The sequence below is a fragment of the Passer domesticus genome, chromosome 6 (genome assembly GCF_036417665.1).
Source record: "Passer domesticus isolate bPasDom1 chromosome 6, bPasDom1.hap1, whole genome shotgun sequence".
NCBI lineage: Eukaryota > Metazoa > Chordata > Aves > Passeriformes > Passeridae > Passer > Passer domesticus.
The window spans coordinates 71,482,385-71,552,998 of record NC_087479.1 but is presented as its reverse complement, the minus strand read 5'-3'; the positions used below and the strand labels follow the sequence as shown (position 1 = coordinate 71,552,998).

Genomic DNA, 70,614 nt, shown 5'->3' with positions numbered 1-70,614 from the left:
AGGGTCCCTTCCAAGCCAAACCATTCAAGGATTTCATCATTCCACCATGCCCACCTCCCAGTGTGGAGCGGCCCTGAAACTTCTGTGACATCACAGCTCCCACAGTGTTCCAGGTGGAACGTCCAGCACCTGGAAACCACCACAGCAGACACTCTGCCTGCTGCCAGCGCTCATTTGGCGCTCGCTCTGCGCTCTGCCCGTCAGCACTCAGCTGTTGCTGCTGCTGCCTGGCCTTTTCCTGCTGCCTGCTCTGGAGCACCAATCCCAGCAGGATGAGCACTGCTGCGCCAGTGGAGGTACTGTGCCATTCCAGGGAGGAGGCAGCCTGCTTGAGCAGGCTGCAGCCATGTGGGAATGGATGGTGTGGGACAGGAACCCCACTGTGAGATTGTGCTGTCTCTTGCAGACTAACAGAGACACTGTGGTGGCGATGGAAGTGGACATGGTGCTGAATGAGGAAGAGATGATGGAGGTGGACGTGGAAGACCAGGTTGAGGAGATGGAAGTTGATGAGGAGGATGACATCGAGGCGATGGAAGTGGATGAGAAGGATGAGGAGGAGCCCATGGTCCTTGGATGAAGATGGAGCCCCACAAGTAAGACAGGCAGATGCTCCCCATGCCCTGCCCACAGACACAGTGGCTGCCCTGGCGCCAGGCTGGGGCTGGGCTGGATGGCCCCGCTCAGGGACACGCTGCCCGCAGGGGGCCTGGATTGTGCTGCCACAAGCACCAGCCCTGGCCTGCCCTGCACTTGCCTGGGGCCACACCAGCCCTGCCAGCCCTGTCCCAGCTCCTGGGGCCCAGCTGGGCCCAGTGCTGGCAGCTGACTCCAGCTTTGCTTCTTTCTTCCTTCCAGGACTGATGCAGATGATGGCTGTAGATATTACGGCGGTGTATATATGTTTGAAAAGTTAGGATATTTTTGTAAATATGTTCTTAGGTTAGTAGTTCTTTGTAAATATGTTTTGAAGATTGTTACTCCATAGGATCCCATGGAAATATGTGCAGTAGATTGTTGTTGTTGTTGTTATGAGGATTGTTGTAATGAAATGTGTTCTGTAAATCCTCGTGTTTGCCGATGTTCAGCAAATAAATAATGATTCTTTATAAAACTTCACTTCTCTTTCTCATTCCTTTGGGCACTGTCAGAAGCCCGGACCTCCCCCTGACCATCCTAAATGATTCCAGCCCCAGCCAGGGGGCTTTAAATCCCTGGCAGGGGGTTCAGAGACCCTGGCATGTAGCCAAAGACCCCTGGGCCTTTGAATTTAACCCATAAAGCATGTTACCACCTTTATGTCAAGAATTAAAAGTCACAACAATTTAGATAGTCTAGTAATAGTAATCACAAAGTGAACGGAAAACATTTAGAGCACTGTAGACAGAGGTTTTGAACCTTGTACGAAAGAGTTTGGTATTATCTACATAGATAGAAAAATTTGGGTGTACCCAGTCCTTCCTCTTTCTTCTCGCTAGCATCCATATGAAAGACGATATTACCATTCACATATTGGTTTCAAGTAGAAAGTCACTATCTAACTTAAGTAATAGCTATTAAAACATTCTTGTAAACATAGTATAGTCAGGTTTTAATATAAAAGATAACACCAACCCAAGAGGCAAAAAGAGTACCTTAAGCTGACCTGCTGAACAAACCTCAGCAGGCCAGCAAAAAAATGTTTTAGACAAAATATAAAAATCAACCTTAAGAGAGTGAAGCACATACTTCTCAACTCTTCCTTCGACAGCTAAGTTAGAGAAAAAGAGACTTCTAACGTACCTCGAAATCCCCTCAACCAAAGAAAACCCAAGAGGCACAGGCAGCGTTTGCACAGTTGGGATTTCCACTTGTTCCGGGATCCCGGGGCTGGAGCTCCCTGGGGCTGCTGCCACGGCCACCCCGCGGCTGGGGCTCCCTGTGCACAGGGGGTCCCACTGACACCACTGCTGCCGCTGGCCACTGCTGCTGCTCCTGGGCTGGGGCACAGCCGCGTCCCCAAGAGCTGAGCTCTCACCAGCACAGAGGGGGCTCTCACTGCACTGGCCCCTGCAGCCATGCCACCAAAGCAAGGCAGGAAACTTTCAGCCACCCTTCCTGCTGCAGCCACAGCCACTCCTGGCTCCAGAGCCGCCATCAGCCCACAGGGATGCAAAATCCACCTGCCCGCTCTCAAGGCCTTGACAGCCTTGGCAACTGTGGCACCTGCATCTGGGCTGCTGCAGGGGCTGATGTTTAAGGCTTGCAGCCTCCAAAGGCTCCGGGCTCTGCTTCCCACCCTGCTCTGCACTGCCCTGGGCCCGCATTGCTCAAGAGACAAAAGCCAAGCCAGGGGATCCTCACCCTGCCCAAATTGCTGAATTGACTGCAGTCCTTAGGACCTTCTCCACTTTCAAAGAACCTCTTCCTTTGATCACTGATTCGGCACATGTCTATGACCTAGTGCAGCGGGCCGAAAATTCCATTTTCAAAGACATTTCTAACCCCAACTAGAGCATTTGCTTTCCCCTTTCATTTCTCTTCTGTCCCACAGACAACACCCACACTATATCATGCACACAAGGTCTCATACCACCCTTCCTGCATTTATAGTAGGCAATGCTAGAGCAGATGCCTCAGCAATGCTTCTCCAAACCTCCCTACGGAATCTTTCTGACCAGGCTAGGATCCGCCACCACTTCTACCATCAAAACATTCCTGCACCGCTCAGCATCTTTAAAATTACCCAAGATCAGGCAAGATTCATGGCAGCCACCTGCCCAAATTGTCAGCAACGTGCCTTTGCTTCTGTCAGAGCTGCACTCAATCCAAGAGGACTAAAGACTCTCCAGATCGGGCAATCTCACATCACACACCAAGCCCCTTTTGGGAGACTAAAATACATCCCCGTCTCAATCCACACCGACAACGCTGCGGTTTCTGCCCCTGCCCATGCTGCTGAAAAATCAAAAGATGCTATAAAACGTTCCTTTTTAGCCTTTTCCACCTCCCCTGTTCCACAGGAAATTAAAACTGATCATGGTCCTGCTTATACCTCCCACTGATTCCAACCGTTTTCTGACCAGTGGGCTACAAAACATGTCACAGCCATACCACACTCTGCCACAGGACAGTCCATAGTCCAGAGGGCCCACTCTTCCATCCAAAGGATCCTTGATCAACAGAGACAGGGAGTCCACATAGTATCTCCCATTGAGAGCCTGGCCAAGGCCCTTGATGTGCTCAACTTTTTCAACAACTCCCCCAGTCATCAGGCATTTTATATTTAATTGGCAGCCCAATAAAAAGAAAAGCCACCTGTGTTGATCAAAGACCCTGAATCCAAACAAATTATGGGCCCTTTCCCATTCATTACTTGGGAGGGAGGATATGCTTGTGTCTCTACAGCAGCACGCCCAAGACGCATCCCAGCAAAAAACATAAAACTCTTCTGCCAATGGCCAGGCAAACACCACAGCCACCATCAGAAAAACAGAACAAAAGCCTAAGAGAGACAGCAGCAGCCTGCAAAAGAAGAAGAAGAAGAAGGACAGAAGAAGATCTCCTAAGCAGTGTGGACCGCACAGACCAACACCAAGAGAGCTCAGACACCACTAACTGCGATATACCGCTTAACAATTGGAAAAACTGTATTCTAGCCTTGATATTTGATTCTTCTAATAAGCTGACTTCAAACCCTTGCCTTACAGAAGAGAAAGTTTAGTGGGACCAGAATTTAAGTTTCACATTGCAATCTCCCTATCTCTTTACTTTCAGGCCACCCAAGCCTCCACCCACTAGTAAATTAGCTAAAGTCAAAGGATGCTGTCCTTTCTTGCCACTGCAGCAGGAAGCTGGATGCTCCTAACTATGCCGCATGCCTTCGCATGGGTGGTTCCACAGCCAAGCCACAATTTCTTGCCCATGGCCACACATGTCAACCTCTTCTCACATAGGGACTCAGTATACCAGAGCGGCCAGCTGCTCACAGATCAAATCAATAAGATCCAGACAAAAGGCAACAACGACTGGCTCACTGGACTGTTGAAAGACTGGGGCATGAAAGGCTGGCTTTCATCTTTACGTCCAACAATATGAAGTCTAATAAGTCTAAGTGCCGTGTTCTGCATTTTGGCCACAAAAATCCCCTACAGCGTTACAGGCTGGGGACGGTGTGGCTGGATAGTGTTCAGGCAGAAAGGGACCTGGGGGTGCTGGTTGACAGCCGATTGGATATGAGCCAGCAATGTGCCTTGGTGGCCAAGAAGGCCAACGGCATCCTGGCCTGCATTAGGACTTGTGTGAGCAGCAGGAGCAGGGAGGTCATTCTCCCCCTGTACTCGGCACTGGTGAGGCCACATCTTGAGTACTGTGTCCAGTTCTGGGCCCCTCAATTTAGGAAGGATATTGAGATACTTGAGCATGTCCAGAGGAGAGCAACGAGGCTGGTGAGGGGCTTGGAAAACAAGCCCTACGAGGAACATTTGAGGGAGCTGGGGTTGTTTAGCCTGGAGAAGAGGAGGCTTAGAGGTGACCTTATTGCTCTCTACAACTTCCTGAAGGGAGGTTGTAGACAGGTGGGGGTCGGTCTCTTCCACCGGGCAGCAACTGACAGAACAAGGGGACACAGTCTCAAGCTACGTCAGGGAAGGTATAGGTTAGATATTAGGAAAAAAATTTTCACTGAAAGAATAATAAAGCACTGGAACTGTCTTCCCAGGGAGGTGGTGGAATCACCATCACTGGATGTGTTTAAAAAAAGACTGGACATGCCACTTGGTGCTATAGTCTAGTTGAGATGTTAGGGCATAGGTTGGACTTGATGATCTTAGGGGTCTCTTCCAAACTCATGATTCTGTGATTCTGTGATTTAGTCAAGACTGTTTTGTGGGCTTTGTTTCTTGTATTCATTGTCTTGGTTATTCTATCCAGTTTTGCTCAACGCTTGCAAAAGTCCATGGCAGAAGCCTTCATTCTTGAAAACAAAAAGGGGGCACTTGTGGAGGCCCAGGGGCCTCTCATTGCAACTGTAATACCTTAGGGCAAAGGGGACCAAGGTGAAACAGAGAAACCCCTCTGAATGCAAGGCTCTCACCCATGGCCACTTGCAGCCTCTTGCAATCTGTAGGTTTTGTTGCTATCACCCACTTCAACTGCCATTTTTTCCTTAGATCTACTCTCCAGAGAATGTTCTCCTCTCTCTTCTCCCCTGCTGGTCCTGGCTTCACCCCTTCTCCCCCCCGAATGAAACCCTCAGTCCCCAGCCTCATTTTCTCTCTGGCCCTGGACCCTCTTCATGGCAATGCACAGCGTTTGGAGTTCCACACAAAGACCCATCTCTGGCCTCATTCATCAGCACTTGAAGCAAGTGTGCTCCGGCCTCTGGGAGTGCAGCTCGCTCACACGGGCTCACTGTGGACACGCCGCAATCACACAGTCATTGAGTGCACCAGAGAACCTGGCCTCTAATAAAAGGCATGAATGCCACAAATCACCCAACCCAATGCCTTGCATGTCTCTACTTTTTCCTTCTCCTCTCATCTCTCATGTCACTTTCCCCATTTCCTCTCTCTGCCAGCTTGGCTTCTCTCTCTCCTGGCTGCAGCTTCAGCCACATGTGTGACACTGCAGGAACAGCCTGACCCACAGGGAAGTGGGAGAGGACTCTTTGTCAGCAACTGAAGTCACAGAACAAGGGGGAATGGGATGAAACTGCAAGAGCTGGAATCCATTCCATGATGGCAAGAAGTTCTTTCCTGTCAGGGTGCTTGTCCCTGGCACAGGGACCAGCGCAGAGAGCCTGTGCATACCCCATGCCCACCAACATCCAAGGCCAGCTTGGACAGGGGCCGCAGCAACCTGCTGTGCTGGGAGGCTGCTCAGCTTGCAACCAGATGATCTTTAGGGTCCCTTCCAAGCCAAACCATTCAAGGATTTCATCATTCCACCATGCCCACCTCCCAGTGTGGAGCGGCCCTGAAACTTCTGTGACATCACAGCTCCCACAGTGTTCCAGGTGGAACGTCCAGCACCTGGAAACCACCACAGCAGACACTCTGCCTGCTGCCAGCGCTCATTTGGCGCTCGCTCTGCGCTCTGCCCGTCAGCACTCAGCTGTTGCTGCTGCTGCCTGGCCTTTTCCTGCTGCCTGCTCTGGAGCACCAATCCCAGCAGGATGAGCACTGCTGCGCCAGTGGAGGTACTGTGCCATTCCAGGGAGGAGGCAGCCTGCTTGAGCAGGCTGCAGCCATGTGGGAATGGATGGTGTGGGACAGGAACCCCACTGTGAGATTGTGCTGTCTCTTGCAGACTAACAGAGACACTGTGGTGGCGATGGAAGTGGACATGGTGCTGAATGAGGAAGAGATGATGGAGGTGGACGTGGAAGACCAGGTTGAGGAGATGGAAGTTGATGAGGAGGATGACATCGAGGCGATGGAAGTGGATGAGAAGGATGAGGAGGAGCCCATGGTCCTTGGATGAAGATGGAGCCCCACAAGTAAGACAGGCAGATGCTCCCCATGCCCTGCCCACAGACACAGTGGCTGCCCTGGCGCCAGGCTGGGGCTGGGCTGGATGGCCCCGCTCAGGGACACGCTGCCCGCAGGGGGCCTGGATTGTGCTGCCACAAGCACCAGCCCTGGCCTGCCCTGCACTTGCCTGGGGCCACACCAGCCCTGCCAGCCCTGTCCCAGCTCCTGGGGCCCAGCTGGGCCCAGTGCTGGCAGCTGACTCCAGCTTTGCTTCTTTCTTCCTTCCAGGACTGATGCAGATGATGGCTGTAGATATTACGGCGGTGTATATATGTTTGAAAAGTTAGGATATTTTTGTAAATATGTTCTTAGGTTAGTAGTTCTTTGTAAATATGTTTTGAAGATTGTTACTCCATAGGATCCCATGGAAATATGTGCAGTAGATTGTTGTTGTTGTTGTTATGAGGATTGTTGTAATGAAATGTGTTCTGTAAATCCTCGTGTTTGCCGATGTTCAGCAAATAAATAATGATTCTTTATAAAACTTCACTTCTCTTTCTCATTCCTTTGGGCACTGTCAGAAGCCCGGACCTCCCCCTGACCATCCTAAATGATTCCAGCCCCAGCCAGGGGGCTTTAAATCCCTGGCAGGGGGTTCAGAGACCCTGGCATGTAGCCAAAGACCCCTGGGCCTTTGAATTTAACCCATAAAGCATGTTACCACCTTTATGTCAAGAATTAAAAGTCACAACAATTTAGATAGTCTAGTAATAGTAATCACAAAGTGAACGGAAAACATTTAGAGCACTGTAGACAGAGGTTTTGAACCTTGTACGAAAGAGTTTGGTATTATCTACATAGATAGAAAAATTTGGGTGTACCCAGTCCTTCCTCTTTCTTCTCGCTAGCATCCATATGAAAGACGATATTACCATTCACATATTGGTTTCAAGTAGAAAGTCACTATCTAACTTAAGTAATAGCTATTAAAACATTCTTGTAAACATAGTATAGTCAGGTTTTAATATAAAAGATAACACCAACCCAAGAGGCAAAAAGAGTACCTTAAGCTGACCTGCTGAACAAACCTCAGCAGGCCAGCAAAAAAATGTTTTAGACAAAATATAAAAATCAACCTTAAGAGAGTGAAGCACATACTTCTCAACTCTTCCTTCGACAGCTAAGTTAGAGAAAAAGAGACTTCTAACGTACCTCGAAATCCCCTCAACCAAAGAAAACCCAAGAGGCACAGGCAGCGTTTGCACAGTTGGGATTTCCACTTGTTCCGGGATCCCGGGGCTGGAGCTCCCTGGGGCTGCTGCCACGGCCACCCCGCGGCTGGGGCTCCCTGTGCACAGGGGGTCCCACTGACACCACTGCTGCCGCTGGCCACTGCTGCTGCTCCTGGGCTGGGGCACAGCCGCGTCCCCAAGAGCTGAGCTCTCACCAGCACAGAGGGGGCTCTCACTGCACTGGCCCCTGCAGCCATGCCACCAAAGCAAGGCAGGAAACTTTCAGCCACCCTTCCTGCTGCAGCCACAGCCACTCCTGGCTCCAGAGCCGCCATCAGCCCACAGGGATGCAAAATCCACCTGCCCGCTCTCAAGGCCTTGACAGCCTTGGCAACTGTGGCACCTGCATCTGGGCTGCTGCAGGGGCTGATGTTTAAGGCTTGCAGCCTCCAAAGGCTCCGGGCTCTGCTTCCCACCCTGCTCTGCACTGCCCTGGGCCCGCATTGCTCAAGAGACAAAAGCCAAGCCAGGGGATCCTCACCCTGCCCAAATTGCTGAATTGACTGCAGTCCTTAGGACCTTCTCCACTTTCAAAGAACCTCTTCCTTTGATCACTGATTCGGCACATGTCTATGACCTAGTGCAGCGGGCCGAAAATTCCATTTTCAAAGACATTTCTAACCCCAACTAGAGCATTTGCTTTCCCCTTTCATTTCTCTTCTGTCCCACAGACAACACCCACACTATATCATGCACACAAGGTCTCATACCACCCTTCCTGCATTTATAGTAGGCAATGCTAGAGCAGATGCCTCAGCAATGCTTCTCCAAACCTCCCTACGGAATCTTTCTGACCAGGCTAGGATCCGCCACCACTTCTACCATCAAAACATTCCTGCACCGCTCAGCATCTTTAAAATTACCCAAGATCAGGCAAGATTCATGGCAGCCACCTGCCCAAATTGTCAGCAACGTGCCTTTGCTTCTGTCAGAGCTGCACTCAATCCAAGAGGACTAAAGACTCTCCAGATCGGGCAATCTCACATCACACACCAAGCCCCTTTTGGGAGACTAAAATACATCCCCGTCTCAATCCACACCGACAACGCTGCGGTTTCTGCCCCTGCCCATGCTGCTGAAAAATCAAAAGATGCTATAAAACGTTCCTTTTTAGCCTTTTCCACCTCCCCTGTTCCACAGGAAATTAAAACTGATCATGGTCCTGCTTATACCTCCCACTGATTCCAACCGTTTTCTGACCAGTGGGCTACAAAACATGTCACAGCCATACCACACTCTGCCACAGGACAGTCCATAGTCCAGAGGGCCCACTCTTCCATCCAAAGGATCCTTGATCAACAGAGACAGGGAGTCCACATAGTATCTCCCATTGAGAGCCTGGCCAAGGCCCTTGATGTGCTCAACTTTTTCAACAACTCCCCCAGTCATCAGGCATTTTATATTTAATTGGCAGCCCAATAAAAAGAAAAGCCACCTGTGTTGATCAAAGACCCTGAATCCAAAGAAATTATGGGCCCTTTCCCATTCATTACTTGGGAGGGAGGATATGCTTGTGTCTCTACAGCAGCACGCCCAAGACGCATCCCAGCAAAAAACATAAAACTCTTCTGCCAATGGCCAGGCAAACACCACAGCCACCATCAGAAAAACAGAACAAAAGCCTAAGAGAGACAGCAGCAGCCTGCAAAAGAAGAAGAAGAAGAAGGACAGAAGAAGATCTCCTAAGCAGTGTGGACCGCACAGACCAACACCAAGAGAGCTCAGACACCACTAACTGCGATATACCGCTTAACAATTGGAAAAACTGTATTCTAGCCTTGATATTTGATTCTTCTAATAAGCTGACTTCAAACCCTTGCCTTACAGAAGAGAAAGTTTAGTGGGACCAGAATTTAAGTTTCACATTGCAATCTCCCTATCTCTTTACTTTCAGGCCACCCAAGCCTCCACCCACTAGTAAATTAGCTAAAGTCAAAGGATGCTGTCCTTTCTTGCCACTGCAGCAGGAAGCTGGATGCTCCTAACTATGCCGCATGCCTTCGCATGGGTGGTTCCACAGCCAAGCCACAATTTCTTGCCCATGGCCATACATGTCAACCTCTTCTCACATAGGGACTCAGTATACCAGAGCGGCCAGCTGCTCACAGATCAAATCAATAAGATCCAGACAAAAGGCAACAACGACTGGCTCACTGGACTGTTGAAAGACTGGGGCATGAAAGGCTGGCTTTCATCTTTACGTCCAACAATATGAAGTCTAATAAGTCTAAGTGCCGTGTTCTGCATTTTGGCCACAAAAATCCCCTACAGCGTTACAGGCTGGGGACGGTGTGGCTGGATAGTGTTCAGGCAGAAAGGGACCTGGGGGTGCTGGTTGACAGCCGATTGGATATGAGCCAGCAATGTGCCTTGGTGGCCAAGAAGGCCAACGGCATCCTGGCCTGCATTAGGACTTGTGTGAGCAGCAGGAGCAGGGAGGTCATTCTCCCCCTGTACTCGGCACTGGTGAGGCCACATCTTGAGTACTGTGTCCAGTTCTGGGCCCCTCAATTTAGGAAGGATATTGAGATACTTGAGCGTGTCCAGAGGAGAGCAACGAGGCTGGTGAGGGGCTTGGAAAACAAGCCCTACGAGGAACATTTGAGGGAGCTGGGGTTGTTTAGCCTGGAGAAGAGGAGGCTTAGAGGTGACCTTATTGCTCTCTACAACTTCCTGAAGGGAGGTTGTAGACAGGTGGGGGTCGGTCTCTTCCACCGGGCAGCAACTGACAGAACAAGGGGACACAGTCTCAAGCTACGTCAGGGAAGGTATAGGTTAGATATTAGGAAAAAAATTTTCACTGAAAGAATAATAAAGCACTGGAACTGTCTTCCCAGGGAGGTGGTGGAATCACCATCACTGGATGTGTTTAAAAAAAGACTGGACATGCCACTTGGTGCTATAGTCTAGTTGAGATGTTAGGGCATAGGTTGGACTTGATGATCTTAGGGGTCTCTTCCAAACTCATGATTCTGTGATTCTGTGATTTAGTCAAGACTGTTTTGTGGGCTTTGTTTCTTGTATTCATTGTCTTGGTTATTCTATCCAGTTTTGCTCAACGCTTGCAAAAGTCCATGGCAGAAGCCTTCATTCTTGAAAACAAAAAGGGGGCACTTGTGGAGGCCCAGGGGCCTCTCATTGCAACTGTAATACCTTAGGGCAAAGGGGACCAAGGTGAAACAGAGAAACCCCTCTGAATGCAAGGCTCTCACCCATGGCCACTTGCAGCCTCTTGCAATCTGCAGGTTTTGTTGCTATCACCCACTTCAACTGCCATTTTTTCCTTATATCTACTCTCCAGAGAATGTTCTCCTCTCTCTTCTCCCCTGCTGGTCCTGGCTTCACCCCTTCTCCCCCCCGAATGAAACCCTCAGACCCCCGTCTCATTTTCTCTCTGGCCCTGGACCCTCTTCATGGCAATGCACAGCGTTTGGAGTTCCACACAAAGACCCATCTCTGGCCTCATTCATCAGCACTTGAAGCAAGTGTGCTCCGGCCTCTGGGAGTGCAGCTCGCTCACACGGGCTCACTGTGGACACGCCGCAATCACACAGTCATTGAGTGCACCAGAGAACCTGGCCTCTAATAAAAGGCATGAATGCCACAAATCACCCAACCCAATGCCTTGCATGTCTCTACTTTTTCCTTCTCCTCTCATCTCTCATGTCACTTTCCCCATTTCCTCTCTCTGCCAGCTTGGCTTCTCTCTCTCCTGGCTGCAGCTTCAGCCACATGTGTGACACTGCAGGAACAGCCTGACCCACAGGGAAGTGGGAGAGGACTCTTTGTCAGCAACTGAAGTCACAGAACAAGGGGGAATGGGATGAAACTGCAAGAGCTGGAATCCATTCCATGATGGCAAGAAGTTCTTTCCTGTCAGGGTGCTTGTCCCTGGCACAGGGACCAGCGCAGAGAGGCTGTGCATACCCCATGCCCACCAACATCCAAGGCCAGCTTGGACAGGGGCCGCAGCAACCTGCTGTGCTGGGAGGCTGCTCAGCTTGCAACCAGATGATCTTTAGGGTCCCTTCCAAGCCAAACCATTCAAGGATTTCATCATTCCACCATGCCCACCTCCCAGTGTGGAGCGGCCCTGAAACTTCTGTGACATCACAGCTCCCACAGTGTTCCAGGTGGAACGTCCAGCACCTGGAAACCACCACAGCAGACACTCTGCCTGCTGCCAGCGCTCATTTGGCGCTCGCTCTGCGCTCTGCCCGTCAGCACTCAGCTGTTGCTGCTGCTGCCTGGCCTTTTCCTGCTGCCTGCTCTGGAGCACCAATCCCAGCAGGATGAGCACTGCTGCGCCAGTGGAGGTACTGTGCCATTCCAGGGAGGAGGCAGCCTGCTTGAGCAGGCTGCAGCCATGTGGGAATGGATGGTGTGGGACAGGAACCCCACTGTGAGATTGTGCTGTCTCTTGCAGACTAACAGAGACACTGTGGTGGCGATGGAAGTGGACATGGTGCTGAATGAGGAAGAGATGATGGAGGTGGACGTGGAAGACCAGGTTGAGGAGATGGAAGTTGATGAGGAGGATGACATCGAGGCGATGGAAGTGGATGAGAAGGATGAGGAGGAGCCCATGGTCCTTGGATGAAGATGGAGCCCCACAAGTAAGACAGGCAGATGCTCCCCATGCCCTGCCCACAGACACAGTGGCTGCCCTGGCGCCAGGCTGGGGCTGGGCTGGATGGCCCCGCTCAGGGACACGCTGCCCGCAGGGGGCCTGGATTGTGCTGCCACAAGCACCAGCCCTGGCCTGCCCTGCACTTGCCTGGGGCCACACCAGCCCTGCCAGCCCTGTCCCAGCTCCTGGGGCCCAGCTGGGCCCAGTGCTGGCAGCTGACTCCAGCTTTGCTTCTTTCTTCCTTCCAGGACTGATGCAGATGATGGCTGTAGATATTACGGCGGTGTATATATGTTTGAAAAGTTAGGATATTTTTGTAAATATGTTCTTAGGTTAGTAGTTCTTTGTAAATATGTTTTGAAGATTGTTACTCCATAGGATCCCATGGAAATATGTGCAGTAGATTGTTGTTGTTGTTGTTATGAGGATTGTTGTAATGAAATGTGTTCTGTAAATCCTCGTGTTTGCCGATGTTCAGCAAATAAATAATGATTCTTTATAAAACTTCACTTCTCTTTCTCATTCCTTTGGGCACTGTCAGAAGCCCGGACCTCCCCCTGACCATCCTAAATGATTCCAGCCCCAGCCAGGGGGCTTTAAATCCCTGGCAGGGGGTTCAGAGACCCTGGCATGTAGCCAAAGACCCCTGGGCCTTTGAATTTAACCCATAAAGCATGTTACCACCTTTATGTCAAGAATTAAAAGTCACAACAATTTAGATAGTCTAGTAATAGTAATCACAAAGTGAACGGAAAACATTTAGAGCACTGTAGACAGAGGTTTTGAACCTTGTACGAAAGAGTTTGGTATTATCTACATAGATAGAAAAATTTGGGTGTACCCAGTCCTTCCTCTTTCTTCTCGCTAGCATCCATATGAAAGACGATATTACCATTCACATATTGGTTTCAAGTAGAAAGTCACTATCTAACTTAAGTAATAGCTATTAAAACATTCTTGTAAACATAGTATAGTCAGGTTTTAATATAAAAGATAACACCAACCCAAGAGGCAAAAAGAGTACCTTAAGCTGACCTGCTGAACAAACCTCAGCAGGCCAGCAAAAAAATGTTTTAGACAAAATATAAAAATCAACCTTAAGAGAGTGAAGCACATACTTCTCAACTCTTCCTTCGACAGCTAAGTTAGAGAAAAAGAGACTTCTAACGTACCTCGAAATCCCCTCAACCAAAGAAAACCCAAGAGGCACAGGCAGCGTTTGCACAGTTGGGATTTCCACTTGTTCCGGGATCCCGGGGCTGGAGCTCCCTGGGGCTGCTGCCACGGCCACCCCGCGGCTGGGGCTCCCTGTGCACAGGGGGTCCCACTGACACCACTGCTGCCGCTGGCCACTGCTGCTGCTCCTGGGCTGGGGCACAGCCGCGTCCCCAAGAGCTGAGCTCTCACCAGCACAGAGGGGGCTCTCACTGCACTGGCCCCTGCAGCCATGCCACCAAAGCAAGGCAGGAAACTTTCAGCCACCCTTCCTGCTGCAGCCACAGCCACTCCTGGCTCCAGAGCCGCCATCAGCCCACAGGGATGCAAAATCCACCTGCCCGCTCTCAAGGCCTTGACAGCCTTGGCAACTGTGGCACCTGCATCTGGGCTGCTGCAGGGGCTGATGTTTAAGGCTTGCAGCCTCCAAAGGCTCCGGGCTCTGCTTCCCACCCTGCTCTGCACTGCCCTGGGCCCGCATTGCTCAAGAGACAAAAGCCAAGCCAGGGGATCCTCACCCTGCCCAAATTGCTGAATTGACTGCAGTCCTTAGGACCTTCTCCACTTTCAAAGAACCTCTTCCTTTGATCACTGATTCGGCACATGTCTATGACCTAGTGCAGCGGGCCGAAAATTCCATTTTCAAAGACATTTCTAACCCCAACTAGAGCATTTGCTTTCCCCTTTCATTTCTCTTCTGTCCCACAGACAACACCCACACTATATCATGCACACAAGGTCTCATACCACCCTTCCTGCATTTATAGTAGGCAATGCTAGAGCAGATGCCTCAGCAATGCTTCTCCAAACCTCCCTACGGAATCTTTCTGACCAGGCTAGGATCCGCCACCACTTCTACCATCAAAACATTCCTGCACCGCTCAGCATCTTTAAAATTACCCAAGATCAGGCAAGATTCATGGCAGCCACCTGCCCAAATTGTCAGCAACGTGCCTTTGCTTCTGTCAGAGCTGCACTCAATCCAAGAGGACTAAAGACTCTCCAGATCGGGCAATCTCACATCACACACCAAGCCCCTTTTGGGAGACTAAAATACATCCCCGTCTCAATCCACACCGACAACGCTGCGGTTTCTGCCCCTGCCCATGCTGCTGAAAAATCAAAAGATGCTATAAAACGTTCCTTTTTAGCCTTTTCCACCTCCCCTGTTCCACAGGAAATTAAAACTGATCATGGTCCTGCTTATACCTCCCACTGATTCCAACCGTTTTCTGACCAGTGGGCTACAAAACATGTCACAGCCATACCACACTCTGCCACAGGACAGTCCATAGTCCAGAGGGCCCACTCTTCCATCCAAAGGATCCTTGATCAACAGAGACAGGGAGTCCACATAGTATCTCCCATTGAGAGCCTGGCCAAGGCCCTTGATGTGCTCAACTTTTTCAACAACTCCCCCAGTCATCAGGCATTTTATATTTAATTGGCAGCCCAATAAAAAGAAAAGCCACCTGTGTTGATCAAAGACCCTGAATCCAAACAAATTATGGGCCCTTTCCCATTCATTACTTGGGAGGGAGGATATGCTTGTGTCTCTACAGCAGCACGCCCAAGACGCATCCCAGCAAAAAACATAAAACTCTTCTGCCAATGGCCAGGCAAACACCACAGCCACCATCAGAAAAACAGAACAAAAGCCTAAGAGAGACAGCAGCAGCCTGCAAAAGAAGAAGAAGAAGAAGGACAGAAGAAGATCTCCTAAGCAGTGTGGACCGCACAGACCAACACCAAGAGAGCTCAGACACCACTAACTGCGATATACCGCTTAACAATTGGAAAAACTGTATTCTAGCCTTGATATTTGATTCTTCTAATAAGCTGACTTCAAACCCTTGCCTTACAGAAGAGAAAGTTTAGTGGGACCAGAATTTAAGTTTCACATTGCAATCTCCCTATCTCTTTACTTTCAGGCCACCCAAGCCTCCACCCACTAGTAAATTAGCTAAAGTCAAAGGATGCTGTCCTTTCTTGCCACTGCAGCAGGAAGCTGGATGCTCCTAACTATGCCGCATGCCTTCGCATGGGTGGTTCCACAGCCAAGCCACAATTTCTTGCCCATGGCCACACATGTCAACCTCTTCTCACATAGGGACTCAGTATACCAGAGCGGCCAGCTGCTCACAGATCAAATCAATAAGATCCAGACAAAAGGCAACAACGACTGGCTCACTGGACTGTTGAAAGACTGGGGCATGAAAGGCTGGCTTTCATCTTTACGTCCAACAATATGAAGTCTAATAAGTCTAAGTGCCGTGTTCTGCATTTTGGCCACAAAAATCCCCTACAGCGTTACAGGCTGGGGACGGTGTGGCTGGATAGTGTTCAGGCAGAAAGGGACCTGGGGGTGCTGGTTGACAGCCGATTGGATATGAGCCAGCAATGTGCCTTGGTGGCCAAGAAGGCCAACGGCATCCTGGCCTGCATTAGGACTTGTGTGAGCAGCAGGAGCAGGGAGGTCATTCTCCCCCTGTACTCGGCACTGGTGAGGCCACATCTTGAGTACTGTGTCCAGTTCTGGGCCCCTCAATTTAGGAAGGATATTGAGATACTTGAGCATGTCCAGAGGAGAGCAACGAGGCTGGTGAGGGGCTTGGAAAACAAGCCCTACGAGGAACATTTGAGGGAGCTGGGGTTGTTTAGCCTGGAGAAGAGGAGGCTTAGAGGTGACCTTATTGCTCTCTACAACTTCCTGAAGGGAGGTTGTAGACAGGTGGGGGTCGGTCTCTTCCACCGGGCAGCAACTGACAGAACAAGGGGACACAGTCTCAAGCTACGTCAGGGAAGGTATAGGTTAGATATTAGGAAAAAAATTTTCACTGAAAGAATAATAAAGCACTGGAACTGTCTTCCCAGGGAGGTGGTGGAATCACCATCACTGGATGTGTTTAAAAAAAGACTGGACATGCCACTTGGTGCTATAGTCTAGTTGAGATGTTAGGGCATAGGTTGGACTTGATGATCTTAGGGGTCTCTTCCAAACTCATGATTCTGTGATTCTGTGATTTAGTCAAGACTGTTTTGTGGGCTTTGTTTCTTGTATTCATTGTCTTGGTTATTCTATCCAGTTTTGCTCAACGCTTGCAAAAGTCCATGGCAGAAGCCTTCATTCTTGAAAACAAAAAGGGGGCACTTGTGGAGGCCCAGGGGCCTCTCATTGCAACTGTAATACCTTAGGGCAAAGGGGACCAAGGTGAAACAGAGAAACCCCTCTGAATGCAAGGCTCTCACCCATGGCCACTTGCAGCCTCTTGCAATCTGTAGGTTTTGTTGCTATCACCCACTTCAACTGCCATTTTTTCCTTAGATCTACTCTCCAGAGAATGTTCTCCTCTCTCTTCTCCCCTGCTGGTCCTGGCTTCACCCCTTCTCCCCCCCGAATGAAACCCTCAGTCCCCAGCCTCATTTTCTCTCTGGCCCTGGACCCTCTTCATGGCAATGCACAGCGTTTGGAGTTCCACACAAAGACCCATCTCTGGCCTCATTCATCAGCACTTGAAGCAAGTGTGCTCCGGCCTCTGGGAGTGCAGCTCGCTCACACGGGCTCACTGTGGACACGCCGCAATCACACAGTCATTGAGTGCACCAGAGAACCTGGCCTCTAATAAAAGGCATGAATGCCACAAATCACCCAACCCAATGCCTTGCATGTCTCTACTTTTTCCTTCTCCTCTCATCTCTCATGTCACTTTCCCCATTTCCTCTCTCTGCCAGCTTGGCTTCTCTCTCTCCTGGCTGCAGCTTCAGCCACATGTGTGACACTGCAGGAACAGCCTGACCCACAGGGAAGTGGGAGAGGACTCTTTGTCAGCAACTGAAGTCACAGAACAAGGGGGAATGGGATGAAACTGCAAGAGCTGGAATCCATTCCATGATGGCAAGAAGTTCTTTCCTGTCAGGGTGCTTGTCCCTGGCACAGGGACCAGCGCAGAGAGCCTGTGCATACCCCATGCCCACCAACATCCAAGGCCAGCTTGGACAGGGGCCGCAGCAACCTGCTGTGCTGGGAGGCTGCTCAGCTTGCAACCAGATGATCTTTAGGGTCCCTTCCAAGCCAAACCATTCAAGGATTTCATCATTCCACCATGCCCACCTCCCAGTGTGGAGCGGCCCTGAAACTTCTGTGACATCACAGCTCCCACAGTGTTCCAGGTGGAACGTCCAGCACCTGGAAACCACCACAGCAGACACTCTGCCTGCTGCCAGCGCTCATTTGGCGCTCGCTCTGCGCTCTGCCCGTCAGCACTCAGCTGTTGCTGCTGCTGCCTGGCCTTTTCCTGCTGCCTGCTCTGGAGCACCAACCCCAGCAGGATGAGCACTGCTGCGCCAGTGGAGGTACAGTGCCATTCTAGGGAGGGGGCAGCCTGCTTGAGCAGGCTGCAGCCACGTGGCAATGGATGGTGTGGGACAGGAACCCCACTGTGACATTGTGCTGTCTCTTGCAGACTAACAGAGACACTGTGGAGGAGATGGAAGTGGACATGGTGCTGAATGAGGAAGAAATGATGGAGGTGGACGTGGAAGAGCAGGTTGAGGACATGGAAGTAGATGTGGAGGATGACATCAAGGAGATGGAAGTGACACCAGGAGGAATTTCCCCAGGGAAATGCTGCTCTGGCCTTGGCAGGGGCTGCCCAGGGAGCTTTGCAGTGCCCATCCCTGCAGCTGTCCCAGGAAGGCCTGCAGGTGGCACTCAGGGCTCTGGGCTGGGGACAAGCTGGGCATCGAGCACTGCTGGGACTCCATGGTCTCACAGACCTTTCCCAACCTTAGTGATTCCATGAGTCTATGATTCTATGAAGACATGATTCAGAACAGAGTTAACTCAAATCTATCATACACAAATATTACAGAGGTCAAAATTCACATGAATGAAATTTAAGATTATTCTTTAAGACTGAAAGAATCGTATGTCAATGTTGCATATAGGTAAAGCCCTATAAAAGAAGAGCCTTGTTACCCTTGTAAGATGATGCCTCGGGCCTCCTGCTTCGGCTAAGTACAGCTAACAGGCAGGGGTGAGGGGCTCCCAGCAGGGCAGGGAGAGCCGAGCTCAGGATCCCAGGCATCCGAGCAGAAGGGGATTGGTGTCTCCTTTATTGAGGTGGGTGTTAATAAGGTCCCAGTTCAGTGGCTGTTGTCACCAGCAGAGGCTCACCCCACGGCAGAGGAAGCAGCTCTGGGCTGGGCTCCTGCAGCAGCAGTGGAATTCCTTTCCCCAAGAGCAGTGGCTCCCACAGTGCTCCTCCAAAGCCAAGACAGGGCTAGGAGCTGCACCCAGCCCCTTCCCCCAGCCCAAATCCCACCGTAGCTCTGGCCCTCCTCCTGCTTCCCCAGGGAAAACTCCCAAAGAAACAGAGCTCTCCCTTTGTCTGAAGCACCCAGCAATCACCTGCCATTAGCAACTCACTGGCAAGAAATTCTACAGGTGAAAAGGAAGAACAGAAAAGAAAACCCTTCCCCAAACAAGGAGGTGGCCAGATGCTGAAGGAGCACACACACATCCCCAGCTGGTGAGAAACCCTCCCCCTGCCTCAAAGAGGAAGAGTCTGACCGTGCAGGAGTGAAACCCACAGACATTACAACCAGCCAGGTTCCAGCTGAACTGCAAGGGCAGCCACAGCCAGCAGCAGTCGCCCCTGTAGAACCAAGGAGATCGAAGATGAAATCAGAGCACCCAAATGCTGTGGAGTCTGGCAAATCTGGGGCCATCTCAATACACCACCTTCACTGCAACCATTAATGCCCATACCAACCCAGAGACAGTGGGCTCTGCCACCAACAAGCTTAGAAATAATGAGAGTGTGATCAATGGCCCCATGCAGGCCTGATGCAGTCTGTGCTGTGGTTAAGGACCTCAGAAAAGAATTTAAAGAGGAAATGAGGGAGATGAGGCAGGAGGTAAGATAAATGCAGCACTAGTGCAAGTCACAGGCCCCAAAGTCAGAGCCCAACGTCCCCCAGCTACTGTGAGAGTACATCCCACGAGCTGACCTGTGCTTCTTCCTGAGTGACCATGGGGAAGGCATGGGAACGTGGGATGGGAAACCCACTTCTGTCTTAGCAGCACAAGGAGGGAAAACTCAACTCAAGGAAGGAAACACTAATCGAGGGAGTTCCAGTAAGGTGAAGGTAGCCTCCTGCCATGACCAAGCTGCTGGGTATGATCTGTCAGATCCCCTTAAAAGGTACCTCTAGTATGAATGCCCAGGAAAGAAAGAATAACCACGGCTAAAGGGGCCCTGTCTCTAGCCAGGGAGAGGCACAGGAAAACCAGGTCTTTTGGATGGTGTGGCTCCAATGGCCTTTCCACATCTTCTGTGGAAAGGAAGGTGCCCACAGCACAGCTCGTACAGCAGGATGCCCAGGGACCAGATGGTGGCTGGCTGGCCATGGGAGCAGCCAAAGAGGATCCACTCCGCTGGGCTGTACTCCGGCATTCCTATGGGACACGGGCGCAGCTCATCAGGCCCATGCTGCTCCCTCCCTCCCTCCCAGCCAGCTCCCGTTCCACAACAGCCAGCCCCTGCCCTGCCAAAAAGCAACTGGGCTGCAGCTGGCTGAAGAAGGATTCTCCCTCCCTCCCTCCCTGTTTCCCCTCTGCCAGCAAAGGGGGGAACCTCCGCTGCCCGGCTGGGCCCAGCTTTGGGCTCACCTGACATCCGGGTGTAGAACATGTCCTGGAGGATCGTGCCGCACCCGAAGTCGATGAGCTTCACCTCGCCCGTGCCCAGGTCCACGAGGATGTTCTCGGCCTTGATGTCGCGGTGCAGACGCCGTGGCTGCTGCAGGGCAGCACGGCCTCCAGCACCGGGCGGAGCAGCCCCCGCGCCACGGGCTCCGTCAGGAAGCCCCGCTCCTCCAGCAAGTGCCAGAGCTCCTGACTGCGCTCCGCACGCTCCATGACCAGCGCCAAGCCGTCGGGCACCTCGAACCAGCCCAGGAGCCGCACCACGCCATGGAAGCCGGGCCGCCACACCTTCCACAGCAGCGCCAGCTCCAGGGCCACAAGGGCACCCTTGTGCTGCGGGGGGACCGCGATGCCGACAGCGGGGCCGATGCTGCGCCGCGCCTTGGGCCCCCTGCCCGGCCCCGCCGCGGCTCGCCACTGCCCGGCCCGGCACGCTGCGCAGGCCCCGCTCTCTCCACGCTCGCTCCCCTCCGCCTGCCGCCCTGCCGGGCCTCGCCTCAGCCCCGCCCGGCACGCCCCGCCGGCTCCTCCGCGGGCCCCGCTCCCTCACCGGCCGCGCCCACTCCCAGACGCGCTCCCGGCACGCTCGCTTGATGGCCGCCTGCGAGCCAAGGCCAGCGGCGGGCTCAGCTCGCCGCCCGCCGCCCCGCTCCGACCCGGCCCCGTCTCTTACCGGGTCCCGGAGTAAACGCTGCCGCAGCCGCCGCTGCCCAGCAGCGGCCCTCCCGGCAGAGCTGCTCTGGGCGAGGCTTCTCCGCCCGTGCGGGCGGCACCGCGCTCTCGCTCTTGTGCCCGGGGCAGCCGAGCGCCCGGCGCGCTGCTGCTTGCCGAGCCGCCCCGGGCTGCGGCGGCTCGGGGCCGGCGGCCGAGCTGGCGAGCGGCGGAGCTCGGAGCGGGGAAGCTGCCGGCAGCGCTGTCGGCGGCGGGCCGGGAGCCGGGCGGCAGCGGGGCGGCTGCGGGCGGAACCGCGGCAGGGGCTTCGTTCGGGGCCGGGGCCTCGGCCGGGGCCGGGCCAGAGCCCGCGCCGGGCGGAGCCGAAAGACCGTGCTGCTCCGCCGGCAGCAGAGCGAGCGGCACCTCCAGCGGCGCCACGGGCGGGACGGAGAGAGCCCGGCGGAGGCGGAAGCACGGCGGGCCGGGCAGCGGCGGGCACGGGGCGGCCCCGCCGAGGGGCGCCGTGCGGGACGCGGCGTGAGCCGGGCGGGAGAGGCGGGACACGGACGGGACGGGACGGGAGCAGAGCGAGTGTGAGAGGGCCAAGGGGATGGGGAGCCAGTGGAAAGTCGAACGGAAAACCCATCGAGAGAAGCGCTGCTGCTGCTGCTGCTGCTGCCCCTGCAGCTGCTGCTGCTGCTGCTGCTGTGCCCCGCGGAACGAAAGAGAGAAAGAAACAAATCACACCCCAAAGTCATTCCTATTAGAGAAATAACCAAAGAAAACAATGGAGCAATAAAGAAGAGTGCTGGCTTGTGGCTTCTTTCTTCTTTGGGTGAGACGAAGCATTTCATGGGGAAGAATTGCCTCTTCTGACAGTTTTGCCAGAGTGGACAGGAGTGCAGCATTGAATTTTGAAGTCGAAAAGGGAAATCGTGTCAGTAATGTCATCTCTTTTCATCCTCTCTTGAGACAGTTGCAGGCTGCCAAAAGACATGGGCTGCAGTGTGGAACTTGGGGCCAAGTTTCTTTTTCTGCCAGAGGATGAGGAGGGGAAGCATCCCAGAATCATGGAGTCGTGCCATGGTTGAGCTTGGAAGGGATCTGAAGAATCCCATGGCTGCAACCCCGCTGCTGTGGCTGGGGAGCCCTTGCACTAGACCGGCTTGTCTGGAGCTCCGTGCAGCCCGGCCTTGACCACTGTCAGGGACGGGACATGCACGCCTTCTCTGGGCAACCTGTTCCAGGAGAGTCTTTTTTTCTGAATCCCTTAGCTAAACCTAATCTGTCTCCATTTGGATCCATTCTCCCTTGTCCTGTCCTTGCCTGCCCTTGTACAAAGTGGCGGGGGGGGGGATTGGTTGTGGAAGAGATTAAGAAAAGTGCCCAATGAACAGACAATCAGTGCCCCACCTCTAACAGATAGGAATAGAATTCCCCTATTTGCAACCTAAGACAACTGGGATCCTGGATCCATTTTTCCTGTGGCTGCGGGTCCCAGCCCCAGCGGAGCAGAACTGGGAGCTGGGACTGCGATCCCTGATTGTCGATCCCCTTGTCTCTCTCTCTCCTGTTCCCTCCCTTTCCTCTGGGGGATCACAAATCCCAGAGCAGCTGCAGAGCCCCGTGCCCAGCCCGGGTTTCCCAGCAAAGGGAGGCCTGGGGGTGAGGTGCCCCGGGCTAGCCAGGAATGGGGGTCCGGGGGTCCCTGGGCTCATGGAAACAGGGAATCCAGGGGCTGGCAGAGGGGGATACCCGGGAAAGGGGGTGCAGGGGGTGTTGGTGCAGGACAAGGGAGTGCAGGGGGTCCTGGAACTGGGGAAGGAGATGCAGGGGGGTCCCAGTGCCCCAAAATGGGGATTCAAGGGGGTCCCCGGGGGAGTCCCCAAAGCCCCTCCCAGGGGGGAGCAGGAGCTGGGTCGGGAGCTCTGGGCAGAGAAAAGGGGGTGACCCCGGCATGGGGGGACATGGGGGAGTCAGACGCGCTCTGAGGGGGGACACGACCCCCGGGGACCCCCCTCACCTTCTCCCGCAGGGGAGGCCGAGCCCCAGCCCAGCAGATGAAGCCCAACACGAAGCCCCCGAGCCCCGGCAGCACCTTGGGGGGCGTCCGGCGGCAGCTCCGGGGGCGGGAGGGGCAGGATCCGGGAAACGGCGGCTGAGAAGGGACCGGCACGGACTGGGACAGGCTGGGATGGACTGGGACAGGCACGGACTGGGACAGGCTGGGATGGACTGGGACAGGCATGGACTGGGACAGGGATGGACTGGGACAGGCATGGACTGGGACAGGCACGGACTGGGACAGGCACGGACTGGGACAGGCATGGACTGGGATAGGGATGGACTGGGACAGGCTGGGATGGACTGGGACAGGCATGGACTGGGACAGGGATGGACTGGTACAGGGATGGACTGGGACAGGGATGGACTGGGACAGGCTGGGATGGACTCGGACAGGGATGGACTGGGACAGGCACGGACTGGGACAGGGATGGACTGGGACAGGCTAGGATGGACTGGGACAGGCATGGACTGGGACAGGCTGGGATGGACTGGGACAGGCATGGACTGGGACAGGGATGGATTGGGACAGGCTGGGATGGACTGGGACAGGCATGGACTGGGACAGGGATGGATTGGGACAGGCTGGGATGGACTGGGACACTGGGACACACCAGGGTACACCGAGATACCCCAGGACACACCAGAATACACTGGGACACACCACACCCAGGACTGGGACCCACTGGGAGCAGGATCAGAGCACACTGGGACCTAGCAGGACCAGAAGTGGGGCAGTAGGGATCATAGTGGCAGCAACTGGGATATACTGGGAGTGACTGGGATCATACTGGTGGAAACTGGAACTATATTGGGTTAGCTGGATGTGACTGGAAAGGACCATGAGTATGCTGAGGGCAACTGGGATATACTGGGAGTGTCTGTAACCATACTGGGGGTGACTGGTTTGACTGGGACCATGCTGAGGGAGAATGGGATCACACTTGGAATGACTGGGCCAGTGCTAGGGGCAACTGAGAGCAACTGGGATCATACTGGAGCAACTGGGACCACACTGAGGGTGACTGGGGTCATACTGGGATCATATTGGAAGTCACTAGGAGCAAGCTGAGAACAGCTGGGACTATGTTGGGGCAACTGGGATATACAGGGAGTAACTGGAATCATGCTGGAGTTGACTGGGAGTCGCTATGAGCAACTGGAATCATGGTGGAAGCTACTGGGAGCAACTGGGAGTGCGTGGAAGCACGCTGCAGGCAACTGGGATATACTGGGAGAGGCCAGGAGTGAGTGGAATCACAGAGCAATCATAAAGGAAGCTACTGGAATAATATACTGGGAGTGACTGGGATGGTACTGGGAGTAACTGGAACCATACTGGGATGATAGTGGGGGAAAAGGGCATTGTACTGAGAGTACTGGGAGTGACTGAGATGATACTGGGGGTGAGTGGAACCATACTGGGAGAGGCTGGAACCATCCTAGGGGTGAATGGTAACACCTGGGACCATTCTGGGATCATTCTGGGAGTGACTGGGATCATACTGGGATTGTACTGAATGCAACTGAAAGTTACTGGGATCATACTAGGTGTGACTGGGAGCCGCAGAGCCCATGCTGGGAGTGACCTGGGCACCCCTGGGGGAACTGGGGCAACTGGCCCAGCTGGGGCTCAGGGTTGTTCTCCCCCAGGGCTGCCCCGGGTCCTGCTGCCACCTCCGACCCCACAGAGCCAAGGGACAGGGGACAGGGACAGGGGAGAGCTGAGGGACAAGGACAGAAGACAGGGACAGGGACAGGAGAGGGACAGGGGACAGGGCAGAGCCAGGGAACAGGGCCTGGCCGAGGGACACTGAGCTCCAGCACTTGGGGCTGTTGCCCTTGGGCTCCCAGCACAGCCCAGGGGCAGAATCCCCTCCAGAAACTGTTGTTTGCTTTCAGCTTTGCTCTGGAACATTCCCCAGGAGCCCCTGCAGCGGCTGCAGCCCGGCCGGGTGCCCGGGGCCACCAAAGCCGCTCCGGCAGTGCCCTCCTGCCCTGGGCAGGGCACACAACAGCCAAGGAAAGGCTCCTGCTGGGCTCAGGGCAGGCACAGGGCACTCCCCTGGCGCTGCCACGGGCACAGCAGAGCCGGCCTGGGCACAGCATTGGCACCCATGTCCCATGCAATCCCAGCAGGGATTATGTCTCATTGTGTTATAAATGAGAAGCTTGACTAGACCAATGTTCAGGCAGCAATCAATATATTAATTAATATGGTAAAGTATGAGCAATACAGCACTTGGTAACAGTGGGGGAAATTTTCCCTGCAACTGCACACTGATAGTTGAGGCTTACAGGCATTGATAGGGGTACTCATAAGTTTTCTCAGCAGTTTCCATTCCCAATTTTTATGTCACAATTCTATACACTATTATGATTTAGTTTTTCTCAGGATGTATCCCAGAAAGGAGTATCCCCAGATGGTGGTGTCTGTCTTCTGAAAGAAGGAAGAAATCTCTCAGCTGGTGAGGTCCAGATTCCAGATGGGTTCACCTTTTAATTGCAAATCTCATAACAGTGATATCCAGCTTCCCTTGGTGGAAACTATCAATCCTTGGGTAGATGTTCATCTTCCTTTGTTAAGCTGCTTTTCACTGTTTTGTTAATGCGTTGAGATAAGCATGTTTCCTTTTGATATCTTCTAAAGCTATAGTTTCAAAGATCCTTACTACAAACAATATTCTAAAATGATACTTCAAAAGGTTATTATTGCAAAACTCTTTTTAGCTCAAAGCAGAAAATTCCTGTCAAACAGCAACATCCTTAAAGCTTTAATTCAAATGCTCCTAAATCAAGATTTATAAAGATTAATTGTGAACAAAGGAGAGGTTCAAAGGCCTTCTTCCATGCTTTCCTTCCTCAGTTATTTATTAGAATTGTCTTTATAATTGTCCCACAGTCAGTTTCTACACATATCACAATCACAGATATACACGTTGCCTGTATGTACCTGACATGAAACACAGCTTTGTATTTCACATTACTCCCTTTTTTCTTTTTGTTACTTTTATTAACACTTTCTTTATAACCTTTTAAAATTTTAAGCCTGCTTTACTTTTCTCCTAATCCTATCTCACAACAAAATAAATATATAAATATTCAAGTGACAATAAAACCCACCACACTCATGAATACATTAATTAAGAAATCTCAAAATTAGAAAAATCTTAAATTAACAAACTATAACACTACAATGTCACAATAAACCTTTTGCCAAAATTTCTCTAATTTTCTAAAGTTCCCAGTAAAGGCTGTTTTGAGCCTCTGAGAATCTCTTGTTGGTATTTCTCCAGGGAGGCCAACTCAAAGGACAAAATAATAATAAGTCCTTCTAAAGGTCTTCTTGAGAGAGTTGTTTGGAGGAAACAGCTGCAAGAGGAAATCTGGGAGCAAGGGGAAGGGCATAGATCCAGCTGCTCCAATTGAAGAGATGTCCTTAGACATGGCCATTTAACCAGGAGAGCTGGAAACACCTGAAGGAGGGGGTCATGAAATATTAGACTGAATGTTGGTGGCTCAAATAGAGGGGAAGATCAGTATTTCTTCTCCTGACATCAGTAGAAGAATCCATGAGATCCAGGAAATAATTTCCTGTTCCCGATGGGATAACTTTGCCATTTCTTAAATGTACTCAAGTGACCCAGGTAATAAAGGTTTGCTTGTATATGATGAAATATGCAAGTATTAAAACCTGTGCCCCTTTCCAGGCAGCCATCAGCTGTGTGCCCATGAACAGGCAGTGCCACTTGTGCCCTGAAGTGCCCAGCTGGGATTGGATCTCTCCGAGAGCACCTGAGGGAGAGCAGAGCACCTTGCAAGCTGCAGGTCCCTGACAGCCCCGCAGGGCTCCTGTCCCATCAACATCTGCTCTGCTCCAGTCTGAAACAGGGCCCAGCATGGTGCTGGGATCATCAGAGAGCTGAGGTGTGTGCTGGAATTCAATGCCCTCCCCATCCCGCAGCAGCCCTGCATTTCCCTGCTCCAGCCTTGGTCTCAGCACAGCCATGGAGGCTCTTTGGGCTCCTGACTGTTCCTGCAGCCCCCAAGGGCAGCTGAACTCTGCCTGTGGCAGTGGGGTTTTTTGAGGTTGTTTGGTCTCCTGTTGCACTGGGTTTGAGTATGTTTGGTCTTTCCCTGTCTGGCTGGAATGGCAGTTTGAAGATGTTTAGTCTATGTTTGCCTCCTGTCTAGCCAGGGCACTTGCAGTGGTTTTTTCCCCTAGCCTGGTAAGTTCCCTGTCAGTTCCGGGTTTCTCTCTTTGCTATGGGTTTATGCCTTTCCCATCTTAGCTTCTGACCTAACCCCCACCCCGATTTCCCGCTCTCTCTTACGCAAAAGCCGCTGTTTTCTCTGCCTCCCGGCTCTGTGCCACTGTCTGCCCTTCCAGCTGCACGGCTCCCGCGCTCTGCCGGATCCCGTGCCCCACCGGCTCCCCCTCCGCAGCCGGCGCCCCTCTCCGCCCGGGAAAGGAGGTCACCCCGCGGGGCATCGGCCGCCTGGCTCCTGCCCACGCTGCCGGCACCGCTGAGCCTCCCGTGAGCCACGGCTCCTGGCGAGAGGGGATCGCCCACACGAGCACCGCTGCTGCCAGCGCCGTGAGGAGAGAGACTGTCCTCGCCGTGAGGAGAGAGACTGTCCCTGCCGTGAGGAGAGAGACTGTCCCCGCCGTGAGGAGAGAGACTGTCCCTGCCGTGAGGAGAGAGACTGTCCCCGCCGTGAGGAGAGAGAGTGTCCCCGCCGTGAGGAGAGAGACTGTCCCCGCCGCCAGGACAGAGACTGTCCCCGCCACCAGGACAGAGACTGTCCCCGCCGCGCTGCCGCTGCCTGCGAGTGCTGCGCCATCTTCTCACGCCGGCGCTGCTGCCACCGCGGCAAAGAACAGCTCCTGTGCCACGCTGCCGATTCCAAGCAGCGCCATCCTGGCGCGGGACAGAAATAAAGCGGCTCGGAGAAGCCAGCTCGGGGTCGTTCCTTATTTCCTTTACAATGAATCTCAGAGGCTGAGCCCGCGTTTCAGCAGCCGAAGCGTGACCCTGCCGGCCGGCGGCAGAGGTCGGGCACGGCCGCTCCTGGGCCTGCCCCGATCGCCTGCAGGGATTGGGGCACGCTGGTGCACACCTCAGCTGTCTGCAGGGTGCACGGACGCTGCTGCCAAGTGAAGTTCGTGCTCCGTCAAGCACTGCCGGTGAATTCGCACACTTTCTGCTTGCTGCAGCTCCCGGGAAAACCAACCCCCTCCATTCCAGACGTGAGAGGAGTTTTCCCCTGGTTCAAGGACTACCTCCGAGATTTTCGTTTCAAGAATCTTGGGTTTCGTGAGTATTCCGGTGGCTGGGACGGACCGGACTGGGGCACCTTAAAATTGGGTGGGGGTGACTCCCGGGGATTAGGGGAGGCACAGTGCACAACATTAAAAACTCCTATGGCTGGTGATTCCTGGGTGTTTTTGTTTGACCTGGGAGATGGATGGAAAAGAACCTAGCAAATAGTCTCAGTCTGAGTTTTCTAGTGGCCAGGACAGACCCGACCGGGGTGCAATGGGGTACAGGGAGACTGTCTGCTTAGGAGAAGGAAGTTTATAAGCAAATTGTGGATTCCTTGGTGGGGGAGGGTTTTGTTTATCACAGGTGTTATAAATGATAAGCTTGACTACGCCAATATTCAAGCAGCAATCAATTTATTTATTAATGAATATGGTAAAGTATGAGCAATACAGCGCTGAGTAGAGTGGGGGAAATTTTCCCTCCAACTGCACACTGATAGTTGGGGCTTACAGGTATTTAGAGGGGTACTCATAAGCTTTCTCAGCAGTTTCTATTCTCAATTTTTACATCACAATTCCAGCTATCAGTAGCAAGGGATTTTTATTTTAGTTTTTTCAGGGAGAATGGGAAATTAAAAATACTTTTTCTTCCTTAGATGCTAATGTATCTTTTACTAGTTTTTCTAGGCTGTAGGATAATGATAAGTGCAGAACAATGTTCTTTTATGGAACCTTATCTCCTTGTAACATTTCAGTTAAATGCCAGTTGATGTTTGGCTTCTCCTTCTTCAACTTTTTGGCTAAACGTTTCCTAAACCTCCAGTGGCTGTCTCAGCACCACACTGCCTGTATATCTGTAAAACCAGCTCATAAAGAGGAGGAGCATCCCAAAAGAGATTGTTTGGCTCATTTTAGTCTGTTTATGTTTGGAATACGGAAAGTTCCGTTGTGTAATTCACAGTGATTCAAAAATGAATGAGGGAAATATCATTTGCATTTTCCCCATGTGTATGTCCAGTAGAAAGCAGCCTCTGCAAAAAACACAATACTGCTTTTATTCATCCACAATGTATCAAAACAAAATTGGTTAAAAGGGGAGATGTGAAAAATTTAATGTTGGCAATGTGCTATTGGTACCTAGTTTGGGTTTTACTTTTTGGTAATTTAAATCCTGATCCTTCACATTCCTACTGGAGACCTTTAAGTTCTAGGCATGGATTAAGTGCTTCTGAAAACCAAAATTTTGATGAAATGTTCACAGCCAGTGAATTGGGTTTTGTCATTGTATTTTCAAAACATGAATATAGAAATAAGCCTGCAAACACCAGCAAAATTAAAAACTACTTGGTTTGGCCAATGAAGCACAAGCAACCAAATGTGTTCAAACTTGTAGAGAATTCTTTGTTTTCATTTTCACAAGTTTCACTTGATTTCATGGAGGATCAAAGTGAACTAACAAAAAATAACTGCTCCCACAATAAACAGGAACAAAAGAAGAACAAATCCTTCCTCGACATAAAACACAGCTCCCCCTCCTCTGTCTATTGACTCTGACACACCTCAATATTTTGTTTCAACCAGTGCCTAAAATGCCTTCTGAGTATGTTTATTGTACTTATATAGAGTGTCTGTGTGTGAAATTATATTTATACAAACACGTATTATTAGTTGTAAGTGTAGGCGTGAGAACGTAGATAAATCTAATAATTTAGCATTACTAACAACCTGACTGGGTGTTAGTTTCAGTAGTAGGCAGCTTAATAGCTGAGAGTGTTGAGAGGTAACATTTTTCACTTTTTTTCCCTGTTATTATTTTGCCCTGATTTACTGGGCAGGTGGCAAGAGTGGTGAAGTAGGTCATGGGGATTTATTGTTTGAAAATAGAAGTTCAGTGGGTCAGAGATTGGATTGAGGCATGGATTGAACCCAAAACATCTTGAAAGGTGATGATTCATAATTCTGTCCCTGTCTTGATTCCTTCTGTCTGAAACTCAGGAGACAAGTCTGCCTGACCTCTGGCAGCTTCAGTCTCACACATATTCCTCACAACTGTGTTTGTAATGGACCAAAAACTCCTGCGTGGCAAGGGAAAGCTTCCAAAATCCCAGAACAGACAAAACTGTTACTGCAGTGTATCCCATAGGATTTTCCACAGGGTCCTCCTGTATTCACAAGCAACCATCTGATGATGTTTTGGAAAAAACCAGACTGGAAAGTCTCCTTTGTGAAGAGAGGAAGGTGTGAATATCAGCAGGGGAATGGGGTGAGAGGAGACTGGAACAGCTGCACTGGCCTTTCCTTTTCCTCTCAGCACTTTGCTGGAGGAGGATCACAGTGCCTCAGAAATTCAGATAATAATGAGGACACTGTGGAAAAACCCAGACTTGTAGAAGGTTAAGAAGCAGGTGAACAGCAGCTTTGGAGAATAGCTGTGTGACAGTGAAAACTTAATGCAGGTCTAAGAAATAGTATCTGGCATGCACTGTTTGGGACTTGAAAATTGGGAGAAAATTTGAGATTTTCGTATAAAAATTGGTTGGGTGGGGTTGTTTGGTTGGTTTTTTTGGTTTTTTTTTTTGTTTGTTTGTTGGGGTTTTTTTGGGGGGGGTTGGTTTTTTGTTGTTGTTGTTGTTGTTGTTGTTTTTTAATAAGGAAGCTTAAAAGGGAAAAATAAAAATAATTGAGAAAATTTTCCTGAGCCCATCTGGAGCATAAGTGGGAGAGGGAGCAGTGAGGTGGGTAAGATGGAGATTAGTATGGTGGATTTGGCATTTTTCTGAAGCAAAACAGATTCTTAAATGTCAAGAGTCAGGAGTATTAAGTGTTTAGGAAGCTGTCGAAGAAGAGAGTGGTGAGAGCTATATGAAGAGTGTGTGGTGAATTGCATGAAAAGATGAGTTTTAAAGAGCAAAAAGTCTTCTGGGAGGCTGTTACAATTAAAATGGAGGACGAGGTGTCGGCTGAGATGTGTACTCTCCTTTTTTTCTTTGTGTAACACATTATTGCTGATTCCTGTGGAACGGTACAAGGTGTGAGAAAATAATTCTTTTTTTTTTTTCAGTCTATATGTGATCACAATTCAATTCCTGAGGACATTTGCATAGTATGATACACCTTAGGAAGTTACAATGTAGAAGAATTCAGATTGATACTGGCTTCAAGATACTCATAGCATCTGGTTTGAGTGAGGATGTAGATTTCAAATGTTGTCCCTCCCTTGATGTCTCCAGTCACATTGGTCACATTCTTGCTGAATTTTGTATCACTTTTCTAAACTTCAGTGCTATACAACATTGGCACTGCTTTTCTGTCTGGCTCCATCTGTCCTTTCACTCCATCTGAGATATTTAACTTCAGTGTACAGAGGATTTGGCTTCTCAGCCCCTGCCAGCTTTTCTCCAGGAGCCATAGGTGCTTTGCTCTTCCCTGCTGCTTTTCATGCTCCACAGAAGGGCACAGTTTTTGAGCCAGCCTTTGGCTTAATAGCCAAACCATCCCTCTGTGAAGCATGAAAGACGAGAGAGAGCAGCGGGGCAGCCCCAAGAGACAGATGGAAAAGAAGCTGACTTGGTGAAATCAGCAGCCAGGCTGTGCCCCACCTCACACAAACAAACCTGGCCACAAAGAGCAGCTCAGGACAGCTCTCAGGCTTGAAATCCTGCTGCTGAGCTTGGAGGGAAGAGCAGCTGGAGCTCCCTGGGAAGCCACTTTGGGCCAATGTCCCTCCCAGCTGTGCCCCACAAGGGCATTCACAGGGGCTGACTCACGCCCCTTGTCTGTGGAGGTGCCACCCTGCTCCACACCAAACCATCTGACTCACACAGGACAAGTCTAGCAGAATGGCAAAACCTCTCATGTCTTTACTGTTCTTAGTACCAGACAGTAGTTACAAGATTTTCCAAGTCTGTGTAGATGATATAACTATACTTAACTGGGGCCTCTTTGTGATCACATGTCAATTGGATAAGCTAAAAACCCACCAAAGTACAAAGCAAAAGGTCATCTTACTGTGGCTTGTTCTGTTTGCTTTGGTTAGCAGTCAGATCAGAACTTTGGCTAGTGGAATGGCCATTTTGAAACACATATCTCTATTCAAATCAATAAATTATAACAAGAGTACTCTCCAGCTTCTCATATTCAAGTATTTTTACAACTCTTAAATTGAGTTGCCTTTGTCCACAGTAATGGGTTTTTATTGCTTATACAATTCAAAGTGTGTGTCACCTTGGTCCAGAAAATGCTATGGACTCCTCAGTAAAAAAAAAATTGAATTATTAAGAAGCAGAAGCTCCTTCTTCCTTCTCTTCCTTCTCTTCCTTCTCTTCCTTCTCTTCCTTCTCTTCCTTCTCTTCTTTCTCTTCCTTTCTTTTTCTGTTTCTTTTTATCCTAACCAAACTGAAACCACTGGCCAGAGGAAAACAAATTTTAAAAATGGAATAGTAACAGAAATGGTTGATGTAGAAGGCCTTTATTTCCCTTTCATGCATGAAAAGCATGATAAATACCACAAGCATATGTTTTGCAGCACACTCAATTGTTGTCTTCATGGACTCTCATTCTATTCCTTTGGTTGTATCTTTCAGAACACCTTGAGACTAATTATTATAAGTAAATATTACAATATGTGAATTTCCTCTGTAATAGAGGGTTTCTCTATAAGTTTTCACACTGCAGCACAATAAATGCATTTTAAAAATGCCATGGAGGAATGAGGTCAGCTGTCAATATATTATGAAGAGAGTGAATTCTATGCACAGGTCTTACTGCATTAATTAAGATAACACAGGGATATGATTGTAAACTCTTTAGATACATGCTGCCTTCTATCAGCTGTCATCTGAGAAACTGGTTGGTAGATTATCCTGAACATAATGTCAAGGTTTTTAATCAAAACATTTTCCCTATTCAGAAGAAAATCATATAATGGCATTAGCAAAAGTAGTTGAATTAGATCTGTAGAGAGAAGGATGTTGTAGAAAAGGGTTGGGAAAAAGGTAATAACAGGCCTAGCAAGTGGAGGTACAGGAACAATGGATTGAATTATAGCACAGAAGGCAAGCTGTTCTCTTTAATCAGTAGTGGGTGACCCTCTGTAAAACCTCCTGTGTCCAGTACAATTTAAAACTCAGAAACCACCTCGTGTGTCTGAGACTTTCCCAGTGGAGAAAAAACCCTATATTCTTGGCTACCACAACAACAGAGTTGTTTTGACAGGCTCAGCAGGCTCAGAGTGTGGCTCTGCAGAACGCCTGGGTGCACAGGGTGCTTTGCCCACAAAAGCTGAGGGAGAGGCTGGGGAAACACGAGGCAGAGTGCTGAATGGGTATGTCAGAGCCAGACTGTACAGGTGTGGATGTTTATGGGTGTTCATGCAAAAGAAAAGGGATTCCTGGAATGGCAAACATGCTGGAAGCACTGTGTGTTAACTCCTGGCTGGCTCAGTGCTGGTCCCTGAGGGGTGCTGGAAAGGATTCCAGACTTGGAGACCTTTGATCTGTCTCAGTCCAAGGTGACTGACTTGTACCAGCTCCCTACAGAGAGCAAAAGGCTGAAAGCCTGGCTGGTGTGTTCAGCAGCAGATGGAGGCTACAAATGTCTTCTCTATCACTAGGAAGGAGTGTTCCTCTGCTTTGTCCAAATGCAACTGATATAAGAGTTCTCATGGTTCTCTGTCACTGGACAGAACTGCAAACTTTCGTTTCAGCACGTACATGCAGCCTGATTTTTATTTTATTTTATTTTATTTTATTTTATTTTATTTTATTTTATTTTATTTTATTTTATTTTATTTTATTTTATTGTCAATAGCAGCATTCAGGACTGGCTTTATGATTTCTGACTGAGGACCCTAAGTAAGTTTCCAGAATTGGAAGTGTTCAAACCACATCTCCTCCAGCCCATGCACAGAGGGAGGGGAATCGAGTGTGTCCTGCCCACAGTGCAATTTTAACTAGAAATCCTTTTCTCCATGGGTAGTATGGACTCCCAGAGCAGGTATTCAAAGCTCATGCTTGCTGAGGTTAACCTGAACATTTGCACAGGAAGGAATAAAGCTACTGCCAAGTGGTTTGTGGAAAGCCCACCAGAACATGGTGAGATTGTTCTGCTGTCCTTGTGCTGAAGACCTTTGTGTTCCAGGCACAGGAATTGTAATTTCAGCTGACTGGAAACACAAGACAGTGGCTCGTGGCATGTGAGTGGCTGTTTAGCAATGCAGCCTGCTGTAAGCACTTCAGGTCTCTCTTCCAGACTCTGCACTCTTGTGGTACCAAATCCTGCCCAAGGAAAGTGCAGCAGCACTCAAACTGCAGTGTGGGGGTGTCTGGGGCTGCCTGTGCTCCAGAATTTCAGCTGTGCTCTCAGTGCTTGATAGGAGACAGAAACCCTGGGGGCTCAGAGACACTCAGCTTGTCCCTCAGGTGATGTGGAACAGAATATTCCTAGGGATAATGTCAAGCTGGAGAGGAAACATTTCTGTCAGCTCTTTCCATGCCCCAAAGAAGCCACATATCCCCATTCTTCCACACTGCAAGCAAGGAGAAAAGAGCCAAAACATGTAAGATCATCAAACTGGTTTAGCTGCAGAATGAGAAGGAGATAGATAAGACACATTATCATTTCTATTTTAAAAAGTTGGAAGAGTTTGCAAAGTTAGAGTATGAGGTGACACCTGGAAAAAGAAATCCTGATCCCTTCTGTTTTTCCCACACCACTTAGGTGACTGGAAGTGGTCAGCACCACTGAGTTTGTCATATTCCATAGAGCAATAGTTGGAAATTTTGTTTAAATCTGAAGCTAGCTCAGAATGTTTAATTTGAGAAAGTGTGTTTTGTGGTCACTTATAGTATTTTAGTGCTTTTTACATAAACAGCTTCCTCAGTTTTAAAATGAACTTGCCCAGATACCAAAAACGTTGTCTTCTCCTGTGATATGTGAGGATGCAGTTCTTGTTCTAAACTTCAGTTCCTGCCAGCAATGCTTTTACAGCCAGCTGACATGGCACACATCTGCCCTTCTATAGCATTTATCCTTAAAAAACCCTCCAAGAAATCTCTGGAGGAATTTATTACTGAATAATAATGGTTTCTGAAGAGAGGGAGTGGAGGTATAATTAGAAGTGGAAACACTTGAAGCAAGATCTCTAGAATCTACTGTTTCCTACTGTAATCTCACTTAGGAAAGCATCTGAAGTGTGTGCTTGAATCTCAGTAACTACACAAGCAATAAACACATTTCCTAAGAAAGAAGGATTGGCTCATGTACTGAAAATGTGGTGAATATTTTGAAGAACCATGTTCTATATTAGATCAGTGACAGAAATTATGGTAATATGACAACTCTGCTTTACAGACTCTTTCTTTCCCTGTCAGTCTATGACTTTCATTATATTATCTTTTTGTCTTTCACCTGTTTCTTCAAATTGCATGGGTTACTCCTAGGACATAGAAGAATCTTATTAGGCACGGAGAAAAGCCTTGTCACAAAGAAAAAGGTGCTGCTCTTTTAAAACATTGGTCTGGAAAAAGATGATATAGACTGATGGAATTATTTTCTAAGCTCTCCATTGTCTTATTTATGCACACATCATTTTTATATCTATTGTTTGCTGGCTCCTTAAGTTACAGTAATTTCTTTAAGACATTCCTTAAGATGGATGTACTGTGAAATGTATATAAAATAGTTTTCCAAAGTGGATAACAAAATGTCCAAATATTGTTTCAAGTAAACAGTAAAATATCTAAAAGCCATGGCATAAATGCTGCATTAAAAGTGAGTTTTCTTCAAACCTTTTGGCATAAAACCATCACAACATCCTGCCAGGAAAAAAAAAAAAAAAAGGAATAATTAAACCTGATTTGAAGCATCATAGGAGACAGAGCTGGGAGCTGGGTAGAAATTCTCTGTCCAACCAATTTCCTGTAACTCCACAATACAATTATGTGTGACAAAAAGGATTATTCCCTGGACCAGGTGTATTTGGTAGCGTATGGTGAGGTCTGAATACCTGCCATAAAATTGCTGCTTTTGGCCAGTTTCTGTTGCAGTAGATATTCCCAAATATGGAATATCCAGAAGATTGAAGGTGCCTTCCAATTTCCCCAGTGGCTGGTGATGCTGTCTAGCACACTAGCCTTGCTGAAAGGTGTTTGCTTGGTTTTAACAAGGAGATTCTCCAGGAGCTTTGGTGAGAAAGATACTGGTTGTTTTCTTCTCTTCTGGTTTATTCTTTCTCCTGTAGATAAGAAACGAACAGTGTTTTTGTGTGTCTTCAGATAAGTTGATGGGGCAGAGTGGGCATTTTAGGGCCACACACACACCCTAGAGATTTGTAAACAAGAACATGTGTGACAACTGTATGATAGAATGACATCTTTCTTTTCACATGGTCTGCTTTCCCTTCCTGTGTGAACTGCAGTCTTCACTGTATTTGCTTTTTTGCTTTGTTCTGAATGTCACCACCTACCACGAGCACTCCTTGGGTGTCAGCCTACGGGGTCATGCAATTAAGCTGTAACTGAGCAGCTGCACATCCATGGGAGGCTGTAGGGATACTCTGAAAATGTATCAGAGCAAACCAATGGACAGTTGTTTCCCTTGACTGGAAATTGCTGCGCATTGATTTGAGCAATAATCCATGCCATGACACATATCAAGGATATTGGAGCTGTTGCCAGTCATTAAAAAGCTCCAGATTCCTGTAGGATTATTTTATATACCATATGAGAATACAGAGAAGTAATATTACATCACTTTTTGTTAAAATTTCCCATGAAAATCAGACCATTGTTCTTCTTGGCTGGGCTTTTTTAAAGGATGACTAGTTTTGTAAAAAAAAAAAAAAAAGTATTTCCCCCACATATAAAACTAATTTCAGTGGAACGTTTTTTCAATTATTGATACACTTGAATGGTGTTACACTGGATTTGCATGGATTTAAATTAAATCAGAAACCTTCCAAAACACAACTCATTGACTTTGCCTTCAGAGCTTGCTTTAAAGGTGTTGACATTGGCCTATAGGAAGGTAAAGAATTATGGTTAAATTAATGATGTAGTGATAAATTTTTATTTCCCCTTCAGTATTTTTAATAATCTGAAAACTTTTAATGGCTATTTTGTGAGCTACCCATTAGTGATGTGAAATAAACTAGTCCTAGTCCAAATTTACAGAAATAAGCACAGTTATTTCAACAAATAAACAGGAAATAAGTTTGTACTGTTAGCAGCAAATCCAGCCTTGTGAAGCAAAATGTTTCTCCAGGACATTTCCAGGTGGCCATAATCAGTGGCAAATTTGTTTTGGTGTTTGAAAAACCAACATCTCAGTAATTCAAGTATTTGTCAAGTATAGCTCAATAGAGAAACTCAACATAGAGATAAAAAGTACAGCACTTGCATTAGGTATTTTTTTTTGTCTGAGAATAGTTTATTCATTGCTGAAGGTTTCCATTTATAAATTTAGCAAGTTAGGTAAAAAACCCAACAATAATAGTACAGTACAAATGGAGAATTTTTATTCAGGGGAAATTGCATTTGCATGTAACGAAAAACAACACCTCACCAAAAAAATCTGCATGGTTTAGGATGAATTGGGTAAAATCAACTAGCAATGGAAACATGAATTTTCTGCAGGGGAAAAAAAAGTAGTTTTATTTTGATAAATATTTTGATAAAATGAAGGCAATCTGAATTTCACTTCTTGCAGCTCCCCCAGGCTTTCATTGCAGAGCCTGTCAGCTGAAGGGAATGGTGTTTTCCTAGGACCAGAATATTTTCTCTGCAAGTGTGTCTGCAGAGATGCAGGAGCAATCTGAGGCTCCACTTCCATGGCTGTGTCATTTACCCATGAGAACAGACTCTTACCAGGGAGAATTGCCAAGGCTTGCTCCTTCATTGCTGCAGGCACCTGCAGAAATGGTAGTGCAGTGCAAGGAATGCTCTGATCCCTGCAATACAGAGCCACTCTCACAAGAAAATAGCTCCAGTGAACAAGGACAAGTGGAAGGAAGGGCTTGACAATCCTGACCTACCAATCTCAGAAAGAATCAATCTGATTGTGAAATCCAGCGTGCAAAATTGGCACAAATATCAGCTCACATCTTTAAAAAGTCTTCATAACATGCAAATCCCAATTAGTCCTCACTGAGGAAAAGGCAAAGCTAAAATATATTTGCCTACATTTTTAATTATTATTATTAAATTTACAGAACTTATGCTGACCAGCATATATTTCCTGTGAAGTGTGCAGATTATCTACATGCACACACTGAGGGAGGATTTTTCCCAAGGAATTATATAAAGTTTTATTGTCTGAAAACAGATGTAGTTATCTCTTACACTACTGAGTCGTTTCAAAGGAGCAAGCAACATAGATTAGGTGACTTTTTAGACCCCTAGCACAGGCACAGGAAAGGGACACCTCTCTGAAGTCATGGATCATACCAGCACATAATTTCACTTGCTTGAAAGCCCGAAGCCAAGGTCAAGATACACCAGTGTTATTCAAACCTTACTAACAACAACATTGAAAACACTTTGCCAGGACTCTGCTTCAAAATATTTCCGGCATATTTCTGCCTAGAACATCTTCCTCTGTCCCATTTATCTGTTTAACACACTCTGCTGATTTCTTTCCCATCAGACCCTGAGAAGCCTTTCCCATTCCTGTTGTATCAGTACCTGGACATCACCTTCTATGCAACTTAAAGATTTTAATAATAATAGTATATAATATAATATAATATAATATAATATAATATAATATAATATAATATAATTATTATATTGTAATATTATGCATTTTTTAATAGTAATAGTGTGTCCTTTTCTGCAGGCCTACCTTCTCCTACCTTTGGTGACTAGTTAGCAAAATATTATCTGTTATCAGCCCATCTTCTTGTCTTAATTAAGCTTGCAGGGAGGTTTTATTCCTCTGCCTGTGATGATCTTTGGTGCCCTAAATTTAATTTCTTTTCATAATCCCTACAGGAGCAAGCAGCACAGAGGAGTTTTAAATAATAAAGTGTTGGAACCTTGGAAGCAACAAGAACTTGGCAGAAACACCCATGGGATAAGATAAATTATCGTGTTTAAAAACAAACAAGCAGGCACTATAAGCCTCAGTAGGGCTGTGAGCAGTGCTGGCTTTCCATTGCAGAGCCTTGCTGGCTTTTAGAAGAGGGATGAGGGGTGCAAAGGCAGCAGTAAAAGCCATGTGGTGGCTTCTGTCTGTTCCCTTCCTTCCTTCTCAGCAATCCAAGTCACCAGGTGCTGCAGAGCACCCTGCAGCAGCCCCTCCTGCAGGGACAGGCACAGGCAGCAGAAAGCTGCTTTTCCTTGGATTCAGGCTCAGAATTCTTTGTGCGGGAGCCCTGAACTAGCCTGTAGAACCAAGTGGTCAGGGAAGAGACACTAGAAATCCATCCCGGTTTCTGATGTCAAGCTTGATTCTTTCATCTGCAAAGCAGGATGGAATATCATTTCAAAATCTGCAAAGCTGTTGCTTTGGAATGATGTCTTCACATCTGCCTTTGGATGGGGAACTTAGTAAATAAATCTGAAGGCAGAACTGAAAAATGGGAGTCCCTAACCACTCTCAGCTTTGCCACTGTACTTCAGCAGTGCAAAACACTTAGAAAATATCACTTATAGATATGGTTTATTGCACTTAGAAATATGGCTTATACAATGTGAATTTTGTCCTGGTGTTCAGGGTCACAACACTGAATTTTACTTAAATATTTCAGTTACTCTTGTATCCCTCTTCTTTTACCCAAAGGCATTCACTGAACCAAGGTGGTGTCACATTTTTAGCATTGCCCTTTAGAAGCTGAATGAACTTTAAAAGCAGCTTTTTATTTTCTCACTGAAACTAAATAGGCTACATCCTGAAATTTTAGACCATTTAAAATTGGCTGATAGATAAACCTTTTATTTATTACTTATATATTAGTTATTTATATTGTATTGTAAACTGTGTGAGTATGACTTTAGTAAAAAACTGCATTCCTATCATAGAATTATTTCTCAAGCTCAGGAACAGACTCACAGCAGAAGAAAGCCTTAGGGTCTATCAGGTAACACAACCAAATTTAAAAGCAAACATCAGCTTCTCTAGAAGTGAGGTGCATGACTGCCTTTGAGAGAAAGATCATCCTACACTCACAGCGAGATGTTCTCTTTATTTTTGGTAATTGACAGTAAAAAGAAGTGCTGGAGTACCTGGTGGCATGAAATAAGGGGCTGACAGTGGGAGGAGGGAACAGTGGTTGTTTACTGGGGCTAGAAACGCTCGTACGAGGTGCAAACCTCATCCAGCAGCAGGAATCCTTGCTACATGAACAAGATTTACTGACAGACTCCATCTGTGCCTTCCCACCAAACAAGGTCACTCAGTCAGATCCTAGGAAGCCTAATGAGCAAAGCTGCCAAGTCTCTGCAGTGATAATGGAGGCTTGCTCTGACTTACGCCTCAGGCACTTGCAATGTTTTTAGTACTGGAAAACAAAATAGGGTAGAGGAAAAAAGGTCATAATTTTTATCAAACCAGTCCCCCTTGAGAAATATCAGTGTGCGTGCCTGTGCATGAACATACCTGGGTATTTTTTCTTTCTTTTCCTGGTGATTTGCAGTTTACTTTACTCTTGAGGCACTCCTTCATCTTGGCCTTCATCTTGGCCATTCATCTCACATCTGCACCTTGGTTATGGAAACATCACTGTGGTGGTACCATGCCCCTTCCTTACAAAAGGCTGTATCAACAGCTTGTGTGGTGGCTCCAGAGCTGAGGGAGAGGCTTTAGCCATGGATTTTTGATGTTCATCAATTTTCTGCCTGGAGTTTCTGTGATGCAGTCTGGTCAACTTACAGGAAATATTGTGGTAGGGGACAAAAATAAATTTAGAGCATTGCACAGGCCCAGAAAAAAAAGTCTCTGCTAAGAACTTTTAGTATTCACAGCTGATTTGTTCCTGTAGACAAGCTGATAGTTAAACCAAAACAACTGAACCGCAAGTACCCTGAATCCCTTGTTTTGTCTAGAATCTATTCGTGTTTATCTGTATTCCTTGGGTAAAGCAACATCCACCCATGGGCCAGCACTTTAGCTTGGATGACAATGCAGACAAAATTGCTGCCCCTTCCTGCTGCTGTAGCTGACTCCAAATCATGAGAAATGTGCCAACTCTGCCAAAGACAGGCAGACCTGGTGAGATAAAAAGAGCCAGTCTGCTGAAAAGGAGACCAAATGAATGTTTTCTAATGCCCCCTTTTCATCCTTTCCCCAGGCAAGACAGAGCAATGTCCTTCCTCCCTGTCACCGATGGTGACCCAGGCACGGGATGCAGCGCAGGGACAGAGCCCGCCGCTGCTCTCAGTGCCCTGCCCTGCCCTTCCCTGCCTGCCTTGCCTGCTGAGTCCTGCTGTAACCTGCCCTTCCCTGCCGTGCCGTGCGGAGCCCGGCCAACCCCAGGAGCCGCCCCGCCAAGCTGTGGTGCCTGGTGAACAGCCCCCGCGTCCGCTCCGTGCGCTGGGACAGCCGGGCCCAGGGGCTGCTCGTCGACCGCTCCCTCTCTGAGCGGGAGCTGCTCGGCCCGGGCCCCACCCGCGGGGGCGGTGGCACTGGGGCGGGGCCGGTGCCGCGCCCCTTCAGGGCCGCGCAGTTCCGCAGCTTCGTCCACCAGCTCTACCGCTACAGCTTCCGCAAGGTGCCGGGCTGGCTCGGCACGGCTGCGCCGGGCGATGCCGGGGGCTGGCTGCACTACAGCAGCCCCTGCTTCCGCCGCGACCGCCCCGACCTCCTGCTCCGCGTCAGGCGCCGGAGCGCGGCCGACAGGCGGCGGCCGGCGGCGGGCCGGGAGGGCCGCAGGCACCCGCCCTGCGGCTCCCGGCAGCTCCCCGGGGCGCGGCCGCTGCCGGACGAGCGGGACCGGTGCAGGCGCTTCCAGTCGCTGCCCCGGGAGCGGCCGCTGCTCGCCCGGTGCCCGCCCTGCGGCTTCCTGCTGCTGCACAGGGACCAGCCAGTGCCGGCCCGGCGGGAGGGGCCGAGCCGCTTCCAGGAGCTCTACGGGGAACGGCCACCGCCCGCCCAGCGGGAGGTGCTCAGGGTCCAGCCCTGCAGCTTCCAGCAGCTCCACAGGGAGCAGCAGCCCCCAGCCTTCAACCCACGAGGCAGGAAAAGAGTTGTAGCCTTGTTTTTCCAAAACGTAATGAAAAGTGACGTTTGAAGTATTTTTCCACAAGGCTCTGTCATTCTCAGCCAGAAATTGTCAAGCCTATTAGGAAGAGGAACCTAGAAGGCCAAAAAATTCTCTGCCTGTTTTTTTTCCTGCATGCTTCCTGTGATGTTTGATCCAAGGCAGCAATAGAGATCTGTGTCCCAGAGCCACATTGTGGAGCCTAACCAATATGTTTGGATTCTTGCAGCCCCCCCAGGCACTTTAGCGTCCAGCACTCCAGCTGGCAGTGCTGGTTGTGCAGCATTGACAGTGTCCAGCTCCACACAGAACACACCTGGGGAAGAGCAGTCACCAGTGGATCTTGGCTTTGCCATTGAGCAAATGATCTGGGAGATCCCTGCCTGAAAGGTCTCCCTCTGCACAGGTAACTCCATTGGAGGGGAAAGTAAGAGGCTCAGCTGAGAGCTTACATGGAGAAGAAGAGAAACTGTATCCCTGATATGATTCCAAGAAAATACCAAATGATCTTGAGTTTTCTTTCTTTCCATTGTTCTTTCAAGGGCAATATTAATGTTGTGCCTGAGTCTTCTGGAGGCGAGCCTGTGAACCAGGCTGCAGCAGAGGAAGCCTCATCTGGCACTGAGAGGAACAGTTTGCCAGAGCCTGAGGAGCTTGGTAAGGACAGAGCCCCCATTGGTTTAGAGAGGTGTGAGATGGCTGCTCTGAGCCTGCCTCTGGCAGCAAGGGAGATGAGCAGAGTTGAGTTCCTGTCTGCAGGGCTGGTGCTGCCTGGTGCCTTTAGTTCAAATCCTGCACTGCCACAGCCTCCCCGAGCCCTGCCCTCCACGCTTCTCCAGAGGCTCTGACACTGAGTCCACTGCTGTGGCAAGAGAGCAGGGAATAAAGCTGACCTTGTGGCAGTTGTGTCACCAAGCTGGGTGTCCCAGTTTGGTTCATAACTCAGCTCCCAGCAGCTTCAGCTTCGGCCACTTCAGTGAGGACTGAGGTCTCTCTGTCACTGAGACTGTCTGTGTTTCAAGCTCAAGCCTTTGCTGAGACTTTATCAGGATACTTAAATGCTTTACACAATTCAGTTTTGAACACTTGGAAGGATCCCTGTTCTTTAAAGAGCAGGCTTCAAATTGCCAAGTGAGAGTTTGCCTTTCGGGCCATCTTTGACAGTCCCTCATAGAAGGACAATTGGTGCTCAAGGAACACGTGCACAAGGGCCAATATTGACTCAGTGTTTCCTTTGCTTCCCAGATCCTGTGTGATCGACCTCTGCAGGAGGGCTGCCCTGTGTGGCAGGAAGAGACAGAGGGAGAGGCTGTGACCATCGGGCAGGTAGAATTCCTCTGTCTCTAGTTATATTTATAGATGCGCATAGTTATGTTTATTTATCTAGGTAGTTGTATTTATAGATTTATGTAATTATATTTATCTATATAGGTAGAGATCTGTACAGTTAATTTTTTTTTTGTTTTAGATGTATATCGTTATAGCTTTAGATGTGTTGGTGTAGTTATAGATGTGCACAGTTGCACTTATACCTGTGTATAGTTACATTTATATATATACATTTGTAAATGCATATTTATATTTGTATATGGGGGTTTAGCTAAATAGATTGATATCTGTAGACGCCTCTTTTTAACCTCTTGCCCTGCTCTGCTTCCTCCCTCACTCGTGCTTTTCCCCCTGTGCCCGCTCTGTCCCCTCTCCCTGTGCTGGGTCCGAGCTGGCGGCCGGGCCGGGCGCAGCAGCAGCTCCAGCCCCGGGTGTCCCTGGAGCGCTGGGAGCTGCCGGTGGCCCCAGGCACTGTCCCCTGAGGAGCTGCTGAAGGACGGTGAGACTGAGGGGGCTGAGGGGGCGGTGGCGCTGAAGGGACGCTGACCCTGAGCTGCTGCTGGGGCTGAGGGCTGTGGGGCAGCCCAGGGCCATGGTGGCACTGAGGTGACAGGCAAGTGGCACAGGCTGAGGGGCTGGCGGGTCTAAGGGGATGGGATGGGTCAGAAGGGACTGAGGGGGGTGAGAGGACTGTGAGGGGCTGAAGAAGCTGAAGGGGGCTGGGGGTTTGGCGAGAGCATGGGTGGGGCTGAGGGGATGGAGGGGCCAGCAGGGAGCACAGAGGGCTCTGGGACTGCAGCTCTGACAGGCCTTGGAACCAATTCCAGAGCCTCCACTTTTGCCACAGCTGCAAAGAAAACCTTGAGAACAGCCGGAGACTGCCAGGAGCCAGCAGGGAGAAGCTGAGTGCCAGCAGCAGGAGCAGTGAGCAGGGCCCTGCTGCTGCCAGCCTGGAGAGAGCCCGGGTGAGGCCCCATGGCCGGGGAGGCAGGGTGGGCTGAGGCTGGCGTGGGCTGTGGCCGTGGGCCCTGCCCGTGCTGGGGCTGCTCAGCGCAGCTGCCCCGGCTGGCACAGGGGCTGTCCTTGGGCAAGGCAGCTGTGCCGGCAGGGCCCGGGAGCTGTGCCGGCTCTGCCGGGCTGCCGGGGCTGCGGGACGGTCCTGCCGCGGCTGTGCTCACCACAGCCTGGCCCGCTCGGCTGCTTTCTCTTTCTGACCCTCCTGGGGAGGCTCTGACATTTCCTCTTCCCTGATGGAAGTGCAGCTGCTGCCAAGGGAAACGTCCCCATACTGACTCAGTGTTCCCTTTGCTTCCCAGATGTCCCATCTGCTGTCCCTGTCCAGGAGATGTGCCGAACTTCATCTGCAGGATCAGAAGAACCAGTGTCCTTTGGCCTCCCCCAGTTCCCACTGAGGACGAGAGCACCTGCAGAGCAGAGGAGACCAGCTGCAGCTCCAGGCCCAGGTCTTGCTGGTCACAGCTGAGCCTGTGTGAAAAGGTTTCTTAAGTTATAGGTTAAAATTCAACACATAATTCTACAAGCTAAAATTTAAATGCTGAATTCATATTGCTAACTCAAGGGAGCTCCAAAAATCTCTATTTCAAAAGCAACAAACCTTTGAAAGGTTAAACCTCAACAGAGCTGTGATCCTCCATCAATACCTCCTTCTTCCACTTGCTTAAAATCTCTTTGTCCTGGGCACTCACTAAGGCCTTTTTCCTGGAAGCTCTCTGGCTGTCTTGAATGCTTATGGAGTAACAGGTAATCCCTGATCTATTTTCAACTCTCTGCCCAGAGACTTCTGGAAGGGAGGTAGGACTGGTACTGGGGACCTGGCAGCTTGTCCAGGAATCAAAATTATTGAAATAATGGTAATGTGGACAAGGCATGCAAGTCCAGGTGGTGAGCTCAAATATGCAAGTACTTGCAGTTTCCCCTCAGCACTTGACAGCTAAGGGGTATGGTCTCTTCTTATTTCTGTCTCTTAATCTTCAATCCTTGCCACACTCCTTCAACATCTTTTGCATTGTCATCTTCCCTGTTTTCTCCCTCCCTTCTTCTTTCTGTGACTTTCTGTACACAACAGACTATCTGTCACACTCTGTCAGCTTGCTCAGTCACCCGAGCAGTGATAATGATGGTGTAGAAATTGTAGGTGCACAGGAGGCAAAGGTGTCATGCTTCTGTGTGCCCTCTGCAGGCAAAGCTGCTTCCCGAAGCTTCAGTCAAACTTGGAACAAAGGCTTGTCCCCACTGCAGGGACAAGAGAGGTAGGAAACTGGGCTCATAAAACATGCTTCTTCTGCTTCAACAAAAAACCGTGACTTCCCTTCACAGAGAAGGATGTAAACTTTTTCTTGAAGGGAATAAACAAATCTCTTTATGTCCTGATCTTTTACCAGTCTGAAATTATTTAAAAATGTCGTAAATTTTGTTTGTTTGTTTGTTTCTTTGTGGTGTTTTTTTTTTTTGTTTGTTTTGGGGGTTTTTTGGGTTTGTTTTTTTTTTTGTTTGTTTGTTTGTTTGTTTTGTTTTGTCTTGTTTTGGTTTTTTTGGGGGTTTTTTTGGTTGTTTTTGGTTTTTTGGGTTTGTTTTTTTTTGTTGTTGTTGTTCTGGGGTTGGGTCTGCATTTCAAGCCTGTTCTCCCAGCAGTCAGGGACCTGCACAGCTGCTGTGGGTGGGGCAGGTGCTCAGGTAATTACCAACAGGTAATTACTAACAGCCAGGTGAGAAGTTGGCTTGTGCCTGGTTGAGGGCTTGAGGACTGTGCTGAGAGAAGGGCTAGGGAGTGGAGTGGAAAATACAATTTACACAAGCAGGTATAGGTGGATGTCTGGGGTGTAGGTGGGAGTTAACTGGTTTAGGTACTGCATTTATGAAGAATTGAACATTTAACTCTGAGATAGGACTATTTAGTTGCTACTCTAAGTGCTGCATTTACTAACACGTAATGTAATTTCTGCTGCTGTGGCAGAACCTGCTGTCCCCTGCGCTCGGAACAGGCGTGGAGGGTCCCCAAGGCATCCTCAGAATGGGCTTTGCCCTCACCTTGGCTTGTGCTGCTGCAGATTTTGGAGACAATTGTGCATAAGAACGGGCACTAGAACCAGACTTGGGGCTGGCATGCTCTGCATTTCCAGAATGGCTCATGGACAGGGTAAGGTGGTATCGGTGCACTCTGGGTGAAGCTGTGATTCTATGGATACTTCAGTAAGAGAGGTTTTTTCAGGGTGATTAAACTTTCGTCCTTGCTGTGCTTTCTATGACATTTGCATCTCTATTTTGTAAAACTTCAGAAATCTGAATCCTCTTTGGCCCTGTGAAATGTTAAAAACGTCAGCAAAAGCCATCATAGTTTGCATGCGAAAATACATAATTTTTTACATTTGGGAATTAGAAATTCTAAAAATTTAAAACTGATTTCTGTTGCTGATGATACAGAAAGGGGGCACGTTGGTGCCCTGGGGCTTATGTCTGCTACTGTTGACTGAAAAAAATAATTTGAAGTAGCACCCTATGACTGTGGATGGCCAGAACGGAGGTCCAGGAGGCTTGACAGGTGTTTACTACTGAGTCCTTGACCTTTCCTGCCAAGCAAAAATTATAATTTCTTAGAACTATGTATTTATAAAAGAAAAGTATAAAGGAGAGATGTTGTACACTCTGTGTGTGTCCCATCTTGAACATATGACATTATAAAAACACACTCTCCAAACATCCATTCTTTTGTATGACCAGGTACATGCCAGGTAAAAGTGATTTCTTTGTTCAGAAGTATCTCACCTACTGACAACAATTAGAATTGCTTACAGGGCCTCAGTTGCAAATGCAAAACATTCAAAACTCAAACTAACTGGTTACATTAGAAAGCATGTTTTGCTTTTCTCAAGGGGCTGATTGTGAGCTATTTGATGAGCTATTCATGAACATATCCTGGGGCTGTTTGCATCAAACACTGGGATTTTGTTAGCAGTAAAAGAGGGAAAGTGCACCATGTGTGGGAAAGTAATTCCTTCCCAAAATATGTGCTTGGAGGCTACTTGGGTCAAAAGAATTTATTTTTAATTCAGTGGGCTGAAGAACTGCCCACCATCTGCTTTTTCAGAAAAAGAGGGTTAAGTCTTTGGCCCCTTTCAGAGCGTTAAATTACCAAAGCCGAAGGGATTTGCCCCAAAAAGCAAGGAGTGTGTGAGGCTCATGGCCATAGCTGTCTGCAGAAGTGAGCATGGGCCAAGGGAAGGTCCTGCTGCCCAGAGCCAGCCCGAGGTGTCCCTGAGGATGTGTCACATCCTCTGCCTCCTCTGGCAGTGCTGCCACAGAGCACAGCAGGAGGGATTGCAGGGATTTGTCAGCACGGGGAGGCAGAGCATGAGCTCCTGCTGACATTTCCATCCAGGGCTGGCACTTTCAGGCCAGCAGTGACAAATTCTGTGGCTCTGGCTGCACAGTTGCTGTTGGCAGTGCTGTGACAGCCTCTGCCACCAAGCCAGAGCCTCTGCAGGGGTTCCCATGACGTGCTTGGCATTTGGTTTCATCTGGGCACAATGCTCCTTCTTCCTTGATGTATCTGTTTGAGGACAGCACATGGTCTGTCTTGTTCTGGGGACAGTACAGAGTAACTCTGCAAACTGCAGGCCAGGTTGTCCAGTTCCCACAGGAGAATGTCATGGCATTGTTCAGCCAGCAATCTTTCTACAGTTTAGTGGACCCATTTTCTGCATGGCCAGAGGATTTTCCTTGTCACAAAAAAAAAAAAAAAACAAAAAAAAAAACAAAAAAAAAAAAAAAACAAACAAAAAAACCCCAAAACAACAACAACAAGAAGCCTAAATAATTACCTCAAGTAATAATAAGAGAAAAACTACTAAGATTCGGAATTCCCTGATTCCTTTTGGAATGTCATCAGATACAGATCTTCATTTCATAGCTGAAACTGCAAAAGTTATGTAAAACACTCCCAGTTAAATGGGACCTACTCAGCCCATGGAGGTCATTCCCAGCAGCAAGGCTGAGAGAACAAAGCAGAGTCTAAAAGCAGAAATTAGTAAATATGGCCAGGAAAACTCACTGAAGTGCCCACCAGTGCTTCCCCTTGCACTCTTGAGGTTCAGAATTCCAGTGGCTTCTAAAGAAAAAGTGAGCCCATCGGAAATGCCCTGTGGAAGGCACTACAAATTCCAATCCTTTCTAGAGAAAGTCTTATGATAGGAATAATTTCAGTCCCTTTTTATCTTCTTTGTGGAAAGTGCTCTCATCTTTCCACAAATTTCTGACCATCCCTGGTGCCTCAGGCACTTCCTCATCAACCTGGGGACTGTGTCTTATGTCAGAAAGCAGAGTAAAAAGGCACTTAAAGAAAAGTGGAAAGGACCATTTGAAGTGTTCCTAAGCACTCCTGCAGCAATAAAAGGGGATGGGATCAGTACATTGATACACCTGCCCCCAAGGGAAGCCAGCCCCAACACATAAGGGACTGGAGGGGAAAATATAGATGAGAATTTGAAGCTTCAATTTGTTAAAGCATGGAAATAAAATTTTCTAATGCAGTGTAGAGTGAGTTAGAAGAAATCCCATCAAGGGAAAGATATGTCATGAAGGGGTAACTATGAAAAGTCCTCAGTGTCAGCCCACCCTGGGCAGCAGCACTCTGGCACGCTCTGTCAAGCAGCAGCAGCCAGCAGGCCCAGGGGAGGCAGCCCAGCACAATTCACCCCATGCCCCCCACGGCAGCGTCCCTGGGGCTGCTGCACTGCAGAGCTGGAGGAGCACCCCTGAGCCAGGCAAAAATGGACCCAAGTCTCAGGGTTTAGGAGGTGACATTTCTTGAACTTGGCTTGAAGGAGAACAGAAGGGCAACAACGGCTCAGGTGTTCAATCACAAAACACCCCAAGGGCTCTCACATACAGGGACTCAATATCATTGTCTTGGGGACAATGGAGGAATTTGTAGAATACTCTGCAAGGAAGAAAGGGGCATTCCCAGCCACCTTTGAGTGTTCCCAAATATTATCCTCCCTCAGACAATTTCATATCCTTTCCCAAGAGAAGATTATGGTCTTGTTGCTAACATGTCCTCTTTTTCAGCTGAATAAATAAATGGCAGGAAATTTAGGAAAAGAACTAGACATCAAAGTCCCCATTGGTCTGTGCAGGAATCAACATCTGTGTCTCTCTAGAAAGACAGGTTGTGACTGACTAGTTTGGAGAAATCTACAAAACTGATAGCGATCCTGAAGGGACACTTGAACGGAATTTCTCTTTTTAAACCAATTGATGTACCTTGCCTCCAACGCTTTTCCATGTCTTTTACAAAACCCTTACAGAGATCTGGATCTTCCCCGGCTCATGACAAGGTGAGGCCATGATCTGCCAGCAGTCCTGAGAGCTGCTTCAGCTGACAGCTTAGAGCAGCCCATGTGCACTCCTCTGCAACCCTCCACAACAAGGTCATTTGGGGTGGAGGTTGTCCTCTACCCTTTCCATCCCTTAAGGCAAAGATTTTAAATTAACAAGTAAATCAGAAAACAGGCTTATTCTTGTCATAAAGAAATTCCATTTGCTACAATATTTTCTTAATATGTGCACAATTTTATAATAAAGGTACTGGGCTTCCATTCTCTACTGATAAGTTTCATTCAGTGGACAGAGCTAAGTCTTGAAGAGAAGAATTGACCAGAAGAAAGACTCTCCAAATATGATAAAACTGATGATAAGAGAAGGAGTTAACAATAATGCAACTTTTTTATTGCTAAAGTTCAATACTAAAGTCTCTAATCGTAGACTAACTAATCCTACATTTTTAACAAATAATCATCTCCTTATTACTAACTTGAAGAAACCTAAAAAGCTAATCATCTTTTAAAATAAAACAGCTGGAGCTCATAGATGATCCTTTGCTGAAGCAGAAGACTGGTGCCAGGACTCCAGGACTTGCTGCTTGCCAAATTCAGATACTCATTGCTGAATGTGGGACAGCTTTTTGTGGAGCTACTGCTCCTGTGGCACCTGCTCTTCATCTCGGAGTAGCTGGGGCTACCCTATGAAGGAGAAATCAAAAGAAAATCAGTGCATGCCAACATTTCTGCAGAGTTTAGAATTTCCTGACCTTTCCTACAAAATAGCCTTGAGGCACACTCAGCTAGTCCAGTCTGGCTTTATTAATGTAAAACAGAAAATATACACTGAGTTTATCTTTTGAGCTATTTTTCTCTGTGAGCACCACTCTTGAGGGAACATGGCAAACTGAGGCAGTTATAATGCAGACCAAAAAACAAACTCTAGACAAGTCAGAAACTACAACAACAAAAACCCAAAGCGCGTCAGCTCCTCAGGAGGGCAAAACTCATTAATGCTCAAAGCCACCGATGGGAGTCAAACCTTCTTCATTCCCTTCTCCCTCAAATCAACAGGTGTGAGGTTTATCAAGCTCATGATACAAATCCAAGATGAAGTGGCAATGAGAATAATAGATGCCACTTCCCAGCACTCTCACACCAATGCTTCTGCTCCTCTAGGCCTTAAGGTCTGGTTCTTATTGGATGAAAAAAACTCCCTCCACATCAGGCAGTTTTTCCTTCAATTCCTTCAAACCACCCTGAGATTAATATTTACAAGCAGTAAATTGCTAACAAGTTGAAATTCAGTAGCAGGACAGACAACAACTTGTGCCAAGGATGCATGCCAGGCCTGATACACCTCAGTAGTATGCAGGATAGTTTTGAAAAGAAAACCACAGATGCCTTTCCCCATTTTGGGTGGTCCCGGAGCAATGTGAGCCGGGGCCCTGCCGCGCCTGCTCCAAAGGCCGCAGCTGCCCCAGAGCCCCAGAGCTGCAGGAGGCCTGGCTGCCCCTGCCAACATCACTGCCCTGACACAAGCTGTGAGCAATTTCCAGGGCTTTAGACCACACACACACTTCTCCCTCCCCTCCTGCAAATGCCATGAGGGGATGCAGCAGCACTGCTGCAGCTGAGCCTGTGCAGCTGCACTGCAGGAAGGGAGGGCCCATCCGGGCCTCACCCACCTCGGTGTTCATCTCTGCACTTCCCCCCACCTGGCCCATCTCCTCCTTTACCTTTCTAGCTCCCTAGTTCACATTTACTTGTAAACAACATCTGTAGTATTAACTCTGAAATATGGTCTTGGTTGCACCAAAATTCGGGCAGAGGCTTCTCTTAATAATCAAATTTTACTCCATCATTGTCCACACTGGAGTTGGGAAAAGCAGCACATTAATACCTTCATTGAAATCCAAGGGACACTACTGCTTCAGCCTCTCCAGCTCTCTTCACATCTTTTTGGACATGCTAGTCCTCTACACAACTGCTGGCATTCTAGAACTCCAACATTTGTCTTTTTCTTGAACCTAAAGGGTGCAGGGGAAATGGAGCCCAGACTTGGAGACAGGGTGCTGGCTTTGACATCCCATTCTACAGGGATGGCTTTGACATCCCCATATAATGGAATGTTAAAGCCAGCACCCAGGAAGAAGAGTGGCCACCAGCTGCTGCCTGGATGTAACTGGGCTACTGCTCAGTTCTCTGCTTCTTGCTCCTGACAGGACTGATAAAGCCAGAAGCCCAAGGCCGTATCTGCAACAACAACAAAATAATTCATTCTTCTATGATCACAATCAGGTTTTGCTCTCCATTCTAAAAAAGCAGCATCTGTGAATTGGTAAAGTTTTAAAATGCACTATTTTTAATTAAAAATAACTGTCAAACCTGGAAGACCTGCAGGTAAATATCTGCTCTTCTGCATTCCTACTTTCTCATCTTAGCACTTAGCAAGACCTTCTCCAAGTCTACTGCTAAAAGGCTTTGGGAAGTAGACGCTCCCTTCAGCAGCTCCAGCAAAGCTTCCCCAAAATGGGGATGCCAGGTAACTTTTGTCTAGGTCCCAATTACTGCTTGCACACACCAGGAAAAGACTCAGCTTTTGCTATCAAACACCCACATAATTTATTACAGAGGAACCTGGCTGTTTTGGAGTTTTATGCATTAAAAACAAGATTAATGCTTCACTATTACAACCCATGAGTACAGGATGTTGTGGTTGGTTGTGAATTCTCATCAGGATGAACACAGACACCAGTCACATGTCCAGAAACTCTTGTGCATTTAGGTACAGCTGTCTTAAATCCAGCAGGCTCACCCACTCCGCAGACTCAAAAGCTGTTGGCTAACAAGCCTTTAAACTTGTACAAGAGAGTTTCACAAGTGGTTACCAAGGAGCCCTTGCTGTTGCTCAGGGCCCTTCAGTCATCTCTCAGCTCCTCCCAAGGAGCTTCTCAAAGGTGCTGCCTCACGAGCCACAACACACGGCCACAAGCTCCCCACAGGCACAGCAAACCTCAGGGCCGGGGATGGAGTAGAACAGGACAGCCGTGCTGTGCCCAGGCAGAGGGAGGGAGGAGAGAAATTAAGGCAGAGGAGGGAGTGAGGGAATAGCACCATTCTGTAGGTGCTGTGTTTTGTCCAGCCATGTGGATAGTGCAGAGCTGGGGTCAACAATGAGAGTGACAGAGAGACAGAGGGAGAAGAGAGCAAGAGGGCCCCATCTGCCCCAGCCTGGTGCAGCCTCTTATGCACAGGAGATTTCTCATGCAGTTCTGTCACACAAGCAGAGCCAGCCATTTGAGCCCTTCTCCAGGGAATGAGTTGAGGGTGGGGACTGAGCTCAAGTCTCCAGGCAGAGCAGAAAGTTGGATCAGGACAATGCTGCTCCACCCCTGCTGGATCCTCTCTTCTTATCATAACCTTGAGGTCACAGCAGTGTGTGGCAAAACATGCCTAGGCCTGATCCTGCACATTCCCATCACAGCTTCTACATCACCAGCAAGTCTGCTAAAATTTACTATACAATGCAGAATATTAAAAATGCACAAAATACCTGAGCAGGTCTTGCTGGAGCATCTGTCTCAGAAGGCCTTGGAGACGTTGCTTGGCTGCTGCTGGTGGGGTTCTGAGATGGAGCTGATTTTCTGTATGGATGGTCCAAGAGTTCATGTTACAAAGCCTAAATATCAACTGTCATAGTTCTTTCCTTGCAGGGAAAACAGACCTTCAGTGTCAGGACTCAAGGAAAAAACATGAAGCAGAGTTGAGGGAACTTTAGGCAGGACATCAGGAAAACATTCATGGCCCAGAGGGTGCTTGAGCACTGCAACAGGCTCCCCAGGCCAGTGATCACTGCAGCAAGGGCTCAAGAACAGTTTGGACAACTCTCTTGGGCACAGGGTGTGATTCTCGTGGTGTCTGTGCAGGGCCAGGAGTTGGATTCCATGACCCTGATGGGCCTCTGCTGGTGCAGCATATTCTAAGAATCTAGGCTTCATTTCCCAGGGCTTTTTTTCTAAAAAGGCTCTTTTCCTTCCCCAAGAGACTGAACTTACCTAGAAAGTATTGACTTCAAACTCTTTCTTTCGATTTTACTGTAGCCAGGCCAATCACTCTGAAGGGTTTGAAACAGATGTTCCTTCAGACTAAAGGAATTCTCCTTTGCATTCACGTTGGCTACCTACAGGCAGACGTTTAGGAAAACAAATCTTCATTATACCTATATGCAAACTATAGAAATCTAAAGGAGCTACTTCAGCTGGGATGGCAGAACATGGCTCTCATTATGTTGTGAATGTCTGCAGCGTGAAAAAGCCCTGCCACTACCCTGGGCAAACACAGCAACAAACTTTGCAGGTTCAGGGAATGAGTTCTTAAAAGTCACTGTGGGATCAACTAAAACTGTATCGACGTTGAATTTGAGTCCTTTGCCTAGGCTCCAAAACTATTTTCTTAGCTAAAGAGGAAATAATCCAATTTAATATAATAATGCTTGCATAATTCAGCAACAGCACCATTCAGGTGCATGGGGAATATTTAAAAAGGAAAGAAGGAGCTACTGCATCTTTCCATGGGTGTGCCTCTGATGAAAGCCTATCAGAAAGAAATACCAGTGGAACTTACCTTGAAGGAGTATTGGGAAAGTCTCTAATTTGAACAGGTGAGGAAGTAGTAAAATTATGAACAGCAGAACAGCATGATGGAAGAATTGGTGGTACAAGCTCCATGATCTCACCTGCTGAAGGATCTTTCCAAGGGAATCCTTGTCCTTTGGCCTGACTCCATCTCTCTGCAGCCGAGCAAGTAACTCTGGCTCCTTGTAATCCCTCAGAGCAAGCAGATGAATCACCCTGTCCCTGTAGGGTCGGCCGTGAACAGCAGCGCAGACGCTCCAGTCGATGTCTGCAAGTCTCATAGGCACCATCCTCTTCTTCTCAGGCACAGGACCTGGATTGTTTTGTTGGGCTCCTCTGACCTCTGCTTCTTCTCCTAAAGTGAGGGAAAACCAGAAACAGAGAGTTCAAATTGCAGGTTTGCAGAAGGCAAGGTAGTTGATTCCAAAGGATGCACCAAGAATGTTGAACCTCCATTGGCTGGGCATTTACAAATATAAAAGAATCCAAATAGTAAAGCATTAAAAAGAAACAGTTAGTAAAATGCCTGGTAAAGGAGTGATACTGGATGGGAGGTTTTAATGAAAACTTCTTTTTATGCATGGTGCTTTTATATGATTTCCCCAGTTTGTAAGCTCAAGCGTTGGCTATGTCAAGAATGGCATGGACAGTGGGAATATGTGCACTCTCAGCAAGTTTGCCAGCACCAGAGGCATGGGATGCCATCCACAGGGACCAGGACAAGCTTGGGAATTGGGGCCCTGGGAACCTCATTGGTTTCAACTAGGCCAAGTGCAAAGTGCTGCATCTCTGGGGTTGGGACATGCCCTGGCACCGAGGCCCGCCTGGGGATGAAGGTGGGGAGGACTTGGAGGTGCTGGTGGATGAGAGGCTGGATATGGGCATAAAAACATATAGATATCCAGTAAAAAAATGAAATGGAAGCATATCTGAAAGGAGTCCATCAGTTTAATACCCTTTGCACTTGGATTGTGTGACTCCTTTTCTGCCTGGGTCCTGAGCTCTCTGCTCTTCTCTTTGGCTTTGAGCATGGCAAGCATTTCATAAAAATCCAAAGGATGGGATTTTTTTACCCTCTCTCATTCTGTTTACTCACCTTTGGACTTGGGAGTCTTCCCCTGCACCCTGGCAGACACTGGGAATCCAGAATGTGTCAGAACCTTATTTTTCAGTTGTACTTCGGTGGAAGCGGAAATGGATCTGACACTTGGAGACATGTTCAAAATTGAACAGGATGTGGAAGGCAGGTCCAAGAAAGAAGGAGAGTGGCCACCAGCTGCTGGCTGGACATCACTGGGCTCTTGGTCAATCCTCTGCTTCTTGCCCATCACAGGACTGAGAAAGTCAGAATCCAGAGGCCGTTTCTGCAAAGATGATCCCGATTAGTTTTCCTCCCATTCTGAACAAACAGCATTTCTGAACTGGCGATGGTTGAAAACACACCTTTCTTACCTAAAACAGCCTTTCAAACAAGGAGTGCTGCAGCTAAATATGTTCTCTATTTCATCCCTACTTTCTCACCCCAGTATTCAGCAAGTCTTTCTCCTAGTCTGTAGCTCAAAGGCTTTGGGACAAAGACACTCCCTTCAGCACCTCTATCAAAGGCTTCCCCAAAATGGGGAGCTCAAGTTGGTTTTATCTTGCTCCCTGTTTCTCCTTAGACACACCAGGAAAACACTCAGCTCTTGCTGTCACACACCCACATGATTCCCTAAAGCAGCCCCAAGGAGCCACCGGTGTGGTGCCGATCACAGCGTGTCCAAAGCAGAGATGATAACAACAGAGGGAAGGCCCAGTCTGGCTGCAGGTCTCATTCCTGCTGTTCTCCAGAGGAAACCCTGGATCACAGCCTCTTCACTACCGAGCAAACACTGCTCCTATCCGTGCACATCAGCAGCTCAGAACAGGAGTGCCAGACACAGCTCTGTGCCTGCCTGCTGACAGAAATCCTGTGGGCAAGGAGGCAGGACTTAAGAGGATGCTGGGCCCTGCAACATTTCCTACTGTGGCTGGGAAAAGAGTAGGGAAAAACAGAGCTGTGTCCTCCCTCCTCTATTTAAAGAGTATTTTTAATCTTTAGGAAACTAACCTTTTCATGCAATGTTTTCCAAGATTCTTTCAAAAAGACCATGCTCTGATTTTAAGCCTAACAAGTCCGAGCTATTCCATGATGATTCAGAGTTCCCTCCTCTCACATGGGATAGTCTGAATCAAAATGGGAGCCTAAATGCTGCTTAGGACAGAAAAACAAGTTTCCTACAAATGCCTTACTACTGGAATTTGTCCTTATTCTAGACTTCCCTTAGATTTCTCTTCAAACAGTAGCACTGGCATGACCGTGCATGTTTTAAGTACTAGAGCTGCCATATCATCAAGAACCCTGCACAGACACAGCCAGGTACCAGAAACATGTCCACATCTTGTCCTTAGCAGAGTTTCCTACGCACCATGAGAAACAAGTCATGTGTGCAAGCTTGTTGCAGGCTTTGACATTGCAACCATCTGGAAAACTATACAGGAATCCCATTGGAAGTACACGCCTCAGGTTCATACAATATAAAGAGAGCACTACTGCTTCATATCACAGCTTGGACACCAGGAGCAAGTGGGATAGAACATCATTCATAGTAGAGAATGTTTAAAAAATTCACAAAATACCTGAGCAGTTCTGGGTGGAGTATCTCCTTCAGAAGGTCCCAGAGATGGTGACTGGCTGGTGCTGGTGGAATTCTGAGATGGAGTTGGTTTTCTGTAAGGATGGTCCAACATTTCAGGTTACAAAGCAAAACTATCAACAGTTATCGTTCTTTTCTCACAGGGAAAACAGACCTTCATTTCCCAGAGGGTTTTTTGAAATGGTTGTTGTCCTGACTGAACTTACTGAGAAAGGGTCACCTCCAATGTCTGTCTATCTCTTTCAGTGTAGCCAGGCCAATCTTCCTGGATGTCTTTAAAGAAATGTTCCTTCAGGCTGAAAGAATTCTCATTTGCATCCAGGTTGGCTACCTAAGGACAGACATTTAAAACATAAATGTTCATTTCACCTAAAGGCAGACTATAGATGTCAAACTGATACTGCAAAGCTAAAGCAAAGGTGAAAAGAAATCATGCACCAGTTTTCCTGGACTTTTGTTCAATGTGAAGAACAATGCAGCTGACATGTAAGAGGTAACAATATTAAAGAGGTGTGGTCCATTTGGGCTCTAGAAATTGGGAGGTAAATAAATGCCAAATTGCTGCAAGCATGGAGGAAATGGATGCTATGAAAACCTCTCCCTGCAGCAGGGATCCAGGTTTTTTGGTCTTTAACACAGCTTTGAGAGTCAAAGTCCCCTATGCCACAGCTCTCAATCTTCACCATTTGAAATACAAGGAGAGGCCAGGCTTTTCCTTTCTGTTTCCTTATCTTTTGAGTAAGACCTGAAGAACATCATCTCCATGGGCAAATCCATATTTTTCCACCCTCAGGAACACATTGGCTACCCTCTTGTTTCACCCAGCTGCATTGCCATGGCAGAGCACAGCCTGGGCCTCTAACGGGGCATGCTTTCACCATCCCATGAAGCTCCACAGGATGCTGGCATTTGTCTCTGCAAACAGAACTGCTTTTCTTTCTCAAGTGCTTGCTCAGAGGAAACTACAGGTTCCTATGGAACACTTGTGGGAGATAACCTACCTAGAGCTACACTTCAACAGCTAAAAAGTAACCAAGATACCCAGAATCAGGAATTTACTTCTTAAAAGCACAACTAAGTCTGTGTTGGAAAAGAAGGAAGGCTGTGAGTGTAAGAGCTCAGCAAATTCACCCTACTGGTTTTTCATCTATACCCAAAAACAATGCCACCTGCTGCGAAGTTAAGAAAAATGTGAATAATAGTTTTCAGGATGAAGTGCTGTTCACACAGCCCTTTCAGAATGCAAACCAGTACCTTGAGGCAGTTCACACTGCAAACATGAAACTACTCCTTCAAAATCTCCTTAAACATTGACAAGAAGAAAAGGGAGAGGAGATTTTTCCACCTCTTACCTTCTAAGGAGCTGAGCTTTGAAATCCTATAATCCCTTCTTTCATAGCTAAAAAGGAAATATTGCTGCATGATATGCTATTTAATGATAGCATAATTCAGTAACAGCCTACATGGACGGGGAATATGGAAAAGGAAGGAAACAGCCACTGAATCCTTCCATAAATGTGAATTGTAGGAATGATAAAGAAATACCAGTGGAACTAAACAAACACCTGGAAAAGTTACTGAATAATAATAGGTGCCAAGGAATTTGAAGACTTGATACACAGGACAACAAAGAACCCCTGTGCTCAAAGTTGGGAACCATCTCTATCATGGAGGATTTTCCTGGAACACCCTCCCCTGGAAAGCAATCCCCACAGATCCCAGCAGCAGTCAAGTACCATCGAGTGGCCACCAAATCCCTTCAAGTGAAATACTGCCCTAGGCAGCTACCAAAATTCTCTCCTCTGAAACTTGTCCCAGGATTTTAAGGACCTCAACTAAGTGTTTCATCCAGTTGAGACTTTCACCCTCTGAAGTTCCTCCATGAAGCAGTTAAAGAGTCCAAGGAAAAGAGAGAGGATTACAAAAAGGCACGAGAAGCAAGCATGTTACAAAGAATTTATCATTGCCAGCCATTCTAGAAAAACAACAATGCCTCCCAAGTTTGGAAGGTTTCTTTCTTTCCTCACATGGGCTTGCCATTGGGGGGAACTGGGTAAAGCTGATGGAAAAATCTAAACCAGGAGCATTTCCCAAGCCTCTCATTAGTTTCTAATTGAAACCCTGAAGTAAGACAGCTGAGAGTTAGCATTGCTGGCAGCGACTCCAGGATCTCACCTCCTGAAGGATCTTTCCAAGAGATTCCTTGTCCTTTTGCACAACTCCCTCTCTTTCTAAGTGGGAAAGTAGCTCTGGCTTCTTGTAATTCTTGAGAGCCAGTAAATGAATCACCCTGTCTCTGATGGGTCGTTGGGAAACAGTCCTGGAAAGTCTCTGGAAGAATTTGGCAGGGTTCGTGGGCATCGTTCTCTTCCTCTCAGGCACAAGATCTGGAGAGCTGCATGGGGCTCTCCTGAGCTCTGGTATTTTCACTTCAGTAAAGGAAAAACAGAAAAAGAGTTGTCAAATGGGGGGTTGGGAGAAGGCAAGGAAGTTGATTCAAAAGGATGTACCGAGACTGCTGAAATTCTGTTTGTTCAGCATTGATAGATCAGTAAGAATCCAAACAGTAAAGCATTGGGAAGAAACAATCCTTAAAAATACCTGGTAAACGAATGATATTGGAGGGATGGTATTAATGAAAAATTACTTTTATGCATGGTGCTTTTGTATGATTTTCCCAGTTTGTAAGCTCAAGCAGTGAGCTATGTCAGGAATGGCATGGACAGTTGGATTAAATGCAAGCTTGGCAAGTTTGCCAACACCAGAGGCATGGGATGCCATCCAGAAGGACCAGGACAAGCTTGGGAAGTGGGGCCCTGGGAACCTCCTGCGATTCAACAAAGCCAAGTGCAAAGTGCTGCATCTTTGGGGTTGGGACATGCCCTGGCACTGAGACACGCTTGGGGATGAAGGTGGGGAGGACTTGGAGGTGCTGGTGGATGAGAGGCCGGGCATGAGCTGGCACCGTGTGCCGGCAGCCCAGAAAGGCAACCGTGTGCTGGGCTGCACCAGGGGAAGCGTGGCCAGCAGGTCGAGGGAGGGGATATGACACACCAGGCACTGCTTTGAAACCAGGAACTCGTGCTTGATGTCTGATGGAGACTCTCTGAGTCCTGGTGAGACATCCGGGAGCTTTGTCTCTCCCATCACACACACAGACTGACCTTTCTTTACACGCTCCTTCAATCTTTCAATGTAGGTCAAACTTTTAATGCCTTTCTCCACTTCCTGTTCTTTGGACCATGCCTCTCTGATATGTGCCTGCAAACCTAATGACACAAACATCACACACTTCAATTACTTAGAACAAGGTAAACATGCCAGTTATTGAGTGGGGGCACTGCTGGTGTTTTGAGAAGCTCAATCCGATGTAGGTACAGAGACTTCCCACAGCATTCAAGCAAAAGACCTCCCAAAATGATACCCCTGAATGACTTCTAATGAAAATTACCTGAAACCATAACCAAGCATCAGGATGAAAAGTAGGTAAGAGTTCTTCACCACAGGGTAGTCAGGCATTGGGACAGGCTCCCTTAGTGGGCTCAGGGCACCAAGTCCAGCAGAGCTCATGAAGCATTTGGACAAGGTCCACAGGTACCTGGTGGGATTCTTGGGGACAGAGCTGCACTTGCATGTCCTTGTGGATCCCTTCCAAATCACATATTCTCTGATTCTGTGACAAACACCAGTCCCAAACTGATACTGCATGGAGCACGTTGCAAAGGCACGCTCTACCCTATCAGCAACCAGAGCTGTCTCACCTGAGATTCTCTGTGCCAGCCCAAAGTAGAAGTGGCCCCAAGTTCCACAATCGTCTCACTACTGCCAGTCCTCAGACCCCAGTTACTGAATGTTAAATATTCCCTTAGGATTTATGTAGACCACCACCAAGAATCACACAAATCTTCATTCACATGTGAAACAGAATGTCCTGAATGAGGAATTCAGAAGTTTAGCGTTGTCTCTCCAAAAAGCCACCAAGGGTGCTGCCTTAAAATGCTCTGCACTAGGCTAAGGCAGAGCAAGAGCTGCATGTGCAGGGGCAGAGATGTCCCTGCAGGCAGGTGACTGCAGCCACAGCCAGGTGAGAGCCTGTTTTTCTCAGGGCAGCTGGCTGTACCTGGCTCAGGTAGCACCTCACTGCTGCAGGCAGCACCACAGAGTGCCTGCAAGGAGAATGTGCACCTGGTGTCTGCCTGGAGCCAGGCTCCTTGGGGAAACAGCACTCAGAACAGGTTAACAACAAATGGCAGCCCCTAAGCACATTGTGCTTTGTGGGAAGTGATGGAATCCACTGGGAAGATGACACCAATGCCTTCCTTCCAATTTCCTTGAAAAGAACCCAACACAGTAATATGATAACAGTGACTTATTAATGACCAAGACCAAAAAAATTAAATCAAGCATGGTTCTCCACAATGACTTTATGGAAATTCTCCATGCGACTTCCTCTCAGTCATTTTTTCTTTCAATTTGCAATTAATTCTTATGGATAGGCACAATGCCTAGGTACTCCAAAATCTAATTGTAAATCAAAAACATTAGCTACCAAAACTGTGAATTTAAGTGCATAAGGTGGTCCAAATCTTGACCTCCATGCTCCAAATTCCAGCCCATCAAGGAGTATGGGAACAAGGAAGGACTGGCAGGCTTTCTCAGGGGAAAACAAACCAGTGCCTGAATGAACTGACAAGAGACTGCAAGGCTGACCTGAGGCCAAACCACCTCCAGCTGAGAGCTCTGAACACAAGAGATTCCCTCTCCCAAAAATATGCTGCAAAAATGAATTGCCAAGGTGAAAATCTTACAGACATTGAGCAAAATATGAAAGGCAACCATACCTCCAAGTGGGTTATACAATTTGACATCCTGCACACTTCCATTGTGCGACACCTCGCTGGCATTTGGCTAAAAGGAAGAAGAAATTTTCTGTAAAATCTTCAGCCTACTCTCCATCACTGCTGATTAACTAAGCCCTTCATTTTAAACAAGAGCTGCACTTGCAAAGGTTTGCTGTTCCATCACTCAAAAGGGCTGCTTTGACACAGTTCTCCCTCTGAAAGCAACCAGCTACAAAAGTGCCCTGAGAGAGCGACCCTCACTTAGCCTCTAATGCAGCCAAGCCTTCAAGTAGCAGGTCATCCTTTCCCTATAAATTGCTGGAATTTATAGGCACAGGCTTCCCCTGAAATCAAGTGCCTGAGTACAGTTGAACTGGTCAGTGCTCAGCTAACAATCCAGGTGAGAGTGGTTCACAAAAAGATTAAGAATTCAGAGCAGGACCCAACACTGGGATTTATCTGGCACTATGGAAGTACATCGTAGAGTCAGCTCCAAGAAGAATTTCATCTGCATGAGGTGAATTTCGACTCTCAAGAGGCATGAAAACCCTTTCTCTTTTCCTCAGCTCTAGATGCAATTCTTCATAGATGTGAAGAGGAAAGAGTTTCTCCTCGGTAAGTCAGATATACCAAATTTGGGTTACTTGGCTGATCTCATAATTTAGTACAGAAAGTGTCACATTCCAGTAGAACTTAAAAATCTCTAAAATGTTTTTCAGCCTAAGTACATTTTTTAACAAAAACAACTACTGCCATCCAACTGCTTCATTCTGAAGGCACAATTGGCTGAGATAAAATCTAAAAAGGTATGATAAATGGACTGGAAAATGTGGACTAATTAGCATGAGAAAGGAGACATCAATCCCAAATAGAGGATAGCATATTACTTAGTGGAATTGTACTTTAGAACCAATTAAGGTTAATTTCTATGTTTGCTAAAACTGTATCAAAGAGTGGAAAAGCTTTGAAAATGATGTGCATGTGGCTGGAGTTCTCCACTAGGCATCACAGCTGGGAATATACTAATACATCCTCCTAATACTAGAAAATACTGTCAGAGAGTTTCCTTTACCCTGACATGTTCGGTGAGTGCAGTACAACGTGGAACAATGAGAAATCCATGCATTTTGGCCAAGAGCCATGCCCAGGCATGAATTTCCCAAGTGTCCCAGCATGGAGAACATGTGACTTTCACTGGCACCTCCTCAGTGTCATCACTGAGTGCCACATCCACCAGAGAACCTCCCACTTCCTCTGGCACCTCCTGTGTGTCATCCCTGTGAGTGGTTCCCACCCGGGCAGCTGCCTCCAAGGGGCCCTGGAGCAGCCGTGGGGCCCCAGCCCTGCCCAACAGGTCCCGCGGGCTCAGCAGCACCTGACACCAACACCATGGCCAAGCCCCCACCCGCTGCCAGCCCGCAGAGCCCCACAGCTGCCCCTCACCTCTTGGTCCTGGGGCCTCTGGGTCACCCTGACGGGCACGGCAGTGCTGCTGGGGGCCCTGCGGGACGCAGCGCGCGCTGGGGCCCTGCGGAACACACTGGATCCTGCCCAGGCCCGCAGCTCCGCCATCCCGCTCTGCCTCGGCTGCTCCCGCTGCCACAGACACTGATCCTGCTGCAAAGGCTGCAAAATGCAAAATCCTTCTTAGCAAAATGTGTTCCTGGATGTTTGGCCTTGGTGGCTTTCAAGGCTCATCAAGAAGAAGGGAGATCACCCCCATGAAACAAGAAGCAGCCACCAAGCTCAAAGGGATGGCCCGGCCTTTGAAAGGCAGGTTACTTGTTGGCTCAATTGCCTTGGTGAGGTGCAGGGCTTGACAGCCTTCAGTGACCTCGACACAGGGGAGGTTAGCAAGGCTTGGGAAGAACGATGCACCTCTGATGGTGGACACAAAGAATGCAGGATTTATGGGCACAAGGACATTTGGCAGAACCCCCGAGAAAAGGAACAAACTGATGAAGCCAACACAGCAACTGTGCTGCATCAGCTGTGACAGGGTAAAAGGCCATTCCAGCAGGAGCAGACCATGGCCACCCACTCCAGAAACCTCACTGTGAATAAGGGGGAGACTGAGCATGCAGACTATTGACCATGAGAAGTGAGAGGAAATTACCCAACAGCAGACATAATACTAATTATGAAAAGAACTAGGAGACTTGCAGTCAATGAACACTAATTCCTTTCTTTGCTCAATTGTATAAATACTAAGACACTCTGGTTCTTGTGGTGCTGGCTTTGTGAATTTGCCCCTGAGCCCCCCCTTTCTGCCCAGAGCTGTAAATAATTACCTCCACTCAGTGTGTGGATCAGCCTCTTGAACAACGAGTGCTGGAACCACCAAAGCTGGAACAACACTCGCTGTCGCTCTGACACCTCCGCTCTGGCTGCAGCCGCCGAAGGGTCTGAGCGGTCCTGCCGTGTGCCGGTGACAATGGCCACGTGTCCTTGGAAACGGGGAGTTCCATGTTCCAGGCTGGGCGGGATGTCACTGAGGAGCGGGACGTGTCACAGTCGGGGCAGAGGGAATTCACAATGGGCACAGGTGGGGAATGCCCTGCCTGGCCCATGACTGACTCAGCTCATTTCCAAGTGCAGAAAGGGGCACTCCACCAACCCCAGGTGCTGCAGCTGTGCAAACCAGGCCTAGTGAAGGGTTTCTGCTCTAACGTGCTGCACTTGGCTCTCTCGGAGGCGAAGGAGCAGCTTAACACCTCTCACCAGGGCAGCAAGGTGCAGCCCTCCCAGCACTGGGCACTCCTGTCCTGGGCCCTTCAGTCTGTGAGGCTTCCAGCACGTACACGGTCACTCAAACATCATCTCTTTGACAAAATCCCCCGACCTTTCCTCATCCCAGTCCCCTAAAAGGAAACAAGCCAGCAGCATGCCCAGGCCCCCACAGCCTCTGCAGGAGGAGCTGACATGGAAAGGCCAGTGCTGGCCCCGAGCAAAATTCTAGGCTGACATTTGTGCTGACTGCAAGTGGCCATTGAAGTTATTGACACATGTAGAAAAACATTTTATATTCAATTTATGATGGTTTTATTGTCATTTCCCCCATACCCAAGATTAGTCCAGATTTCAGTCAGCTGGCACCAAAAATAAGTGCTAGCCATAAGTTGTCCAGGCATTACAGGGAGAAATAATAAAGCATGTAGGTTAAAATGTGTTGAATATTACCATCCAAAGTTCATTTTCAATGATATCTTGTGTTAGTTTTGAAGTCCATGTCTATATCTACCCATGTCTCATCTCCTGGCTGCCACACTCACAAGGACAGTGTAGTCTGGGGACACAAAGGGAGGAATCAATTTGTCAAACACCAGAGCCCAGATCTGTAAAAGAACTGCGTGCCTTTTTGGGAATGACTGGTTTGTGTTGATTATGGAGCCCCAGTTAGGGACTGTTGGAAAAGTCTTTGTATGAACCATGAAAGGAATCCATGGAGGTTGTTACACTGGACTCGAATGTCCAACAGCCTTTCCATACCTTTTAAAGGTTATTGATGACAACCCCTGCTCTGGAGTTACCAGATTTGATGGAACCCTTTGCACTGTTCATCCATGAGTGCCTTTGCCCTGCACAGTAGCCCCATATTTAGCTCAAAGAATGGGAACGAAGGAAGAAACCCTGTGGTATTTTGGGCGTATTTCTCAAAAAATAACTAAAAAATGTACTCAAGGCATGGTCAGTGCACCTCAGAGCAGGAACCACCATGGTCCTGATTGATAGAATATACTTGAAAATAAATGGGAAAGAAAAGTGATAGTTTATGTGCCCAACATGGTTATGTCTGGTTCAGCACAAAAAGGAGGTCACTGGTTATCCCTGAACAGAAACTGAAAGTAACAGGTGGTACTCCTGGAACAAAAGACGTGGTGCTAAAGACAGCTACTGCCTTGAGCCCTGAGTAAAGGTTACAAATTGCTGGATTTGTTACAAGAATGCTGGTTGATTTGATATCCAGCAATCTGGCATATCATCAGTCAGAAAAAGGAGTGTAAGAATGGGAGAAGACTAGAAGTCCCCACTCTAGGTGGGACTGGCTTTCCTCATGGCTACCAGACCTTTAAAGGCTTACAGAAGTATTTATAACCCGTGCTGGAATTGTTGCTGTTTGCATTTTTTTCTGTGTGATAATTCATTGTATTTCAGCTTTCATGAGATGGTTTGCAAATATTTGTAATAACAAACATTCTTATCCTAGAAAAGAAAATTAGTTTTAGAAGTGAGACTTCCAAGACAAATCTTGAAAGGATCTCTGTGAGGGATTGTTGCAAATAGCTTATGAGGGAGGAGTGGGTAGTGGAACACTGAAAGCTCTGAAACCCTCTATGTCCCAAGCCAAGCCAGAACAACACAGTTTCTTCAAGAACACATTCTGCTGCTCAGACAACCAAGATGAAAATGACTACTATATGGAAGACCACAATGAAAGGTCAACAAAAGGCCAAAAGCTCAGTGAACACCCAGGGTCTCTAAAGATCCCCAGTAGACCCTCAGAAACTAACTGTGCAGACTCAAGCAATTTATACATATTTAATGATTTCTGAGAAACGGAATGCCTGTGTGCTGCATACTGCAGTAAAGCACAGCAAGCTCACCCCAAAGTGTGCGTGTCCCCGCGGTGCCTGTGCGCCAGCAGCAGGTGTCACTTGGGGTCTGCCCGGTATCTGCGTCTCTCTGCTCCCCCAGGGTTTCCCTGGCTCAGGAGATCCCCCGTTCTCCACGCTTGACTGCTCCACTCTTGGCTGTGCCTCTCAGAAACAGGGCTCCTATTGCATGAGTGAATGCCTTGAGAGCCAGCCCCTCAAACACTTCCTTTGTCCTTGCTGCACATGTGCCTAGAGCAACATGTGGGTCACCTTCCTGCCACTTCAGCATGTGCAGAACTGCACTTAAGTGCCACTTCTGTTCAAAGTTTTCTGGAGGCAAAAAGGGAGCTGGGGCGGGGCAGAGGGGCTGATGTCAGTAAGTGAGAGGTTGTCCTCAAGTCCCTTTTGCCGGGGCAGATGCCATGGGGGTCTGTCACCCAGAGCAAGAGCCAGGACCCGCAGGAAGGATCCTGTGTCCTGGATCTGGCCAGGAGGGTGATCTTTGCAGCAGCTCGGAGGAGCACGGCCAGGACCTTGGGGTAACTGGATACCACCTGCCACGTGGCAGGGGCAAATGGAAGGGTTTGTTCTTCCTCCACCTGTGTGCTGCAAGTCATGGGCTGTGCCAAGTTCTGTGTGGAGAACGATCACATGTGACTCGTTCGCCTCTGGTACACTCTCCTTTTAGTGTTGTTATTACCGTTTGTGTTCTTTTTTCACTGCTCTTTCTAGTAAATTGTTCTTATCTCAACCCGTGATCTTTACCTATTTGTGCTCTTCTCTCCATCCTGCCACAGGGAAAGTGGTGGGGAAGTCAGTGAGGGGCACGTGCTCTGAGGGGTATCAGTGTGAGCACTCAACTGGGGAATACCATTCCTACACTGCAACAATGTGGAAAACTCAGTTTCCTAAGGTACTTTCCTTGGCTAGTCCTACAGGAAAATCAGCCTGCTGAAAAGCAACTGCTGTCATTGAACTGAAAGCCTGCTAGGTAACACTTGTTTTAAACTACAGATTTAATAAAGTTACACAAGCAGCAAAAATTAAATGTTGCCAAACCGTCTTTATAATAACATTTTAAATTATTTTAAAATCCAAGATGGGAGAAACTCCTGTGAACTTTTTCCAATCCCACAGTGGCAAAGAATACAAAGAAAGTAAAGCAAATTACAACTGAATATTTTCAGCCCCTAAAAAAAAAGTTAAGCAAAATAGCAGAAAGAGTTACATTTGAGCTGCATTTCCAAAGCAGATGGTTGACTTTAATGCTTAAGGCTACAGAAGAGGAAATGAGAGAATCTGTGTGTTGAAAAAAAACAACCTGTAATGGAACTGTGCAAATGCATTCTCTTCCTCCCTGAAATGAAAATTCTCATATTCAAAATATCATTAAAAGTTGAGGCCAAAATTTCAAGTGACTTGATGTCAATGAGCTGTGTTAAATCTTTGAAGAGAGCATTGCTGGTCTGGCTTCACAGGCGCCTGAATGAATGATGAACAGAAGATCTGTACATTCCAAATTATACTGTCTTGGATAAGCCAGATTTTCCAAAGATTCAACAAACAGATTTGGGTTTGGTTTATTTTCTCCCACTAAAAAGAGCTAAAAGAGTTCATGCACTCACTTAGTCAGGTCAAGGTTCTGAAGGGTCACTCAGCCAGTATTGAGGTCACAGACAGTGGATTCCAGAAAGATGTCCTTGATTTTCAGACTTTTCACAGACAAAATACCAAGAAAGAAAAAATTGAAATCAATTGAATTCAGACACTGCTTTGCTCTCCATGAAACCACAAGCCCACACTTTACTCTTCTCATTAATACAAACACAGAAACACCGGCAGCCTTGGTTGGCAGAAGATGGAAAACTGTCATTTCCAGACACTCACTGAGAGCAGGCAATGTGAAAGCCCCGCCCTGGGTTTCACAGCCACTCCCCTCCTGTGCCCATCCCTTCAGGGCAGGCCCAGCATCAGGACGAGCTGTGGAAAGAGCTGGTGACAGTGGCAGGTCCCTGTGCCCAGGGCAGAAGGCACAGCACCTCTGCTCCTGGCTGGAACAGGGGCCACTTGCCCAGCTAGACCTGGTGTCCCAAAAAGAGGAGGGGCCCTGGCCCCAGGGCTCTCCCCAGCCCTGCAAGAGGCCAAGCCACCAGCAGCTCTAGCAGGGCTCTTGCAACTCTTTACTCAAGGAAAAGGAAATCAATTGGTATTTCCCTCACACACTCCCTAGACACTGGTTTCTCTCCCTCCTAATGCCCTTCCCCTTCCCCTTGTGCCCCACCGTGGGTGACACTCCTGTGCTGGGGGCACAGCCAAGGGCCCCTGCAGTCGAGGGCCGTGGCAGCAGTGCTGCCTCTTCCCACAGGAAATCCTGCTGCAGCTGCCACACCTGCAGCATATCAGATGCCAAAGGCAGAGCGGGCAGCAGGAGCATCTGCTCTCTCACAGGACCATGCCCTCAATATTCCTATCCAAACATCTGGATACACAGTGACTCCACAGCCCGAGGTAATCCAATCGGGGGCACTCCCCTCTGATGTTCCAGCCCAGAAGGTAAAACTAATTTCAGTCACCCGAGCTTTGGAATTGAGTAGAGGAAAATGAGTTAACATTTGAACTGATTCATAATATACCTTTGGAGTGCTACGTGCACATGGGATTTCTGGAAAGAAAGGGACCTTTTGACCTCTCAAGGCACATCAATCAAAAATGGAAAAGAAATATTGGGCACACTTGAAAGTATCCAGAAACCAGAGGAAGTTGCCATCAGGCATTGCAGAGCACACCAAGTGGCTAAGACCAAACTGGAATTGGGGAAACATTTAGCCAACGAGGCTGCAGAAAAAGACATGTTAGAAAACAAAGCTTTATCTTTAATACCCTTGCCAGAGATACCTCTCCAACTAGAAAAAACAGAGTATAATGCTAGGAACTGTCAATTAACTGCAACTGTAGAATTGTGATTTGATCCACAGGGTTAGACAGTTATCCCAACTGGGCAAAGAATAGTCCCAGAATCACTCCTGTGTGAAAAAATGGATTGCAAACACAAAGCCACTCATTGGAGTACTAAAAAACTTTGGAAACATTTGCAAAAATCTGTAACTGGGTGTGAAATGGCTCAGATTGTACAATCAAGACTCCAAAAGTGTATAGTTTGTAAAAGAGACAACTGTAGCACAGCTCACAATGTAGTGCTAAGAGCCATAAAATCTGAAGGTGTTCCAAGGGAATAGTGCCTGATGGATTTCACTCAATTTCCCAGAAAATGGGGGTATCAATCCCTCCTACATCTGGTGGATACCTTTTCCGGGTGGCCAGAAGACTTCCCTTGTCTTACCAACCAGTCTAGGGAAGTGGCTAAAATACTGTTGAATCAAATAATACCTAGATTTGGGGTACCTTTGGGAATGTCATCAGATAGAGGTTCCCACTTTCTTGCAGAAGAGGTACAAGAGATTAGGAAAGCCTTGGGAATAGCTTGGGATCTTTGTGCTCCTTATAGGCCCCATGCTAGCGACAAAGGAGAGAGAATGAATTATACAATCCAATTGAACTTGGGTAAAATACGTCAGGAAACCTCCTTGACATGGTTCCAAGCCTTACCCGTGGCTCTGCTTTGAATTAGGATTCAGACATGGGGCACCAGCAAAATCTGGCCCTGTAAGCTGCTGTATGGTTGACCCTACCAAGTACCACACATTTCAGGAAACACACACATATAAG

General features: G+C 48.3%; 1 protein-coding gene and 3 long non-coding RNA genes across 6 annotated transcripts; 2 read left to right on the top strand and 2 right to left on the bottom strand.

Moving 5' to 3' along the window:
• Positions 1-28,182: 28,182 nt before the first annotated feature.
• On the top strand, positions 28,183-44,095 carry LOC135303994 (uncharacterized). 2 transcript variants are annotated; one of them, XR_010365433.1, is made up of 4 exons: positions 28,183-28,334; positions 42,706-42,882; positions 43,019-43,133; positions 43,722-44,095. It is a non-coding gene; the product is annotated as an uncharacterized LOC135303994 (long non-coding RNA). The 2 variants fall into 2 exon arrangements; XR_010365432.1 differs by lacking the exon at positions 28,183-28,334 and having other exon boundaries at positions 42,356-42,882.
• On the bottom strand, positions 32,735-41,661 carry LOC135303993 (uncharacterized). 2 transcript variants are annotated; one of them, XR_010365431.1, is made up of 4 exons: positions 40,877-41,661; positions 36,601-40,778; positions 36,288-36,515; positions 32,735-34,808 (listed from the first exon to the last, which is right to left on the bottom strand). It is a non-coding gene; the product is annotated as an uncharacterized LOC135303993 (long non-coding RNA). The 2 variants fall into 2 exon arrangements; XR_010365430.1 differs by having other exon boundaries at positions 32,735-36,515.
• A 437-nt stretch (positions 44,096-44,532) lies between the features above and the next one.
• LOC135303992 (uncharacterized) lies at positions 44,533-47,190 on the top strand. Its single transcript, XR_010365429.1, has 2 exons — positions 44,533-44,770; positions 45,122-47,190. It is a non-coding gene; the product is annotated as an uncharacterized LOC135303992 (long non-coding RNA).
• Positions 47,191-50,265: 3,075 nt separating this feature from the next.
• On the bottom strand, positions 50,266-63,865 carry LOC135302358 (uncharacterized). Its single transcript, XM_064422728.1, has 11 exons — positions 63,737-63,865; positions 62,294-62,360; positions 60,617-60,721; positions 59,628-59,881; positions 57,659-57,783; positions 57,436-57,526; positions 55,874-56,141; positions 54,879-55,132; positions 54,199-54,323; positions 53,697-53,787; positions 50,266-50,842 (listed from the first exon to the last, which is right to left on the bottom strand). Exons 1-11 carry the CDS (start codon positions 63,863-63,865, stop codon positions 50,657-50,659), a joined length of 1,695 nt encoding a protein of 564 aa, XP_064278798.1. The 3' UTR covers positions 50,266-50,656.
• Positions 63,866-70,614: the final 6,749 nt, after the last annotated feature.

Bases quoted from the DNA above. Each gene is read 5' to 3' on its own strand.
- LOC135302358 (XM_064422728.1), bottom strand. From the start codon at position 63,865: ATGGCGGAGCTGCGGGCCTGGGCAGGATCCAGTGTGTTCCGCAGGGCC. The intron at 56,142-57,435 runs GTATTTTGTGAA...TCATCTTTGCAG, and splicing joins CTCCACCCAGAACTGCTCAG to AAACGGCCTCTGGATTCTGA. The intron at 55,133-55,873 runs GTGAGTAAACAG...CCCTCACTTTAG, and splicing joins GAAGACTCCCAAGTCCAAAG to GAGAAGAAGCAGAGGTCAGA.